The following is a 72,089-nucleotide window of genomic DNA, read 5'->3' as shown; positions in this document are numbered from 1 at the left end:
GGACTCAGGAGATAGGCGCAGGGAGATTCCGAAGATTGACATTGTTGCTTTCCAGTGTAGCTTGTTTGCTTTGCTACATTTCAGAAAGATTCAAAAGTATGTGAAGGGGGGGCAGAGTAGGACATTGGATGCAGACACATAAAAAAAGAACTAATAATAGTCATTAAATTAGAGAAGTTGATTGAGGTACAAGAAAACAATGCTTTTGGAAGAGCACAGGATTTCCATGTTGAGGTGGCAATAAGAGACAATGGGAAAACTTCAAGGAAATAAAGGGATAAGTTTTACACTTCCTTAATTATGGCCTTTCCTCTGTTCTGTTTTTTGCTGCCTTCATTTATGTCGCTTATTCACTTTTCTATATTTCCAAAAGCCCATACCTTATTGTGCGTCTACTGACCCAAAGGTTGTACTTCAGTAATAAAACAGAACTGCACAAGCCTTGCCATCATAGAAGCATGACTTCTATGAATAAAACCCATTCTTGGCTTGTCCAGTGATGGAGGCAGTTGTGTCCCACCTGGTGTGGGTACAGAATTGTTACTGCTTCAGTGCCTTGCAGTGCCACCATTCTCCCACCTGTTTCTCCTCTTCCTCCAATATGCTTTCCTGCAATTGCACGCCCTATACCGTGTTGCTTTCCTGTCACTTCCTCTGATCTGCTTTACCTCTCATCACTGCCCATCTCCTCCTCCTCTTTGCTCCATTATGTCTTTTCATTTGTTTCTGCCTGCTGTCATCTCTTCCCATTACCTCCAGTTCCCTGTCACCTCTTCTCGTCTCCTCCAATCTGCATGTCTTCATCCCACTGTCACCCATCACATCCAGCCCCCATTTCCCAATTTTTTATTTCTTCCAGCCTACACTCACAGCATTTTCCCATCGACTGCTGCCTACATCCTCCTGCCAACCTAGCAGTTTGAAAGCATGTAAAATGCAAATAGATAAATAGGTAGCACTATAGTGGGAACATAATGCCGTTCCATGTCTAGCCACACTGGCCACATGACCACGGAAACTGTCTATGGACAAACGTTGGCTCTATGGCTTGGAAACAGGGATGAGCACCGCCCCCTAGAGTCGGACATGACTGGACTAAATGTCAAGGGGAACCTTTACCTTTACCTTACTGCCTACACATCCTCTTGACTTGCTCTTCCCCATTTTCTTCTGTCCACATGGCTATTGTCTAACTGTTGGGCTCAGGGCACCTTAAGCACTCCTTTGAAGCCTAAAAACTGAGCTCTGAACCTGCTAGGTCCTTATTCCTGGTAAAAAGGCAACAGAACAAAAATGATTGGATAGTCCTGTTGATGCTGTAAATGTGATTCTTAATTTGCACAGGTTGGTTTTCTAAAGGTGGACACATACAATGCCTGTTTTCTGAGAAAACAGTGTGGCCCCAGTTGAACATATAACATCATATTATGATTACATTCCTCACATTTTACCCAGAGGTGTTCATTTGGGTTATCATGATGTTTAGCACTCCCTGCATTGAAAGAGCAATTGGCCCATGAGCCAAACAGCATAATAAATCTGTTTGAGTAGGTCTGTCGCACCCAAACTTTTCCTTTCTTTTCTTGCATGTGGAATACAGACTAATGCAGTATGACAGCTGCTAGCAGTGGGGGACGGGGGTGCAGAGGAGGGGACAGTGCAGCATCTGTAGGAAATGATTTGTGTCTACTAGTTCAGAGCTACTACAATTAAGAAGGTGTGATTGAGAGAGCTAGTAAGCCAAAATGGGTGAAACACAGGAATCTGTGAAACATTTCTACTGACAATGAAGTACTCCCTGGATATCCACTCTGAATCTGATATAATCACATGAGATATTGGTGGTGATAGTTGTGGGCATTCAAAATTGGCTCAGTGTCACAGCTGCTTACACTGAAATGACAGAAGCGTATTAAATCTTCTTTGGTTCTGCACAAAACTAGTTCTTCAATTTCTCTGGAGATGTCCATTTTCACTGTACAGAAACAATGGATGACCCATGAAAGATGCTGTTAAATTGTTGATTGATGAGGAGGAGAATGTATTTCATTCATATATATTGGAATATATGAATATATATTCTATATATATATTCATATATAGTGGGAAAGCTAATGAACTCTATAGCATACATTTTCCATTGTTCTCCAGACCTGTGTGCATTTACCCGTTAGAAAATTAGAAATATGGAATGGTTTATACCATTCCAGCTTTTTCTATGTCTACAGTCTGTAGCACTGTAACAACCCACTGAACAGCAGTGAATTGCTACAGAGTCACAGACTGTAAACATAGCTGCCAGAGTTTTCAGGTAACTTTCAGCACAAAACTTCTCTACTTCTCTGGAGATTTTTGCCTCACTTCCTTGTAGCTGGCATGAGTAATAAAGACTCTAAATCTGGAAGGGCAGCATGAGCCCCCCCCCCCAGATACTGATGGCCTGCAACTCTCATTAGCTGCAGCTAGCATGGATGGTGAGGGATTCTGGGAATTGCAGTCTAACAACATCTGGAAGGCCACATTTGCCTAACATGACCTAAATTTAAATTCTGTATATCACCATATACATACAGTGAGATGGACAGTGGAAAAGGTGAAGAAATCTATATACAGAATAAAGTAATCACATTTTCAAATTTTACTGTGATTTCTGGAGATTTTTACTGTGTAATTTCAAAATGCAAGTCTATATGGCTTAAATCACAGGTGGTTCCATCCAATTATTAGTCCCTACAATAGTAGACTATTGAATCAATGGGAATTCTGTAGGTATTGATTTAATAAGTCCAACTGGTATAGCAGATTTGCTCAAGATGGGACTGAAAACTTGGTTTAGGCTCAAGGTGGTTATGTCTATATGTTAATATAAACACCTAGGGACTACGATGCAAATTCTGATTGAAATAATATAAATCATACTTTTTGGAAAACCTATCAACATATCCATAATTCAAGCTTGTGCTCCAACTACAGATGCTGAAGGAAAAAGAAAGTTTTTATGCAAGTGTCCATGAAGAAATTGATCACACACCAAACCAAGAGGTGCTGATCACCATAAACAAGTGGAATGCAAAAAAAGGAAACAGAGCAGGACCAAACATTGTTAGAGAATTTGTCCTAGAAATCAGAAATAAAGAAGGAGAGCCAGTCATAGAATTTTGAAAAGCCAACAATCTGTTTATTGCAAATACATATTTTATGGAACAGAGCAGACAACTATACATGTGGGCATCTCCAAGTAGGCAATACAAAAGTCAAATGGGCTACAAATTGAAAGTAGTAGGTGGAGAATCTGTATTAACTCTGCCAAAAGAGACCTGGAGGAAATTGTGACACTCACTGTGAATTTTTAATATCAAAAATTAGGGTAAAGCTGAAATACACTAAAAGGAAGAATACGTTTGTATTACTAAACTCACTTAACCATGCAACAGAAGAAATGTGGATTAAAACTAGAGCTGTTGCCAAATAGAAAGAAAATAGACAACTTGTTTAAGCAAAATAAAAGAAGAGGCAAGATGCATGAGTAGTAAAACTCTTACAATTATTAAGGACAGATGAGAACCTAAAGTAAAAGATGACAGATATTGCTTCAAAATTTCAAATTCAGCTTTCCAGAAATATTCATGCAATAACAAAGAGAACTATTAAAATAATAGGTGAAAAAATGGAAGAGAACAACAAAGAATTTTAGCATATATGGGGCAGAAATGCTTGATGTCCAAGTTTGATTCTGAAAAAGAAGAATATTTGTAAGATACTGTAGAATGACTGGTCAGGTCACCAACTGAAGACCAACATGAGTTCCTGAGCATCATGGAGTCTTGAAACCAGAAAAGCAGTACTGCATGCTGAAGAAAGCATTCACCAGATAAAACTATTGATTTGGTTTTAATTTGGCTGCAATTGGCTGTGGTTTAACTAAATTTTTAATCCCAACTCTGATAAAGGCTTCTCATGCTTCTGTTATTCTGCTTTTACCCCTTAGCCAAATAGAAACTCTTTGAGTTTCAAATGAAGGAGGAAAGGAAGAGGAGCAGTGTACTGGCCACCTTTTGTTTGGGGAGATGGTTCACTAATTCCCAAATCACTGCTGAAGAGGGGACTGAAACCACACCCTTCATTCGCATCTTGCAGACTCCAGACTACATCTATCTCCATCTAAGAAGGCCGACCTGGCCCCCAACAGCAATCATGAAACATTTAACATAAACATTAGAGATGGGGACAAATATAAAAACAGATCAGGATTTTTGATGAAAATAGCTGATTTGTTCAATATGCATCAATCCATATTTGTCAAATTTTAATTCCCAACGAATACTGATCAATGAATATTTCCCGTTTTTATTTGTCCTTCGTAATTTTTTAAAAAAAACTATTCTGCTTACCAGCCACTGATCAGCTGCTTGGCGGGCTCATAGGAAGCCACCCACCCCCAAAGCCATACCCCCTTCCTCTCCCTATCGTATCCTCCAACCCCCACCAACACTCCCTTACCGTAATCGGTGCTGCTGCCGCCAAAGTCTCCATCTGGCCTCCGCACCTACGGCATGTAAAAAGGGAGACTGGCTGCCCTTTGCAAAGATGGCGGCTGCAGCTTCCCTACCCTAAATGAAGCTGCAGCTGCCATCTTTGCAAAGGGCAGCCAGTTTCCCTTTTTACACGCCATGGCTGCAGAGGCCAGATAGAGACCTCAGTGGCAGTGGCAGCAATTACAGTAAGGGGGTGGGGGTGGGGGGGCGGCAGCGCAGCGGTGGGGGATGGCAGCTATATTCTGGACAAAAAGCTACTAATAGAATGGAGAAACAGAAAGGCAAAAGCATCAGCCAAGGGGAGATTTTGTCTCCCTCTTTGTTCAATTTGTACACAAAATATATCATACATAAATGAAGAAACTGAAATTGTTAAAACTTTTGTGTATCTTGGTATAATCATCAGTTCAAATTCAACATGCAACCAAGAAATCAGAAGAAGATTGAGACTTGAAAGAGCAGCACTGAAAGTATTACAGAAGATCATAAAATATAAAGAGGTGTCAATGGGCACCCAAGCCAAGATGATCTACATTATAGGATTCTCAATTACCTTGTATGGATGTGAAAGCTGGACAATGATGAAACCTTTCAGAAAAAAAATATCCTTTCATTTGAAGTATGTTGAGTGAGCTCCCGTCACTTTGTCCCAGCTCCTCACCAACCTAGCAGTTCGAAAGCATGTAAATGTGAGTAGATAAATAGGTACCACCTTGGTGGGAAGGTAAAACGGCATTCCCTAATCATGCTGGCCACGTGACAACGGAAACTGTCTTCGGCCAAGCGCTGGCTCTATGGCTTGAAAAATGGGATGAGCACCACCCCCTAGAGTCAGACACGACTGGACTAAAAATGTCAAGGGGGGAACCTTTACCTTTACCTTTATTGGAGAAGAGCTTTACATATATCATGGGCAGCCAGAAAAACTAATTAGGGCTTCATCCTACTGACAACCACCTGCTGTTCTACTGGGTTCAGCTACAAAAAAAAAATAGAGTACACCTGAGGTACATCACCACACAGAGTACTGTGCCAGAGGAGTGTGTTTTCTGTTCTTCTATCAGAGCTCGTTTATTTGGGGGCAGATGTGGAACCTATTCATTGGAATCAATTCCACATATGTGAATGTCCCATCCACTTTTTAGAAAATTGTATATCTGATACAATGCTATACTAGTTTGCAGGAATTAAAAAACGAAAAGCACCTTGCTTGCCAAAAAAATTGATGCGCACCCAATCACTCACCCTGCTGCCCATCTGATCATCCCTTTGCCCGCTCATTCACCCCCTTGCTCACTTGCCTGCCTGCCCAATCATTTGCTCCCTCACCCATTCCTTTGCCCCCTCATTTGCCCCCCAGCCTACTCTTGCTTGTTCCTTGCTTGTCCAACTGTTCCTTTGCCTGCCAGCCCACCCCCTCACTCGCTTGCCCCCCTGCCCAATTACTCCTGCACCTACAATCACTTGCCCCCCCTGCCCGTCCAATCATCCCTTAGTCACCTTTCCCCACACCCTCCCACCCTGACCCTTTGTCTATATTTCCCTTTCCACCCCTTTCCCTTCTCCTTGCTACTCTGCCATCCAGCCAACCGTATCCACCTGCTGGGAGATGGCAGAGAAAGAGGCAGAAATGGTGGCAGCAGGGAGCCTGAGGTAGTGTGATAGCAGCAACAGCAGGGTGTCCTAGGCAGCAGCAGCAATGATAGCAGCAGTGAAGGCACACACACAGGCACAAAAATGTTGGATTTGTGCTAAAGTTCAAATCACATTAGCCTTAAAAGAAAAGAAAAGAGAGAGACAGAGAGACAGAGAGAGAGAGAGAGATTCCCCTGTCAGATTATTCCAACAGTGGGAACAGGCCCTAGGTGGTTGTTAAATCAAATGATGTCCTACTTTAGGAACATCAGGAGAAGATAGGACTCTATCCACAAAGACAATAATGCTGGGAAAGTTTGAAGGTGGCAGAAAAAGAGGAAGACCATGAGGTTGCATCGGGTTGGGGCAACATGATGGCATATAAGAACAACAAATAACATCAACTTGAACTCTCACTAGAATGACAAAAAATGACAAAACTGAAACTATTGTGCATGAAAAGACAAGGTTCACTGGCAAAAACCAATAATGCTGGGAAATGCTGAAAGTGAAAGTAAAAGAGAAAGACCAAATAAGAGATGGATTGACGCAATAAAAGAAGCCACATCTTTGAGATTGCAAGTCTGAGCAGGACTGTTAACAACAGGACTTTTTGGATGTCACTAATCCATTGGGTTGTCACAAGTGAACTGATGGCACCAAATCAACAACAATGACAAAGTCGTCATTTGCCGTATAATGCCCCAAAATGCAAAAAAGAAGTTTCAAAAAATAGTTTTAGATTTTTTTTTATTTTTATTTTTTTGCATGCCTACAACAGGGAAGAATTTCTACTTCAGGTTCAATAATTATCACTTACCCATCTGGCATCTAGTTTTAACAACACAAATAAGCATAAATATTAAATCCATAAATATTAAATATTAAAAGCATAAATACTAAATTGGTTTACTCCTCAGTTTCTGTGCAGTCGTAAGAAGAATAAAGAAGACAGAACTGGTTGATATTTGTTGAGTATGAATGTGTGCCCAGGTCTTACAACTGAATTGTTTAGGTTTGTAGATTCCTCCTGCAAAATATTTTAAGCCTTTCCTTTGTTACTGCTGTTTTCCATGTTTGGAACAGTGGTGTACCATGTATAGATCAAAGACAGCTGTGTGTCCCCAAATCTACATGCTTTTCAGGATGCTCCAAGTTCCGTAAACCAAAGACCATGAAAAATGGAAGACAGCCCTAGGATTGTGAAGAGTTGTGGTCAGTTTTCCTTTTAGCAGTCTCCTTTTATCTTTACTCAAAAGAAAAATAAAGGATGTTGTGTTATTGCCAAGGTTAGTCTACAAGGAGAAAATAAGTTGACCCATTCACTATCTTATGTTGACAGTATGTTCTTGCTTGTATTTTTTTTAATGGATAGCCACTAAGATCCTGTTCAGATGACTCCCAAACTCTTCCTGTGTTTCCTATACAATATCAGAGCCTGGAAAATTACTTTTAAAAAGAAATGTGAGGTCATTAGTCATATTGTAGCTATAATTTTTTTAAAAGTTAAAGATTACTTTCATATTTCTAAGAAGGAACAAAAAAAGTTGCTCTGCCTGTTTTGTTTTTGTAAAAGCTGGATGCTATAAGCTGTTGGCCTGTGGTACAGAGCACCCTAAGCTCCCATGCGCTTTAGGGTCACCAGGTGAACAGCAGTCCAGTCCCAGAGATTCCAGGGCCCAAACCTCGAACCAAGGAGGGCAAGACATGACGACAGGGGTGCGGGAGGAGAAGTGACGTGGGCCAGCTGCTTGTGGAAAGGGGCATGTGGGGAAGACTTTAAAAAAGGAGGGGACTCAACATCTGGATAAAACCTAGGAGGGGACTCAACATCTGGATAAAACTCAACATCTGGATAAAATGACAACCCAGAGATGGTGGGCAGACTATATTAGCAACTGGGTAGGTAGCACAATGTGTTCAGCAGTTGCAGCAACTCCTGTCACCACCAGTCCTGCTATGGCTACCATTTCAATCTGCTTTATCTGTGGCACCCACAATGCATGGCAGTCCCATACTGTTGCTGGCACTTCTTGAAGGCTCATTGCCAGTCTTTAGGGAACTTTCACCCCTTATTCCTAGACTATCTTGTCAAACAAGAAGGCACTGTAATCTTGGCTGTCCACTCACTGTCTTGCCCCCAATGGATCCGAGTGTTTCTATGCACCAGCTCTATTCTTAGCTATCTCACCTCACCATCTTCTGACATGGATGGAAAACAAGACTATAAGCTTCACAAGAAAAATTCTCTGTGGATAGATACATTTCATCACCTTCTTCCTATGTTATGCTGGACATTTTATTGTGTTTATGGGCTTTGGGCCACTTGATATAACATCCTGTGAGATTGGTAGTTTGTTATAGAAGAGTTAAATAGAAATACAGGAGTATAATGTTCAAAAGTCTTTGTGTGCGGGGGGGGGTGATCTTTCACTTAATATCTGGGAGGTTAGGATCCAGTCTTTCACATTAAAGAAAGAGCAAGCCACCAATGATACAGCTGTTGTTACCCAGTCTCTCTAGACTAAGAGCAAAGACCAAAGTTCAGCTGAAATGCATGCAGGACTTCCTCTTCGCCGATGATGCAGCCATTGTTGCCCACTCTGCCGAAGACCTCCAACAACTCATGAATTGTTTTAGCAAGGCCTGCCAAGATCTCGGATTAACAATCAGCCTGAAGAAAACACAAGTCATGGGCCAGGGCATGGACTCACCTCCCTCTATTACCATCTCTACATAAGAATTGGAGGTTGTTCATTACTTCGCGTACCTTGGCTAAATGATCTCTGACACACTCTCTCTCTAGTTGTTGAGCTGGATAAACGCATTGGCAAAGCAGCTGCCATGTTCTCTAGACTCACAAAGAGAGTATGGCTTAATAAGAAGCTGATGGCATATACCAAGATCCAGGTCTCTAGAGCCTGTGTCCTGAGTACACTTCTGTACTGCAGTGAGTCCTGAACCCTTTATGCATGGCAGGAGAGAAACATGTTTCATATGTGTTGTCTCCAATGCATTTTTGGTGTCACCTGGCAGGACAAAGTTTCAAATAGAGTAGTCCTAGAATGAGCTGGAATTATTAGCATGTATACATTATTGAAACAGTGAAGTCTATGTTGGCTTGGGCATGTAATGAGAATGGCTGATGGTTGGATTCCAAAAGATCTCCTGGAGAATTAGTGCAGGGAAAGCACCCCAGAGGGAGACCACAGCTGCAATACAAGGATATCTGCAAGCGGGATCTGAAAGCCTTAGGAACGGACCTCAACAGATGGAAAATCTTGACATCTTGAGTGTTCAGCCTGGAGGCAGGCAGTGTAGCATGGCCCCTCCCAATTTGAAGAGGCACTTGTTCAGCAGGCCAAAGCAAAGAGGCAGTCCCAAAACCAGCAAAATCAGGGAGCTGGACAGGGGACATATTGTATTTGTCTTCAGTGTGGAAGGGATTGTCACTCTTGAATTGGCCTTCTCAGCCACATGAGACGCTGTTCCAAGACCTCAGAGAACGTTACCATAGTCTCTCGAGACTGAAAGATGCCTATAGAAACTGCCAACATGGATGAGGCAAATAGAACTGAGATTTTTGTATTTGTTTGTACTGTATGTGGCAAGGCAATTATCTAATATCCCTTCCTCACTGTATAAATATTTATCAACAGGACCGTATTCATTATCTAGATGTTACACGAACCTTCAAAGTCTTGCATCTTGCTCTGAGAATGAAAGCCATGGGTCTAATAAAAATGTTTATTTTTAAAAAATGCTTACAGGGAATTCTAAATTTATATCCTCCTACTCTCACAAAAACAAACAAACAAACAAAAAGTCAAGGCATCTTTTTCTCATATCTCATCACTTACCTGTTGTTTTATTTTCTCCTCCTGAGACAACCTAGGTCAGAAATATGTTGAACAGGATATCAACTACTTTTTGAGCTCATTACATCAGATTAATCTAAATCTAGGCTCACAACCCAAAGCAGTGAAGAAGCAATCATCTAGTAGACAAAATAATGCAGGAAATGTTCTGGGATTGGGACAGTCTGATTCAAATTATTTTCCATTGACTACATGATGTAAAAGCCCGTGTGAATCAGCCTGGAGTTTTTCCTACTCAAATCCATTTTTCCCCTCCACCATTGGGGCTTCTATTTTTTTTTTTTTGAATGAAATGTGTTCACATCAGTTAAGACAGTGTGATCACTAAAGCCGATATTGAGGGTCTTGTAGCTACTGTATTTTAAGGCATTCTAGCTGGCTAGAACAGCAATGAAAGAGGCAGGGCAGAGGGGAAACTGGTTGCAATCTGATTTCTTTCTTCCCCACAATTGCATGAATCTGCTTTCATCTTCTCTTCCCATTCCCTCCTTCCCTTTCTTTCTGTTTGTCTGCCTTGCTAGTCTAGCACTAGAGAAGCTGTGCAACCAATGAGAAAAACCAGCAACAATTTGGTAGAAGGAAAGGAGGAAGTTTTATGATAACTGTGCTCTACCTATGCCTCCTGCAATCTGGACAGCCAGAACATGTTACTTTAAAACTTCTTCCTCTCTCTCTTCAGAGATCTCACTTTCTTCCCCCCCCCCTCCCCAATAGGCTGATAAGGCTGAAATGAAAACTTCCTCCTAGCTTTCTGCCCATTCCTTGCTTTTTCCCCTTCTCTTTTTGGTCTCCTAGGTGCCTAATGCTAAGGCAGCAAGCCGAAGGAAGGAAGGAAGGAAGGAAGGAAGGAAGGAAGGAAGGAAGGAAGGAAGGAAGGAAGGAAGGAAGGAAGGAAGGAAGGAAGGAGAGAGAGAGAGAGATCCAAGCAACAGGTGTAGGGAGGAGAGGATGCAAATACTATTAACAAGCTGCAAAAAAGGGTGATTTCCTCTTCCCTCTCTCTGCTGACTCTTGTGCAGTTGGCTAAAGTGACTTAACCCAAGGAAACCCAACAAAACCCAACTTTTTGGATGCAATTTCACAGCAGGTCCACTTGCATTTTTTCTGCTGTATAGTTATACTCAAAGATAGTGAAGCCACATTGAGACGAAGAGATATACTTTTACTTGAAACTAGGAATGCCTGGGTTGGACAAGCATCTCCTGTACCACAACAGCCAAGCTGAATGTCCAACTGGCTTTTCAGAAGACACCTCGCAATCTGTGCCTGGCCCTTTAAGGGTGACTCAAGAACTCCTTCACTGTAATTTCATCACTGTACTCATTTAATCAACACTATACTAGCACTACATGAGGGCTAAGAAATACTTCGCATCCATTCTCTTGTGGTGGTGGTGGTTTCTTGTTTGTTTGCTTTGTTTTTTGGAATGATTGTATTCAAATATAGGTAGAAATTAAAACTAATAGATTCGTTCATTCAGGTCTAGGGCTCTGAATTTTACATTCTTTGAAGTCTGGCTTTTAATTGCTGCGTATTCCACTGCGTCAGTGCTAAAATAGGGCTGCCATCCCTTTTTCCAAGAAGCATCTCATCTTCAACACCCATGTTTGGAATAGCTCTAATCATTGAATATAACCAATACAAATTGTTTTTAAAGTATTTACTGACGTCTGGCACAGTGGGGGTGGGGCTGGTGACACTGATGTCAGTGAGCCAGTGAATTTGTTTGTTTTTTAGTCTGAACTTTAAAGGCGCTGTTTAGAATCCTCAACTTAGTCTGGATACAGGGTTAAATTCCTGTAAAGTTTTGGACTGAAACATGGAGTGGATTCACGATACATTAGCTTCCACTAATTTGACAATGGCTTCATATTTATAATGAAAAGAAATGATGGCTTTTAAAAGGTGAATATGGGAAAGCTCATCTAATGAATGCCAATTGACAAATAATGTAGGACTCAAGCAGAGATCCAGGGATTTTTAAAAAGCAGTTTTTTCCAACTGCACAAATGGCTTGTTTGAACCATGCCTCCTTGCCCCCTGAAAATCAAATAAAATCTTCAGGTTGAGTGTTGTTGTTGTTGTTGTTTGTCTGATACACTGTAAGCTTCACAGTACTAATGAAGCTGAAGAGAAGAAAGATCTACTGTAGATAAGACCATTTTAATATGGCTTGGGCAGTTTAGTTTAAGTATGGAAACCCAGCATTTCTTAATCTGTATATAAATTGTGCTATGTAACACTGTCATTTTAAGCTCTAAATACATCACACGTCTAACTCTTTCTGTGTTTCTCCAACTGCAATTTCCAAATGCATATTTTTTTCCAAATGCATTTTTTCCTAAATATTTATTTATTTATTCAATTTTTACCCTGCCCCTCTAGACAACGTCTACAAAATAAACATTTTGTGTCCAACTGCAAAGTAAAACAAATAAAATATCCTGGCCGGGAGGAGTGACAAGACATGAACATCACCTAGGCAAGCCATGCAACTGCAACCTTGGTGCTATGAAGGACTGTAAGATCCATTCAGAGACAACAGTTGCTGGAGACCCTACTGAGGTTCCCATCTACACGGCTGTCTGCATGTCTGCTGATAGAACGCTCCAAATAACTGGTTTGCCTCCCCCCCGCCCTTTTTAAAGATTTTTGGCTAATGTTACATTTCTCTGGGCATTTTTGAGATGGGGAATGATCTACTGCCATTCAACAGTAACATGAAACAATGAAATAAAATTCTTTGCAAATTAAAGACAAATACAACTGTTGCTGAAGGAGGCAGTAGATTTCCATGGTGAGTGACCATGGCACTTTTCACAAGGCAAAGACAGATATTTTCTCATGTGTTTTAAGTCTTTAAAAACTTTTGGGAGGTTGCCCTTTTTAATCTATTGTGATTATCATTTAGTGTCTAATTTTACTGATTATTTTTATGAGTACTACTTAACGAATAAACAACAACAAAAATTGGTATTGTTACCATCAGCTTTTCAGAGAAGGGTATGGAAGCATGTGAAAGACACTGGATAAATATTAAATGAATGAATAGAATTGAATATGTCTAAATTTTTTGCCTTAGGGATGCTTGAGGGTTTAGTTTGGTCCTCATTTGTAAACAAGCCAACCTGATCTGCACTTCTCAGAGCAACCTGTGTTCAATGCTTTGCTGCTGTGCTCACCAATACAAAATCCTGGCCAAGTGGTACTGGTCCCACACTTTTCCAGATTTTCCAAATGCTGCTATAATAGTCCTTGGCCTTAAAAATAAATATTAAAATACATATTAAAATGTGTATTATTGTTGGTATTGTTAAAATACTATGTTTAAAAAAATCTCTGATAGATGTGTATGATAGGGAGAAGGGTTACAATCCAGATTTAGACCAACTTTTGTCCAACCCAGGCATTCCTAGTTCCAAGTAAAAGTATTCCAGGCAACAGAACCATTTGTATCTGAGCTCTTGGAAAGCTGTTGCCATCCAGGATATATAATACTAGAGTTGGACCAGTTGTCTGTCTCTTTGAAGATAGCTCTCTAACAATATTAAGGAGTTCACTTCCATCAAGTGATGGGAAAGCATGGTACTGTTCTCATTGGTCATCCCTTTTGCCAGTCCTTGCTGCATTGTATCTACAAGGAGGAAGGGTTAAAGTGGAACTTGTGCATGCTTGGTTGTGCCTGGTACCAAATGCCACTGGAAGTTTCCACGCTTAGAGAAAGGCCCAGCTTTCAAATCTTTATTTCCCAATATGTGGAATGTGCTGGAGCAGGGCAAGAGGGGTTCCAGTGCAAATCCAGCTATCATTCCTCATTCAATGGTATGTGTCAGAAAACACCAACAGGACTTATCTGTTCATTTGACAGTGAGATCCAGAATTCGTGTTTTTAAAATGAAGTGTTCACAGAAATATTACTTTTTGGACTCTATCTTCCAGAACACATCAGCCATTATGACCACTTGCTATGGGCAGCTGGGATATTTTGGGAGCTATATTCTGAATTTATCATTTTTCCCATCTCCAGTATAAACTTCTACCAAGTGGATTGTCCCGCAGGATGACCAAAAACACACACACAAAATGTACTTCTAGAATTAATGTTAAAATTTAAAAGAGAAGGCCTAATTTCTAATCAGTCATTAATATCAAATTGTCCAAAGATTTCATTCTGTTATTTAAAAAGTCATAACCTCTCAATTTACTGCATGAGAAGTAAGTATGAAGGGACAACTTACACAATGATAAGTGAAACTCCCTTTATTTATTTGACTTGTGGGTTTTACTGTTGTTATTTAGGAAAAAGCAAGGTGGGGGAAAAAAGAAATGAAAGAAAAAGAATAATGTAAAATCTTCCCTTGCCCACATATTTTGAACACATAAATTTATTAAAAATGGAAAAACACCTGGTATGACTGTCATTTACATTATAGGGAAAGGTGTATCAGATTTACTTTCAGATGTTTTCCGCCTTTTCCACTGAAACACATGGACTCTCAATGAAGCTAATTAATCCCTGGTACAGCTGTGCCAAACTATAGCTAATTGGACCAGGAGATTTGATCTTCTTTCTTATACAAATGCAACAAGAACTTATTGGCCTGGTTAGTGCATGGAGTTACTCCTGTCAAACCAATAAAAACAGGATCGAGTTTAAAAAAATTTGCCAAATGTTTGTATTTTATTTATTTCAAGAAACTACTGGGAGTTGATGAAAATTTCTTGCTAACTGTACAAAGTATAGACTGCATGCCTTCCAGGTATAAAATATCACGGAATGCTATGAAAATAAATAACTTCTAACACAAACAAGAAGGAGAACATATCAAACTGTTACTTCTTAAAACATATTGTAAATAATAAAAAAAATTATCAGTCCTTCTAAACAATAAATATTAAGAAAACAATGACATAATTGAAATGTACTCATATAAATTAACAACTTTAATTACATTAGCCGAATGAACATTGGTTAAAGCACTGCATGTAGTATGCAAATAAAAAGGTAACCCAGAAATAAAAATAAAACATTTTTAAAAAATCAACAAAATGTCACAACGCCTTGGCGTGCATGAATGATGTGTGCATGTACTTGTGCATATACACACAGAGACATACACAAATATATTTATATATGTATATTATTTCCATGAACAAGAGCCTCCTACGTGCAGAATTGTGTATTAGGATTCATGCCACCTGCTATGTATAAGACCTTCCTCTTTGGCATCAAAGAGAAGATCAGCATTATCTGCTCTAACTCAGCTGATCACGGGATGAGGGAAAGAGAATAAATGCCTATATTCAGCCCGTCCACAGGTATGATTGATGATAATGCCACCAAACTGTTAAGATGCATACCTCCGGCTATGTAATTTGCTCACGCAATTCCCCCACCACCACCACAGCATCTTGCACATGCAGAATGAAATCTGGAGGGGCAATTCTCACAGAAAAAAATAGTTCCCACACAGCCACACAGAAATAGCTCTTGTTGGGTCAAGGTAAGTGTATACATACATATACATACACACAGAGACACACACGTAGACACACACACATGCAATTTTCAGTCTGCTTTGAAAGAGTTTAAATACAAACTAAACTTGCACATGATCAAAAAAGGTCACTGAATAAAAAAATAAATAATGAGATATACTAGAAATGTAGATTGCTTGAAGGGTAACATGATGTTCATGTAAAATGAAGAACCTTTTTATAGCAAATAGCACATGTATGTTATAGGTTCAGTATAAGTGCAGGGTATCAGAATCTGGCTTATGATCTATGTTAGAAATTGATTGTAAGATTTCATTTTGTTAAATGGCCTTCACTAGGATAAATACCAAAATACAGTTACAAAAGACAAGTAGTTAAAAATCCCTAGTTGACAAAACATCTGTTTTATGCAAACATTTTGCAACTATTACTAGCAAATACGGGAAGGTTCTAAATCCTTTTATTTTTATAATATATTTAATGATCTCACTGAATAACTGTGAAATTGAAATCATGTCAGCACTGGGATTTCAAAGGTTTAGGCCGCCTATCCTTTAGAACAATTTGGACTGGACTATCCAAAGATCTAAGGCAACAGAAAACTTTGGGACACAAAAGTATATCCAAGGCATTTTCTTTTGGTGTGGTATATATACTCATGGATGAAGGAAAGGTTTGTCTCCCCTCTCCATTTTAGAGGTGGGGAGATGCCTCCTTGTCAGTTCACAGGGCACAAAAAGGGTACAGACACAATGTTACCTGATTTTCTTATTGTGCTTAACAGATCAGGAGCATCTTGTAGCTTTCTCACTCCCTTTCCATTTTAGCGCTAACTGGCTCTGTCCACTTGCATATGTTAGCTATTTTGACATATTTAGCCTAACCTGGAGTTTGCACTATTGGTTTCAAAACTGAAAAAGAGTGGAGAATGCCCAGCAAGATGAGAGGAGGAACATGTTTTTGAAAATTAATACTGCATTAAGTCCACCCCACACCTTTCTCAACATTACATTAATTCATCCTGACCCATAAGGCACTGTTAAATTTACCACACCAACATGCTCTTAAAAGGGTAAGTATCTAGAATTTCTCAGCAGATGAGGATGTGATGTTTTGGATGGCCTGACCAAGGTTAGCAACAGATACTGAACAGTAGTGTTAGTTTGAAAAAACAATATTCTTCTTTTTCTGTTTTCATTCTCACCTTAAAAAAAAGTTAAATATGTTCTTGCCAAAACCATTTGGCTTTAAAAAACTTATCAAATGTGGTAGCAATTTCAAGCTCTATTTTGAGGACATACTAATTTAATTAAAACAAATTATCTGTGTTTTATTTTTGTGCTGGAAATACAGTCATTTTTGATTAACATACCAATTTCACATTACATTTATTTGTATACTTTTTGACCTCCCTCTGCTTTGAATAACTACAAATCAAAAGCCTATGACTGGCTGCAAAAAATGTGGAACAAGAGATGGAAACAGGGTATAAATATGTATGGATGCTACTGCAAAAAGGATGAGAAACAGTTGCATGTTAATTTGTACATGTCCCACTCTTGCCAATGTGTTTATCATAATATCATCCACCACATCCAAACATTTTCCTCCCATAAATTGGAAAATTTTAAATAAATAGATCAGATTGAACTGATTGAAGAGCACAGAATCATGTATCTCTGGTTCCCAAATTAAGCTAATATTTCAGGAACATGGATGGAGCTGTTGCATTCAATTGAAGCAGAACCAAACTTTTCCAAATTTATCTTTTAACAAAGTTTACATAAATACATTTTTGCTAGCATGAAATTGTCGATGCTGTTGTCCATGACAAGGAGACAGTGACAAGCAGGCGAATAACTAGTAAAGGAGTGGTTGGTTAGCACTGGATGCAGCCTTAAGGGTGCTACTCATAATTATTTCTGTAACAGTATTTACAATTCTTATTTTCTTTAACCTCACAACTATTCTGTGAGGTAAGTTGGGCTGAGCAATAGTGATATGTCCAAACAAGCTGGATAGGGCTTGAACTTGGGCTTCCCAAACATAAACAAAACACACTGGTTATTGCAGTTTGCACTGTACTGGCCAAGATCACCATGCTTTTACTCATCTGGTCTACTTCCCATCTGAGCTTTTCTTCATGTATCTTTTTCTATATCTATATATTGCAATCCTATATCCAGTTACCTGAAAATAAGCTCCACTTTTCTATAAACTTTTGAGCTTCACAGAATTTCCTTCTACCTCAAGAGTATCTTAATGAAGAACATTTGTGCTGATCTTCTCCCTTCAACGCTAATCTGGGAGGAGGACATGAACTGCTGAGAACCATGGACACTATGCATGCAAACAATAGGCCAGATAAAAATCAGATCATCTCAGTGGAAGTTATCCTATTGATTTTTACATATACATCAGCTCAACCACTTCCCCTCCAAGATTTCTTAGCCTTCCAAAATGACCAATACGTACTGTCACGATAAGGAAGCATAAACAAACAAGTCTGAAGTTTCAGAAGATTCCCTGCATAAATGCCACCAATGCCTACCCTTAAGTTTTAAAACTGTCTATAAGTAATTTAATCTGAAAGTTTGGATATATTATACAATGTAATTTCACGTCAAACTACAACAGCAATTTGATCAGAGTTTTTTTTTAAAAAAAAACTGTGAAGAAATGTGACATATTTAAAAGCCTAGATAAATATATAACTCATGAGCGGAACTATACAGGCTAAATACTTTTGAATAAGTTAGCTATAAGCAAGTACTCTTGACAGTTACAGAACAATGGAAAACTTTTTATTCATTTTTCCCTTTATTTTGTAGCTTGTCTGATATGTAAAAGCACATACATGTGCTTACACAGAGACCCATACATTTACCACACTAGGACCCTGAATGAGGGAAACACATCCAGCTGCACAACTTACTATTACATCCAAGGCTCCTCTGCTCAGAAAGCCAGGCTGACATTGCTGATAGAGATACAGGAGGCAAAAGGGGTAACATTTCTCTCCCCGGTCTTAGCTGCTCAGGAACAGCCATGCCCATCACAATATACAAAGATTTTTATCAGCAATTTCCACCTGAGAAATGAGGGAATCTAACCCACTCTTTCCCCCAGTCCTAGCAGGCTTTTGCACTATGTCGTCTTCTTTGGATCAGGGTAGCTAAAATCTGACTGACCAAAAAAGTGGAAGCAAGGGGGTTATGACTATACTGCTTTATAACTCTTCTAGTCCCCCAGGGGCTAAGATGCTATCCCTGACAATGCAGGTGGGATCTTACAATGCTATAACATCAATCTCTTTGACCACCAACACAGTTAGGAGGAATATTAATGCTTTGCTAGCCTGAAATCTATTTGGCACATTCCTTTAAAATTCTGATAAAATATTGGATGGTTGCCGCAAAGTTTTTCTTGTGTACCTTCAACATGGATTTTATTATACACTGTCCAAAGTGCTACAATTATAGTAATTGGAGGTACTGAAGAAAAGCTTTACAGCATTTGGCAATGAAAGTGAAATCTCAACTAACAAAGGTCCACCTGAATTGTGCCCTTGACATCACTGGGCTTGGGATTCTACCAAGAGGGGTGACCAAGAATGTTTCTCATTCCCTCATGAATGTTCACAGCACTGACAAATGCTTCTACTTTTAAGAGTTCTTTCAAACTGGGCAGTCCCCAGGTTTTTACATGTGTGGGTTCATGTGAGTTCACTGGTGAATGTGTATAAATAAACACCAGTGGTTATTCTCAATCACATGGAGAATGTGCATACATGGACAACATGGAGTTTTCACTCAACTACAACATAAGCAATCAGTAATGGGTAGAAGTGAATGTAGATTAATCAGAGATGTTTTATATATTTCCCAATTAATATTCATAGCTGCCATTTAAAGCTTGTACATTACTCTGGTGATGTCATAATCTGCATTTGGGGAATACGTACATTGACAAGCCAATGTACAAATCACCTAACTGACATTTTCCATTTCTGCACATTCTGCAAAGTTGCTTGGAAACTATGCCTGCCAGTCATGTAACGTGCAAGATCTCCTGCTCTTGCTGTCACTTTGTGCACATCCTCCATACTTCATTTCAGATGAAGATAATGTGTGCAATCACCAGTGTTCATGGGCCCACCAACTATTCAGCTGATATTATCAACAACATGTATACATTTAAACTATCCAATAGTCATGGGATATTGCTGTGATGAGGCTGGAAAGCAGGTCTGAGAAGGGTACAAAGCAGGATTTACGCTGGAGAGTGCATTCCTTCCATATAGAGTGGTATCAATTTAAATAGGTTTCCTCTACTTGGAAAAGGAAAACATTTAACATACTGTGCTTAGCACACAACATTCATTGTTTCTTAAGAACATTAAAAGTGTAGCCTGAAGTGCTTAAACTGTATATATACACACATATACAAATATAACTCCCCCCCCCTTAGAGGAAGTTGTTATCTATCAGTGTGCAGCTGCTGTACCTCTGAAGGATTCACAACTCAACGAATCCCAGGTCAAAATGCTCTGGATAGTTTAGGGATGTTTGAAATGCACAGCCAAATTTGGATTTTCACTTTTGTGTTCAGGACACTAAACTGATTCCTCTAATCACTGTCCACAGCATCCTAAATGCAACCTGTCACGGTGATGACCCTGAAGCCAGATCCTAACCTATGAACACATGAGCTAAAACAGACTGTTTTAGAGGCTCACACAAGTGTCTTTGGTGTATACATCTATTCTTTTAAAGGTATAAAATAATTATTATTATAATAAAAATAACTATTTTTGTGTGCTGTAGCAGTTCTTGTATAGCTCACAATAAGTGCAGCTCTCAACTCCCACCCCAACAACGTTCCCTTCCCCCACCCCACCCCCCAAAATACTTGTTAAATAAGGATTAAACAGATTGAACATTTTTGTAGTGCAAATAGTAAACATTTTTTAAAAAAACTTTTTTTCTCTTTTTTTAAAAAACAAAATATAGAAATGTTTGGCTCCAGTAGCTGGACAAACATGTTCCTTTCAAGTATCTCTCACTGAAGAAAACAATATTAAGCATGTTACTTTCATTTTTTTAAAATCTGGGTATTTTTTTTCCTCTCTCTCTCAGGTAAACAGTTTCAAACCAACTTGGTTGCATAGTTCTAATGTCATAAGCACCTTTATGAAATGTAACTTTGTAGTTTCTTTCTTTCTTTATAATTTTTAATTTTTTTGCAAAAATAGTGCAGAAGAGAAAGGTGAGTACACCTGCGCATTATTGTCCCTTTTACCAATATATATATATACATATACATACATATACATACATGTATATATATATATATATACAACCGCACACATGCACACACACACACACACACGCACACACACACGTGTGCTCTCTGTGTGATACACCATAAGAAACCTGCACACATATATATGTGCACACACACACACACACACACACACACAAACACACTGCGTCCATGGTAAACTGACAGGATTAAAAGTGCCAGTGAATGTAGTGTTCATACACATGGCTATTCTAGGAATTTTAATACCATTATGGATTTAGCATCCAAATTGCTGCATCTTAGGTGAGCCACTATCAGGGCTTGAATGCATAGGTAATATAAGGAAGGAAGACATACCTCCCTTTGTGACTGACAAGTGTGAAAATACTATGTAATAAAAATAGGGAGCATATAGGATATGCCCTTGCCCACACTATTTGAATGTTTCTCATCCAAGCCCTGGTGATCACCTTTCTTCTTTCCTTTCTTTACCTCAGATTTGAACATTGGATGCACTGAATTTAGATGTGTGATTGTTTTGCTCAAAAAGGAGGAGCCAACTTGGTCTTTCCTGTTACATTATATTTTAAATTGTCTTCTTGAAATTGGTAGAAAGGCAGTCCCTAAGAAGTACAGGTGTGCATCATGCACACACACACACACCTATGAACATCCACATTCCTCCACTATCATGTTCTGGATGTCTTTTTTGATTATATTCTGCCCATCATCATAATAGAGCATAGACATGGGCCGCAGCTTGGTGGGTACACAACATGACTTGAGGTTGGAGAAAGGACTGTGGCCCCTCATGCGGTAGTGGTTGATAACGGTGGAGTGGAAAGAGAGGGTTGAGCCAGATGTGCCGGCAATATGGCTGGGGCAGTCTCCTTCACAGTAGTTGGCATGGTAACCTGTTGGGGCAATGATCCAATCATTCCAGCCAATGTCTTTGAAGCTAACAAAGAAGTTCTTCTTGCAGCAGATGTTGACTTTGCCATCACACTCAAGACCCCGTCTGCGTCGTCTGTGCTGGCGATCTTCTGAATGTCTGGCAAGCATCATCAGGAAAGGCCTGTGTGATTGTTCTTTCTCTTCTTCTCCTACACTTTCATTGCCTTCCTTTTCCTTTCCTTCCACATCTTCTTCCTTTTTTTTCCTCTTACCCAGGAGCACCAGACTGGCTCCAGTTTCTTGACATTGGTCACAAGCAATCCGCACATCCAGTGAATTCTTTCCCTGATCAAGGAGGCGCTGAACACTGCTGGAGACCGGGAAAATGTGCCAGGTACTTTTACGAGTGTCGACTGCCTTTTCAGAAATGAGAATTTCACCTTTCTCTCCCTTCATATTGCCATCCTCTTCCGTTCCTTGGGAGTTTCGTTTCAGCAGTTTCTGTTGCTGATACAGCCGGATGGTCACCTTAGTCCTGGTCCTATTGGCTTTAGAGACTTTCAGGAAGAGCCACACATCAGCCTGGGCCACGACTGAGAGCTCACTGCCTTCCTTGGAAATCTCAAAATGCAGCATTTTCTTGGCAGGACCTATTGTGTGAAAAATAGAGGTATGGGGAAAAACAGTTAGCAATGACAGTGCACATACATTTCTCAAATTAAAACAAACATACAGAGGCACGCTATGGCAGAAACAATGCCTATTAAAATGATCGGTTTGATCCTTTGCTGAAATTTCTCTGCTGCTGTTGCTGACTTTGGGTATAAATAATAGGGTCAATTAAAATGGAGCACTTAAAGCATGGAAAAATTACTTTAGTGAGATTCCGCAACCCTTGTCTTGTTGAAAGGGTTTGTGATCCAGACTTTCTTCTTGGCCATAGCTTCTTTGCATGCAAATGTTGGTTTTGTCATAAATTATAAGAATGTTTCACACATGCAGAACATTGCACAAATGTGGCAGCAGGGGGAAGACTTGTATATCACGTGTCTTGCTTAAATGGGCCTCAGCTTACTATACTTTCACCCAGCATTCTGCTAGAGGCAAAAAAAATTGTTGCAAAGAAATGACTCAGCTTGTATTTGTATGACTATCTTATCACATTTTGGTTATGGAACATCCCCACCCAGGAAAGTGCCAATGCATTTGGCTGGCAACTCTGAATGACTGCACTCAGTATAGTCCTTCCCTTTACAGTATTAACTTGCTTTTTTCTTTTTGACAATCACATATTTTTGACATGTTCCCAATGTCATCAGTTCCACAACTGTGCTCTCCACTGTACCCAAGAGGAAAGACCACCATCTGTACACCGACTGTGAAATGTAGCTGTTGTTCTAGATTTTCCATAAACATTCCTAAGCATTCACTCTCTATCAATAACCATATCTTCCTATAAGTTGGTGAATCATGTTCTACCAACCCTACCTGCTATGGCTCTGTTAAAGGCAGGCCATGCTCCTGGGGATTCTTAATAGTCGATTAAAGGTATCAACTGTTCCTGCATTTGTATTGTTTTCATGACCATGTGGCCTTTTCCTGATTTTTTAGATATGCTAGTAAGTACTGTATTTTTTGCACCATAAGACTCACTTTTTTCCCACAAAACAGGGGGGTGGAAAGTCTGTGCATCTTATGGAGCGAAGAAAACAGATTATATTTTCCTGTTTTCTTCTCCTAAAAAATCGGTGCGTCTTATGGAAAGGTGCGTCTTATGGAGCGAAAAATACGGTAAGTAACTTTGGACATTCAGCATTTCCTTTAACCTCATTTTATCACAGTTCACCAATCTTCGACAGTAATAAATATAGTGACAATCCGTCTGTAAGCCTATAAATATGTTTCTCTGAAAAACATTGTCAGGATGAATTGTTTGTGGGATGCAAAATAACAAAAGGTTGAGAGCTGCTACTATTTCAGTGCATGTAAAGAGGTTTTCAGTGTGGATGGTTTAAAGATATATGAATTTAAGAAAGAAATTACAAAATAGGATAAGAAACTGGTTCTAATCAATGAGAAGTCTCCAAACCTTTCTCTTTGACAGCATCTTCATAAACTACGGTAAGACTATCATCATTAGAGGGACTGTAGCAAAATGCTATTTGGAAGATTTGATGTAACTCACTTTCATTTGGCCTGTCAGATGCCCACTACAATAAAATACAACCTTCCACTGGTATCACTGTTGGCTCCCATCTTCTTCCCAAAGTTTTTGATGAGAATCGAAGGTATTGCTGATACTAATTTAAAGCACCATATTGAGCCCTGGTGTGCAATGAGGAGGATAAATTCTAGTCCAGATAGTATCCTGGCACATTGTCTTTGGTGCATTTCTCCCACATCGCACCACATATTGTGGACTGATTCATGTAGATACCCAGTTTGTGTGTTCTTTCCCATCAGAGAAAGGGGTGGGATTTTGTATAACTGCCATCCACAAGACTGGATATTTATGCCATGAATGATGCAATGGAGAGGACAATATCTCTGGATAAAAGATTGATATTTACTATAGGAATGTTCTTTGGCTTAAATTGATAAATTTGTAGAGGAAGTAGATGATGGTAATAACGATGATGAGAGGAGAATTTCTGTAATATGGATCTCTAACAAGACTTGTAAAATACAATTGCAAATTATTTTAAAATGACAATTAATGAAATATTACCATTAAAACAAATACCAATTGTTATTTCATTACCCAATCTGCAGAATGAGGATGAATGTTAAGAACAGAAGTATGTACAATTTTGACCTGAGTGAATGAAATTTTAACAGCAGCTTTATAATGAAAACAAATATCTCAAATTTGTACAAAGCGCAGTATGAACATCTGCTTCTCTCTTATGAAGAGTATTATCTTACCAAACATAATATAGTGCATACACTTTTGTCAAGCATATGTATCACAACTAACTACTTACAAGAAACACTGGCAACCATTTTTGGCTGTAAATGAAGACAAAAATAACATAAATATTGCTACCACTGGGAAGTATGTTTAAATTTTCCGTGTGAGTGGCTCTTAGAATATGGTAGGGAGTACCATTTTTGTAGTGGATGATGGGAGTCTCTGATGTGGTCTGAGTCTACAAAATTCTGGAACTTTGTTTTTCAACATGATGGGAGGGGAGATCTATGACAGGCTAAGTCAAGAGCATGAATATTGACACTAATTTAAAATCCAGACTACTCATTAGCAGAAAAATCTGAGGCTGTGGCTACAAATTGAAAGTGAAAGTTAAAATGATTCTTACAGGAATAAACTGAGCTTTAGAAATCTTTCAGTTACAGAGGATCACTTACAGAACACAAGTTAATGCTTCACAGTTAAGGTCCATCCCCTTGAACCCATGGATAAGTTCAATTAGAGTGGACGTTGGCATTTCAAATGACACTTTTTATGTGTATATTAAATACATTAAGGGAGAAACCATTCATTCTAAATCCTGCTACTAAAATGTTACATTTATTCACTCTTGTTTAATTTTGTGCTCTGTGTAAATGATCCCCCCCCCAATAAGGCAAGCTGTTCATTTTACAGTAGCTTTCTTTTTGGATATGTTTAGGCATGTTATATGTGCTATGTAAATAGTCCAACTGCATTCAAAAGCACACTTTTCTTAGTGCCTCAACTCCTTCCCCAAGAAACAATAAAAAACTGTGATTAATACATAGATTCTTACAACAGAAGTGTAACTGTTGAGAAGTAGCCGTACAGAACATTTTCCAGATGTTCTGTTTTGATTGTAGCATGCTATCTATCCCATAAACTAAATGTTCGTTGCAGACTCTTTGCACGGTTTTCCAGAGGACAGGGTGTCTATGTCTTTTTGCAGTTTTTCTCTCACACATACTGGTGTTAAAGGAGTGGGTTTTACTTCTACCATGTTGACATTCTTAATTGAAGCATGTCCTTAAGGCCAGGGTGGATCTGAGGGTTAATGACTATGTCCAGTACACACCAAAAGCTGCATTCCCTGCTCCATTGCTAACCTTTGGTTATAAACAAGGCAATCAAATTTTGGCTCTAAAGTTGGGGGAGGGGCTTTCACTTGAGAAAGAAATTGTCATTTGAAAGTGGTCCCTTAATTATTAGGCCTTCTTCTACTCCAGTAGTCATAATTTGTGTGTCTATTCACAGTTTCCTAAATAAGTAAATGACTGCCATTTGCCACTTATGGTAATGATGAGAAACACCGAAGGCTGTTTTAGTAAGCCCCCAGAATGACACCATTAAAAGTCAGCAGCAAACTGGGAAAACACATTAAAATCCCTGCTTGTTTTAAATCCCTCACAATTGCTATACAGTAGCTGTGAGAAGAAACCTGGTTAGTTCCCTAATACGCCTATCATCTTTGAAGACTGGGCTTTATGCTCCCCACTAGTGCTGACAGTTGTAGCTTCATACACTGAGCTTCATAAGGTCCACTCACAGTAACTGAAAGCCAGGTTCCATTCCTCAACCTACGTACCTAAGCTTTATACAGGTTTGTAGGAGACATCGCAGACCCACAAGCTCCAGGCCTCCAGCTATTAGTAGTAAGATATCCTCCCTCTTCCAGGGCCTACTTAAATTCTTCAGCAGCAGCACACAATGGAAAAGCAGATCAAACTTAGAAAACCAGTTTTTTTGAACGATCACTCCCAGACTTTCTCAGCTGCCATTGTCAGAAGACATAAAAACCTGAGATGAAATAGATTCTGTGGTTCTTATATTTGGTTCTCATCTCTACCCTAGGAGTTCTACTCTCAAAAAAGAAGATGGGGAACAAAACCTCTGTGACCTCCCCACACCCCATCTTGTCCTATGGAAAAGTATTTGGTATGACTTAAGAGCTCTTTCACCCAGCTAGGCAGCAGAGAGGAAAATTCTCATTTATTGTGAGAATGAGATCCTGCCAATAAACAAATAAACATAATAAAATAACTTTGAAATCCTCACTTTTCAGGAGGATAGAATATTTCCCAACACTCTCAGGAACAGTGTTCATATTTGCAGGAACAATCCTTTACTCAAATGGAACAGTTGTGCAAATCTGTGATGGCTTCAATGCTGCTGCAGGGACATTTAAGTATCAGGAACATTTGGAGGGTTGGGGGAGGCTGCACATTTTCAAACAAAAAAACAGTCATTTCATGTATCCTCTGTGTTTGGGCATGTGTGTGTTTGTGGTATGGTTGTGGTGGGTTTTTCGGGCTCTTTGGCCATGTTCTGAAGGTTGTTCTTCCTAACGTTTCGCCAGTCTCTGTGGCCGGCATCTTCAGAGGATGCTGGCCACAGAGACTGGTGAAACATTAGGAAGAACAACCTTCAGAACATGGCCAAAGAGCCCGAAAAACCCACCACAACCATTAGATCCCGGCTGTGAAAGCTTTCGCGAATACATTGTTTGTGATATGTTTCTCCAATGTTTTTATATAAAGACATTATGCACACCTTCCAGACACAGTGACAGTGTTTTGTTTTGTTTTTTAAAAAAGCACTTTTCCTCCAACTCTCTCTTACAACAATAATAATAACTGAATGCCATCCAGTCGATTCTGACTTATGGCAACCCCTTCCAGGGTTTTCTAGGTAGAGGATAAGTAGCTTATCATTCCCTTCTTCTGAAGGTTGTGCATATTGCCCATGACTGCATAGGCTGGCTGTTTTCTTGGGAGGCACAGTAGGGAATTGAACTCCCAACCTCTGGCTCTGTAGCCGGATACCTAAACCACTAAGCTATTTAGTCATTCTCTTAAAGAGTAAGACACTTCAAAGAGGAATTCTGAAGTTGTGTGAGGTATCTTGTCTCTCTCTCTCTTAAGAGGCAAGAAATCTTACGGAGTTAAAACGTCTTCATCCAGATATCTTGTCATATCAAGATAGCCTGATTCAACAAGAAAGAGGAATTTATCAAGTTTTTTCCACATCCTTACTAAATGAACTGCCAAAATATGCAAACAATACAATCCTACACATATAGACTCAGAATTGTTAAGGTTTTTACAGCAGAATCAGTTTTACTTGATTTAATTATTTTTAAAGTTATATTTAATTTTACCTGCTCTTATTCTTTTATGAAGACTGAAAGCTACTTTGGGAACTATTTTCTAGCAGAAAGGATCTACAGTAAATGTAATCAATCAATCAATCAATCAATCAATCATTCCCACAAAGTTCAGTGGGACTTAGTGCTAGGTAAGGCGGTATCAAATTCCACCCTAGAAGTTCCACCCGTTTCTTTCCTCTTTTGTGAAGAAGAAACAAACCCAAAAAGTTTAGTTGTAGTGAAGCTCTTTTTAAAGGAATACTCAGCAAAGAAGCTGAAAGGATTTCGTAACTGGAAACAGGACATGATTACCTTAGAGAGAATAATCTTCTATAGTTTATACCTGATAACTATTCATTTCCAGGCCACTTCTTCCCAGCAGCAGGAAGTGCTGTTTTTTTGGCCACACTAGTGGTGGCATTTTTGGAACTATAATTCAAAAAGTAACAATTCTCATATCTGCTTTCTGTACAAGTAAGATATTTTTTAAAAATACATCGAGACAATTTCTTTCCTATTTAAATCTCCTTGGCTAGGATTAATGGTCGCCTATCCACTTATGGAAATATTTTCTCCATATGCATAAGGGACAGTGACAGAGTGATTTTTACCCACTCCTCCCCCACCACAGCCCCCTGTGCTACTTCCCATACCATACCCAATGAATCTCAAAGTCTCCAAATGAGATTTTGAGAAAGTGGGAATTTGCAATTATTTTCTGCCTCCTTCTGTGCAAAGGAATTTTTTTCATTAGTAGAATCTGCTCATGGGATCTCTGGATCCCTGCTGATTGCAGTTCATGAGTGTGACAGTGCAGTCCTCTACATTTGTACATGAGAAGCCAGTTCTACTGTGCTCTGAAGACTGTTCCCAGTAAACATCTTTAGGATTTCAGTGAGTAGCTACTAATTTCAATGAGTCAGTGGTGACTAAATATTAACTTGTTACCAGGGAATCTGTGTTTTCGTCATAGCACTGGGTAAGTGTGAACTTAGATTTTCAGATCTACCATTTAGATATGTGTACAGCATCATTTCCATTTTAAGTCCTCCTAATCAGAATTAAATGTATGCTCTGCATGACGCTGAGGAAGCATGAGCATGCTTGTGCATCCACATATGTTTGCATGTCATTCCAAGAACTGTGCAGAGAGATAGATAATTGGAATTATGTAAGAAGGCCAAGAACATTTTCTGTTGAGGAGGCTCTGTTGAAGACTTCTGCTTTGTTCTTGGTATTATCTGAACGTTAGGCCCATTGAATCAGTGTGAATTTGGTGGGTCAATTCCCCTGTAAGTTCAGTTGATTCAAATGGGCCTCTGCTTGCTCTCTCCCCAGAGAGATTATTTCCTCTCTGGAGAGTTTGTCATGCAATTCTGAGAGAACTTTCCCATCCTCTCCAAAACAATTTTAGAAGCGGTAACACATTATTGCTTCGATTGTAAGGCATCTCTTTCATTGGACAGTCCCTTCACATTAATTAGCAGCTTAGGACATAGTGCAGTTATACTGACCAGAGACCTAAAACTACCCTAATTTGAATCTGTTAGTGCATCTTGTAGCCTCAAGTATGAAAGGTGAGGCTTGAACCCGAGTCACTCTTTGCCTTTTCCAACATTTCCATTTGTTTCTTAATGGTAGCACAAATATGGGCATGCAGAGAGGTGAGTTAAAACTAAGTCCAGTGTTGTTGCAGCTACTTGCCTCTGAATGAGGCAGATAAGGTAATTGAGGCCTGTGGGCCACAGTTTGAACTGCCTTCCTCCCTCCATGGAAGATGTGGGCCCCTGATGTCAAAGTATTTGGATTTTTTGCTGTTGTCACTTTTTGGCCTTTCTGTCAACAACAGATCGTAAGTTCTTCATAGTCAAGAACAAGCAGTAGCTGCCACTGGAGGCAATGGAAAAATGAAATGACCATCACAGTGTCAGAGAATGGAAGAGAGACAGCTGCATGGCAGGGGCCCACAGACCATTCATGAGAAAAATTAAGGCTCGAAATAAATGAATGAACACATGCGTGGTTGGATATAAGGCTATATGTATGTGAATAATGATGTATACACACCTCTGTATATATCTGTTTAGGCAATAAGATTAAACTGGCTTTCCTGTGAATTGGATACATAAACATACACAACCGTGTCCATGTGTATTTGCAGTTGTCTGGGTATTTTTCAGTGCTGCAGCTGCCCCTTTATGTATCTGTACTTTCAAAGGAAAAGTAGATACATTTATTTCAAAGTCTGAGATTGAGATAAAACCTAGACGAGATATTAGAGAATGGTGTAGTGAGATGGTAACAGGCAAGTTCCCCAAACCATGTTTCAACAAAGTAGATTTATGAAAACCAGGCTGGAATAAATGCAAAACCAAACTGGAATAAATACTACTTCTTTTTCAAAAGACTGAATGCAATGGTGGCTTTTGGATTAGGACAAGGAGGAGGATCAGGCCACTTTATAAACTATGCACACAATTCTGTTCCTTGGATGGAAGTTGGGAGAATCACCACTTTGACCTTAATAGGCATCTAAATCACTCAGCCTCTGTGTCTGACCTAGCCACTTTGTTTTCCCTTCCTGCATATCTACTTCTCTGTGTCTTGTTTTTTCTATAGTATATTCTTCCTGCAGTTCATCAGTCCAATTAGTTTCTGTCAGTTAGGCAGAGAAGAGGATGATAAAATTGATAAAGGAGCAACAGATAAGCACTGCAATCTTTGAGCTTCAGAGCCAATTGGGTAAAAAGAAACTTGTTGCAAGGTTCACTCGTGTGATAGAGAGGGGGAAAAGCCTTTGGAGTATGCCCTCTTGTGGCAACTTGCTTTTATGTTCAGTACAGAAAGGTAAACCCCTAGAAACAAGAACATACAATTTTTAAAAAATGAATGGAATTGTCACTCTGTCATTTATTGTTCCTCCTCTCCTCTGGGATCAGTACTTTGTTATGAATTTATTTTAAAATATGTATCACCTTCACTATTGTGTTCATTTTATTCTTTTCTTTTTGCTTGCAAATGTTCCAGAAACGGAGTGTACTCAGTTACTTGGCTCTTACATTCCCCAAAACCAGGTTCTGAGCAAACCTGTTTAGATTCAAGCTGTAACTGATAAAAGCATGGATCACAGTTTCCACCCAGTCCCAACTAACCACTGGTCATAATCCTTGGAATGTCACTACTATCGCCTCTTTAATAATTTCTGTTCATCACAATATACAAACTCTTTATTATTGCTCACTGAGTTGCCAGTAGCTTATTACAGACTCAGCAATGTGGAAAGGAGGCAGTTCAGCATCCTTTAGCAGTCCACTGGCAAATGTAAATGTCCTCTGGACTGTACCCATTGGGCTAATAAAGCTCTCAAGATATTAAAGGAATACTGGCCAGGACAATTAATTTATCATTACTTGTTGTAACAATAATTAATTATTTCTTCTCTTGACAAGTAGTATTCCATTGTTCCTCCCCAAAGGCCACTTAACTACAATAATTTTGGCAGATGTGCTCCCTGAAAATTGATCTAAATACATTCTTCCCCCTTGCTAAGAAAAAAGTTAGAAAGAATGTTGATAATTGTACTATTATCAATGTTGTTCTTGTAATGGCCTGTTAGAATCCTGTTTTCCCAAACCTACAAATCACTTATCCACATTTAAATATGCTGGTTTCACAAAGGTCTGCCTGGAATTTAATAGCACCTGCCAAGAATTTGCCTGATCTCCTGGGCCTGAGAACACCTGTGTTTCAGGATGAATTCAGTATATTAGCCTCCAGGCCCTTTGTTCCCAACATCAACTCCCTACATCTTCTAGACCACTGCAATTTGGACTCCCCCTCTCCCCAACCTTTTAATCCTTCTAAGTCCAAACAGAGAATGGAGATCAGCTCACAGATGCTTGCCATTTATCAGAGCTACGTTCTTCTAATTTTGGAGAGTATAATAGCTGCATAATTCCTGGAAGCAATAAGGCAATTTTGTTAGATGAAGTCCCTCTTCTGGCAGGGAGTGGATGGGGACAGAAACTGCTTCTATTTTCAATAATATCCACTCTACTAAACTGAAGATAATGTTTCCATTCGTATTCATCGATTCTCTGCTGCCTCCTTTTTAGATGATGGCTGCTTTGAGAAACAGCAGTGTGGACTTCATTCCACCCGAGAAATGGGGGCAGGTGTGGGGGAGACCCTCATTATGATGCTTTTAGACAAATAAGGTTAGAACATCACTCAGAGTTGGTTAGGACCACTCACGAACCTTTGTGTATCTCTGTCCATCTACAGAGTTCCTCCTCAACCTTAGGGAAAGTGCTTAATTTTTCTGCCACTTTACCAGAAATTCTGAAAAGATGCCAGTCCTATTTCAGAATCTGACATTCATTTCAATCAAGCAAAATATATAAGAGGATTAATATAACCAGAAACAATATAAGGACAGAGAATGGTGATGAAGAAAAAGACTAAATATTTAGGCTTACAGAATTATAATATGTTATAGAAAAAAACATCCAAAGGAGTAATACAGGAAGCAATCATAACCCAGAGCTCCTGGCCCTTTGATGTCTAAGCTCTAAGACCTCTAAGCAGAATGCTCTACTGATAGCAGGAAGGATGTGCAATTGATATGTTTGTGATCAAACCAAAGTTGCCATAGGAAAAACCTGAGGTGGCTGAATATTTCAGTTCAAAACTAGAAAAAAAATGAGTAGCTGGACTATTGGCCACTTTCTGGGCAATGGCACAGCTAATATTAATCACGTGATTCTCTAAGCCAATTGAACAGTGTCACCATTTAAGCATGTCACAGTTACCTTTGGAGCCTGCTTCAAGCAGAAGAACTACAAACTGCTGGTACTCATACAGTGTCTAGAAACCACAGTTAGTTCCACGTGCCTTTCTCTGCAATTTAGAGACAGTGGTGTAGTAAACTGGATGTAACTCTTGCCTGTCAGATGGTCTAGCAATTTATTTGCTTTTGAAACTTCACACCTTAAATGAGAAGAACCACAAGAACTATTGATGACCCCTGGTCCTGAGATATTCCAACCATCCTTTGGAATGGGCAGAATGAGATTTTTAGGTTTTCCTTTTTTGCATTTGCTCCCTTCCCAGGTAACAAATGGCTTGACAGAGTGGACACAGGACACTGCCCACCATCAGGGCATGTACATTACAAACCCATGAAGTTAAGAGCAGGAATGTCTGCTCTTAATGCATACACATTTCTCTGCATGCCTTTTCCTGCAAACAGAACATCTGAGTCAACAGGTTTTCAGGACTGGAAACTCTGAGAGTTGCCTTAATTGTTTATATTGCTGTAGCAAACTTTTAAACAAAAATGCTCAGTGTGCCTGTGCATACTTTGCCTACCATATGCTGTACTGAGCAAAACAATGACATTCTTTGCAAGCTGTCTTGGCAACGGGGGGTGGGGGAGCCTAACTAGGCAACGTAATTAATTTCAAGAAAGTTTTCAGTAGCAGGTTTGAATCTGTATAGATTATATACCGATTGATACAGGCAGGCAAATCTAAATGTCTCTCTTTGTACACAAGGTCACATAAGCGTACACACATACACATGAATACCTGGCCATAATATTAAACATCGTACACCTACCATTATTATTTAATGACAAACTAAATAGTTTAGGAGTTAGTTATGAAGAGTTATTACTGAATGAGAATGTATATGATAGTGTTTTCAGGCTTAATTTTTTAAAAGAATATTTGACTAGCCAACAAAAAAAAAAATCAAGGTTGCGTTTTTGGCAAGGAGATCTTGAGAACACCATATTTCTCTTCTCTCCTTTTCATTCCTTTTTCCAGCATGCAGAAGTCAGCATTACAATTTGGACTGCCTGCAACTATTTGTCCCAGTTACTACTGAGGTCTTGTGACAGCAGTTTTAACACTTTTACTGCCCTAAATATTTGCTGTGAATTGAATAACAATTATTTAGAAATGTTACATTCTCAACTTGTCTGATTTTAAGCGGGTTGGTTAAAAAATTAGCTATTTTCCTTTGCCCAGAGTATTTTACAGAGCTCTGTGTCTTTCATCTTTTTCTCTCTCTAGCTCTCATTTTCCTAATCATCCCTCTCTCTTAATCTGTTCTCTTCACAAATGCAATAGGAAGAACCCACTTTCTCAGTGTTTCAGCCCCAGATTTGTGTATAGCTGCTCTCCACTTGTTGGCTGGCTAAGCTATTAAAGTACAAGCAAAGCAGCTCATCTATAGCCAAAAGTAAATTCTAGAGACTCAGATCCTTTCAAGCTTTCTCCCACTCTTTTTACCAAAGCTGTAACTCTACAGAGACAATTATAGCTGCAAAGAAAAGGAAGATTAATTGCAATTCTGACAGAAAACTAGTCCAAGCGAATCTCCCCCACCCACTCACAAGCAGCACCCACCTGATTCTGCGAACGTTATGATCTCTGAAGTTTGCTCCACAAGTTCATTCATTTCTGTTCTTCTTCCAATGTCATCCTCTATTTCCACATAGCCATCCTCCCTCACTTTTCCCACATGGAGTTTCTTGATAGCATTTAAAAGGGCAGCCTTGGGCACTGGCTGAGTGATGTTCGGTCTGTCCCGCAAGTGCAACATGTTCAATATGTGCTTCTTGACTGCTTCCACCATCTCAGGCTGGGAGCTGGGGACATCCTTTGAGAGCGTGGCAAGGGCACAGGATGGGCAATCGGTGACTGAACTGTGTCCCTCAGATCCTGGGGTAGGGGAGCTCCTCACTATAATCCAGCAAAGCATCAAGAAAAATCCTCTCTTCAGAAGCAAAGGCATCCTGGCAGCAAAAGTTGTTGTGATTCCCTTCTTTAAAGGCACTGCTTTTCTTCTCCCAACACCACTTCACAGTTTGTTTTGTTCTGTTGTCCTTTCTTCTTTTCTTCCTCTTCAGCAAACTCTCTGGAGGAACAAAAAGTTTTCTGTGAAGTTTTGTTTGGAGGGTCCCTCTCTCAATCCAGTAAGTGCTATAGATGTCTGTGACTGTCAGTGAGAAGAGTTCTGACTCTGTCTCAGAGTGGGAGAAACACACACTGAGAAATAGAGAGAGAGAGAAAAAAAGAGAAGAGGACCGATTGGCCTAAAGTGAGTGAGTGAATGAGAGAGGGAGGGAGTTTTGTCTGTGAGTAAAAGCTATGATTAGGAAGGGGGAGGAACAGCCCATATTCTGACAAGCTGCCTTCCTTATGCTAGAACTGTATTCTAGCAAACACATATTGCCACTCATGTTTTCTGCCCTTTCCACCTCTGCTTTTCAATATCTTTTCATTTGGAACATTTACCCTGCACTTCCCTCAACACCTCCCCCCCCTTTTTTTGTTCTTTTTCTCCTTTTTTTTTCTTGGCATCTTTAGCATCTTTGCTTTGTGTCTCAGCTTCTTCAAAGTGCTTCAGGTTAACAGAACAGGGTGAGATCTGAACCAGTGGGGCGGGAGGGGGTGAGGGTATAGTCAGAGATTTAAACTATCTTCTTGTGAGTAATGGGCTACCACACCCTGTGCACTCTGACAAGGTTGCCACATCATGTGTATCCTGAACAAAAGGAAAACACTAGGGGAAAATACCTAATTGACTTCTCAATAAAGTACAGAAGAGGTACCACTTGCCTTTGTTTTTCAGATGCTCTGGAGGTTATCAGCACTATCAGGAGACCTAATGAGGTTAAAGCATTTTTTGTTTGTTTGTTTAGGATCTTATAATATACTCCATATTTCCAAACTTTACAAAACAAGAGTAGGTTAGAGAAGCTCAAGCAGAACCTATTTATGTTTCATTCTGTGCTAAAGTTCTTTGCAACAGTCACCAGCAAATACATCGGGAATTAGGCAGCACTGCCAAATCTATGGGCTATTGCCAAACTTGAAAGTCCTTTCTGAATTGTAACAACTTGAGGCAAATCCATGTTGACTGCTACAGAGAATTTTACCTCAGCAAAAGTTAAGTAGGCAATCATAAATTCAAAAACCTTAACCTTTTCATTCAAGCTCCAATTGAACTGCTTCTGAAAGTAGCTCCTGATTTAAAGAAAGCTATTTTTTCAGCAACATCTACTGAAAGTCTTTGATATTTTTATGTTATTATAGGCAAGATCCTCCCACAGAGACATTAATTCTATCACTGTATATTTATTTAAGGAAAATGAGACTCTCGTACTGCAAAATCTTTGTCATGCTCTGCTCAAATAATAACTGGATTTCAGCTTTCAGATATTTTTTCCCTACTATATAATTAATCTTTGTTTTTACTTCATTTATTTCTAATACCATATAGTTCTATTTCATTGCTTTGTCGCCCTGCTCATTGTAGATGATATCCTGCATATTTTCTTATGCATCTTACCAGTGGAAGGATGCAAATTATAAATGTAGCTTAGATGCCACAAATGACCATGTCAACTATAGACATTAGTGATGACATAAGAGTCCAGATATGTTTTCCTCTGTAAGCTATGTGTTATCCTTTCCTCACTTTTCATTTTTAGTGCAATGGATGTCTTCTGAAAATACAAGCAAAGAAAATGGATTTCCTTTCCTTTGCATATTCCACATATATCTCAATGGATTTTTTTCCCTCCTTTTGAAGCCTAATTTCTTTCAGCAGCCCTGGTTGTGTCACTTATTAAGTAAAAAATATTTGGAACACAATCTGTGCTGTATTTCAGCTAAAAAGCTTGACTTTTGTTTAGCCCTAATTAACTGTAATTTTGTTACATTTTAAGATAGAGCCATAGACATAACTTCAACAGGGGCTAAAGTAATATTTGAAGTTAAAATTTAAACAAGTATGTTATAGATAGCTATGCACAGCCATGCTGGCAATGGAAATCTCTATCTTCTTATAGAACACCAAATTGTTTATGTTTGTCCATAGAGTGAACATTGCTTGCATAGTTCCATTTGCATCAGCACTTCCAAATACTTAAACGTTAAAGTCTACTTTAAACGTAATCAAAAGAGAACATTCACATGACCTGTAGGCATAAGGGATATATTGTATATGAACTTTCCAAAGAAATCTTGTAAAAGTGTAAAGAGACAAAAGAAAACTTAGATTTTTACCTTTCTGAGCTTAAGTCTCCCCAGAGGTCTTTCTCAGAGAACCTTAAGAACACTTGAAGTTCTTCTTCAGGGAATTCAAGCCACAAAGATTTATACTGTGTAATGTGTACACTGACTTACACACTCATGATATTTAGTGCTGTGGTTGGAGCATTGCTCAGGATTGGCTAGCCTTGTATTACATCAGCATATGAGTGTTTTTCCTGTATGCGTTTTCACTAATGGAAAGTCCTAATTGCTCAGTATGACACAAAGCAATGTACATTCATATAAGGTGATAATCCACTGTATATTTGTCTGAGTCCAAGTCCTTTGTGGTTTCTGGGACTTTCTTCTGATTAAGCATGCAACAGGCTAGACATCACCCATTCCAAAGAAGACACCTGAAAGGAAGAAACAAGTCAGATCAAAAGCAATCATGCATTAACAGAGAGCTGGAGTTCCAGGGTTCAGAAAAAACACAGAGAGAGAGAGAGAGAGAGAGAGAGAGAGAGAGAGGAGGAAGGAGGGAGGGGTCCAATTCATGAATTCTTCTGTCTCTTTATATACCTCTCCATTTCTTAAGTTTAAAATTTCTTAAAACCAGCTGTTTGTCAGTTGATAATCCTGTCTGAATTAAGTTTCTTATGTGCACGTTAGCAAATTACATAGCATTTCAAGATTCTCTCTGAAAAAAGTGAAATTGGAGGCAGTACATGGGGTCAGAAAAATTATTTTCTATACAATGTTTAGAACTGTGATGTTATGGTATTTGAAAGTTAATTTTTCCTACCAACTTGTCTTCTTTTAGAAAGTGTTTGAAAGCAGATGTACTGAAAACAATGGTAGCTGTGTAGAAGAAGAACATGTGGTGCCCTGTATTCATCTTTGGGTTATGCTTACAGAATCATTTTTTCTAAATGTTGTTGCATAACTAAAGTATAGGTTTGAAATATAATTTGAAGTCATAGAGTTCAGCAGAAACTTTGCTAAGATAGGTGAATTTGATCCGTGGGCTGATCCTACCCATGCTTACTATCAGTGTAATTTGTATTGTAATGCCATGTGGATTTACTTAGGAGTAAGTTTCATTGAACCCAGTGAGGATTGCATACAAGAAGACATCTGCATGAATGCAGTTTTAGTCTTCCTAAATTAAGTAAGCGTATGACTGCAAGAGGAATCTATAGTTTTAATGGGTTGGATCCAGACTTCAATCTCTTTAGAGTAGACCTTTGAAACCTGGGAATGGGGTGTTAATTAGGACTAATTTAAATTCCATTTCAAACATGGGTGCTACTTGCTATAACCCACTGTCTACTGTTTTAGAATTATTTTCAAGTAGTTTATTGCTGTGCAATCCTTTGTAGTTGCTGCTGTGGTGGGTGTTGTGCTGTTACATACTTCACCTGAAGCAACAGGAGAATTGAAATATCAATAAACAGAGCAAGAAGAAAGTCTCTAAGTACAATGAGTACTAGAGCTGAACTGGGACCAGATAGCTCATGGCTTAGATGGAAACATGCTTTTTGACAAATGGCCAAACACTGCAATCCATTTTCACTTGTGATACCCATTGATTTCAAGGGAAGGAGGGAAAAATATGGTTCCAGAATGAACACATTGCAGCCTTCTGATGAGCTTAATGTGGGAAAGGATTATTCTTGCAACAGGAAATGGAAACAATACAATTAAAAACAAGAACAACACACCCCTCTTCATATTGCACTAATGTAAAGGAATGCTTAGGATATCATGGACTCCTGTCTGAAAAAGAGGGGGGAAATGGTGGGGTGAGGTGGGGAGGTTGGGATGACTCACAAGCTCTGTTCTCATTACAAGTTTGGTATAATGAACAAAATTTGTGAGATAATGGGAAACATAAAACTTCATGGTTGTCACTCCCCCCCCCTCATGATTTAATATGCATATAGCAAGAATCTCCGGAACCCACATGGCTTCCATAGGGAACAGAGTGTCTCACAGCAGGAGGCATAGAATTTGTAACTCTTTTTCAGGCATTATGACTGAATAGGGCACAGGAATGTATGTAAGAGGGAGAGGCCTGCGAGCACCACCCATCTGCCTGGGCTTCTCCACCTCTATCCACCCTTAGCACCTGTAAAGCCCAGTCCAGCCATTTGTCCCCATGCGCACAGCATTGCACTGGAAACAAACACAGAAACAAACAACCTTTAAAAATAACTGATGGAAGTTCATTTCTCCAGAAAGTTGATTTTTCTAGTTAGCAACCAAACAAGTTAGTAACTGAAGCTTTGAATTTGGGGGAAAAGACGGAGAATCAGAGTGTGTCTGCACCACAAAAATGCCACAGTCTAATATCATGTTAATTGGTATACAGCTCTATCCCACAGAATCTGGGGATTTCAATTTTGATGAGAACAGAATTCTTGGCTAAAGGGCAATATACCAGAGCTCTCTAGCTCAGCACCATAAGCACCTCACAAAAAACTATAAATTCCAGCATTCAGTAGGAGAGAGGCAGGCCATGAATGAGATATCAATCTGCTATTAAAGCATAGGTGCACACTTAAAATTGGGGTTCACTGCAAACTGTACAATCACCAAACACTCAACTACTGAGCTTATTCCATACCCCTTCATCCTGGTGCCCAGCCCTCAGGATAGCCCTACCTATATCATTCCCAACAACCTTTCTATATGGTTGTACTGTGCAGGTGAAGATCAGTGATAGTTGGCATGCTGTCCTCCTGGGAGCTTGTTTTCTATTGGTGATATTACCAGTGATGAGCCCCCAGTGTGTTTTTGAAGAATTCAAGGTCCATTTGTTGGAGCATTGTTTTTAACCTGTTGATCAAAAAGTTACATCCTCACTGCAGTAAGTTAATTCCTTATGGCTGTCTGACTTTGGGAACAAGTATTCACTCACAACAGCTTCTGAATAGCATTATCCCATTGACAAGCAACTGAGGAACTGCATCCCCTCATATTAGACAATAACACTGGAGACATTTAAGCACCCACTTCCCTATCTCTTATGACACAGAAGACTGCATTTTGCATTCCTCTGTCCTGGCCACTGAATCCTGGCAGCTGGAAATGCACAGGGGGTGGATGATTTTCAAGTGGTTTGTGAAGGCAGGGAAGTGGCTATGTTTTGCTTTCTGTTGTTGGCTTGATCAAGCCATCTAAAAGTATCTGCTAAGCAGGAAAGCATCCTCTGCTACTGCAGGTGAACTGTAATGGGGAGTTTCTGAGACTTCCCACAAATAGTCGGGAAGTCCATGGGGAAAACGTCACATCAGCCATGAACTTAGGCAAGCCGTGAGCTCTTAGCCTGAGACCCCTACCAATATGGAAGTAATAATACTGTTGTAACTTTAAGTGAGAGGTAAATCTTACTGAGATAACATATGCAAAGTATTTTGAGTGATTAGGAGAAATGGTGAATCTGTAGCCAGTTTCACTGTTTCCTGCCAGTAAGCCCTATTAAAACAGTGGCTATTCTAAATTTTAAAAAAAGAAGAAGAAAGGGGGAAAAAGAGAGAAATAAAATAAAAGGCAAGACCAGATCTTTATGCCCCCATAATTCTTGGGAAAGGATTTACTAATGCCAAAAAAAAAGAGGTGTGCCCTGTTGTGAGCCTTTTTTTTAAAAAAAAAAAAGTTCACTTAATAAAGTTATCATCTGGGTATGTGATTCGGATTTTGGACTTTGTTCATGGATCAACATGGCTGCCTCTGCATTTTGTTCTACTGTACCATGGAACTGACTGTGCTGCAAGCAAATGAACAAATTAACTACAACTTACACATTGAAGGCTGAACAATTAAGTAAAAACCCAATACTATTAGTTCTATAAATTACTTCTGTATTACCCCAGCTCTCAGCATGATACTTCATGGACTGAACTGTATAGCCCCGTTTCTGGGCAGGTAGGTGGCTGGGTGGTGTCTGCTTGCAGCAGCCGTGAGCATTAAATAGTGTGGGTAGGTGGTAACTTCCAAAGGTGTAGTCGTATGATCCTGTGATCTTCTTGCAAACCCAGGAATGAGATATAGGATTATTTTTGGAGGAAGATAAATAGTTGAAAAAAAGTGTTGGTATTTATTTCAGAGCATGCTCTTGATTCCCTCAGGGAACTGGAACACAGCTTTTCCAAATGCCTAATGAGTGCTAAATCTGATGACTAATTTTTTCATGTTCATCTCTCTCTCTCTCCCACCAGTTTTTCCCTCCCACCCTCATTCTTCCCTCACTGGCTTTCCCTTATGGATTTCATTGCTGTCTTTTCCTGTACCTACAGCAACACCTGCTGGCAATGAGCCGGAAGGACCAATTTAAACAACCCTTCACGCCAGCTGCCATTAAACCTGTGCCAAGGCAAACGAATGAGCTGTCTCTATTTTTAATTCTTCCCTCCAGAAAAGGTGACCTGACTGATAATGGATATATGCTTGGCATTTCGGAAATCTAGGGAATGCAACTTATTTAATATCACTGAGATTTTGTAATCCAAACACTGTTGAATAAGCACTGAAACTGCACCCCTGTAAGCTGGGGAAACCCCAAAATACGTTCCTCCACAAACATATACTTGATGTTTACTAGATATGATAACAAAACAGAGCTGCTGATGATGCCAATGAGCACTCCTCCTATTCCTCAAATGGAATGGTCCATTTTAATCTTTTATGTCAGCAGTGTCTCACTCAGTTCCCATTTCACTGATCACCCAGCAGGAGTTGCACAACATGTTGAAACCCTGAATCAAAAAGGAAAAAAAGGACATCTGCATATGTGCCATCCCTCATCTTTGTGTTGAAGAGAGGTTGGTAGAAAAAACGTTGGGTGGGGATTGCAGTGTGTATCAGCTGGAATGTTGTGCCATTGTACCCTCTCTCTCTTTTTTTTAAGGAATCACAATGCAAAAGATGGTTCAGGACTAAACAGCATCAGAACCTCTGAGTATTCTGCTTATATTTAAATTGACCAATGAAAGTTTGTTTTTCTGATCCTGCAGCAAATGATATTTATGTGATAACTTGGAAGGGCTGTTTTTTTCCCCCAGCCATAATTAGCAAGTTGCTTGGAAAAAAAAAGAGTTCATCTGGGGATAAGAGCTCAGTTCAGGAGCTAGATGGATTCCCTCTTCTTTCCTTTAGTTCAGAAAATCCATGTATGTGTAGCATGGAGATCAGGTATGTTCTGTATTTAGTCATAGTACATTAGAATTTATTTGCTTTTTACTTTTGAAAGAAAATCAAAGTGAATGTAACAATCTGAAAAATAGGTTCCTTGAGACATAGGTTTCCTTTTTTCACCCTTAGACTGCTCTGTAACCATTGTTGACATATAAATATTGATTTCTCTCTCTCTCTCTCTCTCTCTCTCTCTCTCTTCTTCCTTTAAGGGGCCCAAGGCAATGTATGGGAACATCTCCCTGTTTTATTCCAGACTGCCAGATGGGTTAGGGTAAGAAAAGGTGATAGTCCAGGGCTGTTATGAGAGAAAAGTAATCTGAACCCAGCCCTCCTACATCCAAATTTTTCATCCTGACACTGAAGAACCCTGATTCTTGTTGAAAGGGATTTGAACTGGAGTGGATGGCAGACAGGTAGCCTGAGGGTTTCCTCCCCCTTGTCTTTTCTAATTCCATGTTAGATTTGTAGTTTGCAGTTATAATGTTTTAAATGTTCCCAGAGGAAGTTTGAAATCTATTTACAAGTGCTGTGTGTGTGCGCACGTATGTGTGTGTATGTGTAAAGCATATAGTTACATAGTGCCTCAGTTACATCTTTAGGAATTTAAAGTGTTCACATCTAATGTTTTGTTCTCACAAAAGGAAAGGAAAGTACAGTACTCTACTTGTCTTTCTTCCTTGAAAACCCATTCAAGAATAGAAAATGATCAAATTTACATTTCCTTCAAAAATTCCCAGAGACCATGACTAATACCACAATGAATCAATGAATTTTGTCTTGGAGAGTGTCATTTTCTCATGCCTGAAAATTACAACTTGTACTTTTTTCTTTGTTTGTTTCTTTATTCATATTACAGCATTGCCCAATTTAAAATAATGGATGTATATTAAATATTAATAAATTTAAAAACAAATTACAGTGTTTAGACCAGAAGCAGGCTACTTTAATAGTGTTATCTCAGCCATTTGTTAGATCTTCTTTTGTACACTGGTGGGTCATAAATTGTATGTACATACATTGATTTTTTCCACATTCACATAAAATTTGTCCCATATCTATGTGCCCATTTTGCTTGACTATTCTTTGAACTTCCTACTTTGCTTCAAAGTCTGTTTAGTGACTTTCAGATGGTCCAGCTAGAGTTTTGTCCTGGCGGGAGACACTCTTTGGCATTCATCCATTTGACAAGATGTGTTGCTTTGTTCTCCATAGGTTTAGCTTAGGCTTTTCCAGTTTAATACTTAGAGCTAGAGATATGTGCAGAAACCTTTTCCAATTGTCTGTAAGTTTTACTATAGAGAAACTGAAAACTCTTTAAATTACATGTACACAGATAAATAAATACAGTCAAACAAAAATTTAAATGTCAGGGTATAATTTTTACCAGCAAATATGTGCCTGTGCACATATACACCCTGTGTCCATGTGCAATGCTTTTATATACAGGTACTTTCCTTCTAATGAGCAACAAGTGCAATTTTATCCATTTTGAGGCAGGACTTCTTCCAGCCACCACATGACTTATTGACCGTGATCTCCCAAGTCCTAGTCTGACTGCTATACCACACTTGCTCTCTGACATTTTTATTTTCATTTATTTATCAGGAGTTCAGTATCATTCATGCTTACTCAGAAGCAAGTCCCACTGCATTCAAGGGGGTTGCCCTCTTTTAAGTATACATAGATTTCTACCCTGCTTTGTCCCTTTGGGGCACTAGCTAACATTTTGCTGTTGGATCGTCCTGTAACAATCATACCAGAAGGCCCTTGCAGAAAATGTAATGCAAATGCTTAAGTCCAAATCCATCAAACTTGGGTGGATGTGGATGGTGGAGGGGAAGCACAATGCTCCCCCAGCTGGCAGCTTCCTCTTCAAATCAGCAGAGGGAGCCTGTGTTATATGATTATACACACTCCAAATTCCAAACCTAACTAGCCAGAAAGGCTTCGTTTCATTTTGTTTACAGACAGCTTTGATAACAAAAACATACAACTTGCTAAGAGAGAAGAGAGAGATGCAAGTTATTTTTTAAAATGTCTTCCCACCCCCGCACCAGAATTTAAGTTAGTTCCTGTTAAACTATGCTGGCTGGATAACTCAGTGAGTTGACTTGAGGTTGGGAAAGGGGGAGTTAGATGTCCCACTGTGTCTTCCAGGAAAAGAGCCAGCCCGTGTAGCCTTGGGTAAGCTGCACAGTTCCAGGGCAATCCTGGAAACATAATTGTTCCCATAGGTTCTTCTCAAAGGCGGTTTTCAGAAGCCCTAATTTCTAGCCCAGTGCCATTGGGATACCCACTACGCTTCGCCTGCTGTCAGGATCTAGATTTTTTTAAAAAATATGTTCGACACAAACTTGTGGGCAAAGCCTGCTTTCTTTCTCAGCTACTCAAGCTCAGTTGGTCATCTTTTTCTGAGGATCCTCATATACCTCTTGTCTTTCTTATACCAGTCTTCTCTTTTCCTTTTCTTAGGATACCTAGTATACTCTAGTGGACAGAGTGATGAACTAGGACTCAAGAGGCCTGGGTTCAAATCAAAACTCAACCATGGAAACTCACCAGGGGTGTGGAACTGGTAAAGCCACTCCTTAAATATCTTATTTACCTTGATTATTCCTTGAGTTCCGTATTCTCCTCAGATATTTTCTTCAAGTATGTGTGCTTATTTGTAATTTCGGCTGTGCTTAGAATTTCAAATGAATGGTGTGGAGATTGAGAAAGACAATGTCATATGTTAGCTCACTAAAAATCTGAAAAGGAGTAAAAGGACAATCCTAGGTTGTTAATTATAGGATATTGTGGAGATCACTAATTAATTGGGCTGCCACAATTTGGAAACAACTTGATGGGACATGAAAAATTAATCCCATTAAAATGAATTAATCCTTTAAAATGGGTGATTAAGCAAGAGGTTGGACTTGATGTTCCTTCCAGCTCACTTATTTCATGATTCTGTGTTTACATGTTTACAAATTACCTCTATCAAATGGCACTAAAACATAGCCAGAGGGTTTTTTTAAAAAGAAATCCTCAATTCAGTTAACATGGTTTCCAATCAGTCCTGAGAGAGTTTGATTCCAGGTAGCTTCACCAAAGCTACTGGATTTAACAGAATCCAGGAACACAGATTAGCATCTGTCTCTGGAATTCTTGTTTTCGTCCAAGCTCATCAATATTACTGAATGCACACAATGACATTTGGTCAGTGAAGTAAGAAGTGCTACGAGGATTTCTAGGAGACAGAATCTGAAAACATTAGTCAAAATGGATTTCTATTCTCTGTCTCCCTGCCGTATCCGTAACAGGAACTAAAGAGGACTTGTGAGCTGGAGATCTGAACTGAGAACCAAATTCCTTCAGAGTTCAGGAATGCTTAAGACCCAGGTGTTTTTGCACTGCCCATTATAGATATAGGGGACAGCTGCAACATTCATTTCCCAAGGAATATATGAACTTTCCAAAGCCCAAAGATGTTTGGCAATGGGGTTTGGCCCATGTCCACCTCTACTATAATTTTCTGAAGGAACGCTACATAATGTGGGTGTCACTTCTGCTTATCATTTCAAGTGACAATGCTATTTGAGGTGAAACTTTGCAGTGTTATTGAAACTGAATGGCACAGTCTCCTTGGGCTCGGAAGAGCATCTTTGAAATAGTCACCTTTGGATGTGGTCCTCTTTGTATTTCAAGAATTATTACCTGTCATTATTTTGAAAGTTTCATTTGTTTTAATCAAAACTGACAAATGAAGTTTCTCTGCTAGTAGAACGGAAAAATGTGCCCCACTTGGGAGGCATTGAACTTTTGTTGTTGTTGTTTAGTCATTAAGCCGTGTCCGATGCCATGGACCAGAGCATGCCCGGCCCTCCTGTCTTCCACTGCCTCCCGGAGTTGGATCAAATTCGTGTTGGTAGCTTCGATGACACTGTCCAACCATCTCATCCTCTGTCATCCTCCTCTTGCCTTCACACTTTCCCAACATCAGGGTCTTTTCCAGGGAGTCTTCTCTTCTCATGAGATGGCCAAAGTATTATAGCCTCAGCTTCAGAATTAGTCCTTCCAGTGAGAACTCAGGCTTGATTTCCTTCAAAATTGATAGGTTTGTTCTCTTTGCAGTCCAGGGCACCATTTTTTGCATTCTCCTCTCATTAAGAGGTTATTTAATTCCTCCTCACTCTCTGCCATCAGTGGTATCATCTGCATATCGGAGGTTGATGATATTTCTTTTGGCAATCTTAATTCCAGTTTGGGATTCCTCCAGTCCAGCCTTTGGGATGATGTATACTGCATATAAGTTAAATAGGCAGGGAGACAGTATACAACCTTGTCGTACTCCTTTCTTAATTTTGAACCAATCAGTTGTTCCATATCAAGTTCTAACTGTTTCTTCCTGTCCTACATATAGATTTCTCAGGAGATAGATAAGGTGGTCAGGGATTTCTTTAAGAACTTGCCATAGTTTGCTGTGGTCCACACAGTCAAAGGCTTTTGCGTAGTCAATGAAACAGAAGTAGATTTTTTCTGGAACTCTCTGGCTTTCTCCATAATCCAGCGCATGTTAGCAATTTGGTCTCTAGTTCCTCTGCCCCTTCGAAATTCACCTTGTACTACTGGGAGTTTTCGATACACATGCTGCTGAAGCCTGCCTTGTACAATTTTGAGCATATCCTTGCTAGTGTGTGAAATAAGTGCAATTGTATGGTAGTTGGAGCATTCTTTGGCACTGCCCTTCTTTGGGATTAGGATGTAGTCTGATCTTTTCCAATCCTCTGGCCACTGTTGAGTTTTCCAAACTTGCTGGTACATTGAGTGTAGCACCTTAACAGCGTCATCTTTTAAGATTTTAAATAGTTCAACTGGAATGCCATCACCTCCATTGGCCTTGTTGTTAGCCAAGCTTTCTAAGGTGCACTTGACTTCACTCTCCATGATGTCTGGCTCAAGGTCAGCAAACACACTATCTGGGATGTGCAGGATATCCAGATCTTTCTGGTATAATTCCTCTGTGTATTCTTGCCACCTGTTCTTGACGTCTTCTGCTTCTGTTAGGTCCCTATCATTTTTGTCCTTTATCATGTCCATCTTTGCACGAAAGTTTCATTTCATATCTCCAATTTTCTTGAACAGATCTCTGGTTTTTCCCTTTCTATTACTTTCCTCTATTTCTTTGCACTGTTCATTTAAGAAGGCCCTCTTGTCTCTCCTTGCTATTCTTTGGAAGTCTGCATTCAATTTTCTATAACTTTCCCTATCTCCCTTGCATTTTGTTTCCCTTCTCTGCTGTTTGTAAGGCCTCATTGGACAACCACTTTGCTTTCTTGCATTTCTTTTTCTTTGGGATGGTTTTTGTTGCTGTCTCCTGTAAAATGTTACGAGCCTCCATCCATAGTTCAGGCACTCTGTCCACCAAATTGATTTCCTTAAATCTGTTCTTCACTTCCACTGTATATTCATAAGGGATTTGGTTTAGATTATACCTGACTAGCCCAGTGGTTTTTCCTACTTTCTTCAGTTTATGCTTGAGTTTTGCTGTAAGAAGTTGATGATCAGAGCCACAATCAGCTCCAGGTCTTGTTTTTTGCTGACTGTATAGAGCTTCTCCATCTTTGGCTGCAGTATCGAAATCAATCGGATTTTGGTAGTGCCCATCTGGTGATGTCCATGTGTAGAGTCGCCTTTTGTGTTGTTGGAAAAGAGTGTTTGTGATGACCAGCATGTTTTCTCGACAAAACTCTATTAGCCTTTGCCCTGTTTCTTTTTGAAATCAAGGCCAAACTTCCCTTTTGTTCCTTTTATCTCTTGACTCCCTACTTTAGCACTCCTGTCCTCTATAATGAGAATAACATCTTTCTTTGGTGTCAGTTCTAGAAGGTGTTGTAAGTCTTCATAGCCTCTTTCAGCCTCTTCAGCATGGGTGGTTGGTGCATAAACATGGATTACTGCGATGTTGAAAGGTCTGCCTTGGTTTATATTGAAACCATTCTATCATTTTTGAGATTGTATCCCAGTACAGCTTTCCCCACTCTTTTGTTGAGTACGAGGGCTACTCAATTTCTTCTACGGGATTCTTGCCCACAGTAGTAGATATGATAATTGTCTGAATTGAATAAGCCCATTCCCAACCATTTTAGTTCACTGACGCCCAGGATGTCAATGTTTCTTCTTGCCATCTCCTGTTTGAGCACATCCAGCTTACCAAGGTCCATAGATCTTACATTCCAGGTTCCTATGCAGCATTTTTCTTTGCAGCATCAGACTTTCCTTTCACTTCCAGGCATGTCCGCAGCTGAGCATCCTTTCGGCTTTGGCCCAACCACGTCGTTAGCTCTGGAGCTACTTGTACTTGTCCCCCGCTCTTCCTCAGTAGCATGTTGGACACCTTCCAACCTGAGGGGCCCATCTTCCAGCATCATATCTTTTAGCCTTTTGTTTCTGTTCATGAGGTTTTCTTGGCAAAGATACTGGAGTGGCTTGCCAGTTCCTGCTCCAGGTGGATAGCGTTTAGTCAGAACTCTCCAGTATGACTTTTCTGTTTTGGGTGTCCCTGCATGGCATAACCTATGGCTTCTCTGAATTACTGAAGACCCTTCGCCATGACAAGGCAGCAATCCATGAAGGGGGGGCTTTTTTTAAAAAAAATGAAGGATTTTGCATTTGGGGAGGAGGGGTCTCCCCAGTCACTTGCAATAGTAGATCAGTTCCTCTTCAATAACATTTTTGCTCCAAGCGTGAACTTACAAACAGCTATTCTTTATTCATTGTCTGCTTATTGGTGTCGTGCCCTCATGATGACTCCTGTGGTGGCCTGCTAAGAGGGGTGACATAAGGTAGCTCAGAATAAAGTTTTTGTGCACAAACAAGGCTCATCAGTGTTTCCATGCACATATTTTAATTGCTCCTTTGAAACTGCCCATGCAAGGACAGTGACCAAGAATTTAGGAGCTCCAGTATCTCTTGCATGGAATAAAACCGACAAAGCTGTGCTCACAGATTTTTCACAGGGCAGATTTTCCTTGATTAATTCTGTTTGGTGCTTCCCACTTCCCTTTTTAAGAGGATATCCCTTGTGTAATTGGGGGCCAATTCCATTGCCCTGTAAATGGATGTTCATATCTAGCAATGAAAAAAGAGCCCATATTCAATGAATGTCAGATTAGCTTTCTTTCATCATCAAGGGAAGGCGATCATGAAGAGGTTAACTGTTTTCATACTCTGCTTATTCATTTTTCTGAGACAACTAACAGAATTGCCAATTATGGCTTCATGACTGGATACCTACTGTCTGCTAGTTGAAAAGTGAGTCAGTTAGTGAAGTGGTCACCAATACATTCTCTTTTTAGTCACTTTTGACCTTACTTGGACTTGAGCTGCTGAGCTAGACATGGCAAAGGTTCATAGCTATTAATCTTCACAGCCAGCAGCCAGTCATTTTTGCTGATTCTTTGAAGATTAAAGAGCTTTGTTAAGTGCTGAGTATTAATACTATTGTTATTATTGGTTAGCTTTGATTACTACCAGTTAGAAACATTTCCTCAAACATTAACTTTTTAAAATTGTACAAGAAGCTGTGGTTAACATGAGAAATTAAAAAAACATTTTTCATGCATTCGGAACTGTTTTCTCATAGTTGTCAGTGAACTGGCTCATCCATTTCAGATTTCTAAGGTTCAATAACAAACAGAACAGTCATTGCTCTTCTTGACATAGGGTTGCAATCAGACTTAGCTATGTCCAGAGCAGACCTCTGAAATCAATGAGATGAGTAACTCAAGCCTCCTAAATGTCAATGGCTCTCTACTCTGACCATGACTAAGTTTAGGGTCACTTCAAGCGAAATTGCTGCCTGAGGAGCCACCCTTTCCAGTGCGATCAAACATGTGCCTTTCCTGCTGTCTGATCACATCCTTCGTTTTAATTAATGTTATTTAAAATGAGTTGTATGTTTACAGCTACCCCAGTTTTCTGGTTCACAAAACAGATATGTCATTAAAATGTAAAAACAATCAAAACTGATAGAGAATAAAGCAATCCAACATATAAGTCTGAAGTAAGAATCTGATAGGATGAGTTCTAAGTAACATCCTAGACTCAAATTGTATTCCTACAAAATGTATATCATTGTGAGAGGCTCCTGCTATTTGCAAGTGGTTCTAGAGATTCTGATAACTGTAACCCCTGATTTTTCTTCCTCTAAATATAAACCTGGACTCAATAGATCCAATGGAAAAAATATTTAGCCATCCATACCTTGACAGCTGCAAGAATTCTTTTTTCTAAACATTGGAAAGACCCGGAGAATCCATCACAAGAGGAATTACTGTATTTTTCACACCATAAGATGCACTTTTTTGCCACAAAACAGGGGGGTGGAAAGTCTGTGCGTCTTATGGAGCGAAGAAAACAGATTATATTTTCCTGCTTTCTTCTCCTAAAAAATTGATGCGTCTTATGGAAAGGTGCATCTTATGGAGCGAAAAATACGGTAATAGCAAAGATCCTGGATACAGCAGAAATTGATAAACTCTCAGAATGGCTAGATTCAACAAGAAAGATGAATCATGAAGATTGTTGGCATAAATTTTATGATTGGCTTAGAAATAGAATACAAATTAATAATATTTGATAATTGAAAGCCTAAGATTAATTTAGAAATAGAATATGCATTATAAATAAGTTACACCAGAACCTTTGAAATGTGATAGATAAGAATGAGTATTCTAAAATGTTCATGTTGATTTACAACCCCCATTCAATCCCATGTCCCCTATCCCTACACCTAACCTATAAAATAAAATTTTAAAAAGAAGCTTTTTAAATTATTTCAAAATATTTTTTAAATTCTTATTGACCATTTGCTGAAGGCAGGTACATAATGATCAAAACAAACAAACAAACAAACAAACAAACAAACAAACAAACAAACAAACAAACAAACATTTAATCAATTAAATATTAAATACAACTGGTAGATGTGATTGTTCTTAAGTAAGAACAAATCCTTTTCCTACTTCTTTCAGAGTCCACTGGGAAGGGTAACAATTACTTTAGTTTTGGGGCCTGCACAGAATGTTCTGGTTTTAACAGATATCCTTTGGATGTATTTTAGTTCCCAATGTGTATTTGGATCAGAAAACAAGTGCCTTATTTGGTTGTTTGGGCTACCAGGAAGAAATTCCTGTAAAATTGTGCTTGTCCTGGGAACCATTTTCTAATACACAGTCACATTCTCACAACTGCCTGGGAGAATTATACCCAACTGACTGCCTCACAGCAAGATGGAATTGAGGGAGAGGGGTTTTTTTTCAGTTGGAGGCAGTCCTGTCCATGTCTTTCTGTTATCGCTGTAGCCACTGCCAATCTCCTGTACAAAAATTAACCTGATAGCAAGAATCCAAAGACCTGTCAGACACCTCAAAGTTAAGCTCAGAGCTACAATGGAAGTCCTGTTTCTCGGCAGGGACTAAAACATCAACTTGCATTGGCAGGGCTTCCACATTTTAGTTCAATTTGTAAACCTTTCCAGGTGGCCAGCTCTCATTTTTGGGAGGTCAACTTTGCAAAGGTTAAATAGCAGGCAGGATTTCTATATGGCGCTATCAGTTTAAGAAAAAGAAAATGTAATTAAACCCTGCATTCTTTTGGAGATTAACTTGAAGTCATTCTGCACTCTTTCTCCTTCCCTTTTCTTTTTTTAGTGCTGTAATAATCCACATTCCAAAGATACATTCAGTTCATCTAGAAAACAAAATATGGAATTAGCAACAGTAGGTGGGGGCAAGGGGAAAATATAAGCAAATCAGCAGGGATTAAGAGGCAGGCACACCAATATGTCAGAAGAGGATGCAAGATAATTTTAGCTCTATTTTTAATGAATTGCGAAGAGTATCCTGTAGCTGACCAAAAAAGAGAGGTTACCTACCTGTAACTCTGGCTCTTCGAGTGGTCCTCTGTGAATTCACACTAATGGGTTAAGTCTGCGCTTGTGCAGATATCTCCGGAATATTCTAGAGCTTAAAGCTGTTAAGGAATGCCCCACCCCCACAGCCCACGAGGTCCACCCACCCTCAGAGTTACCTCACTTCTGGTAACAGCCTGCCGCTGCATCAGTAGATACAGAAGTGACGGACAGAGGGGAGGACGATTGGGAAGTTTGAATTCACAGAGGACCACTCGAAGAACCAGAGTTACAGGTAGGTAACCTCTCTTTCTTCTTTGTGGTCTCTGTGAATGCACACTAATGGGTGACTGACAAGTTTACCTCAGAGGAGGAGGGACATCACTGAAGGATAGATGAGAGAACTGCCCTCCCAAAGGATGCATCTGCCTTCGCTCTCAGGTCCAATCTGTGATGTGCAGCGAAGGTACATGGTGTAGACCACGTGGCGGCCTTACAAATATCTGGAATTGGGATGCCACGCAAGAAAGCTGCAGAGGTAGCAGTGGCTCTGGCTGAGTGTGCCTTGACGTTGACAGGCAAAGGTTTTCTGACGAGTCGGTATGCCAACTTAATTGTTGATACCGTCCACCGTGACAAAGTCTGAGAGGAGATGTGGGATGCTCTGTGAGATGGGTGGGGGGAAATGAAGAGCCTTTTGGACCTTCAGAAGGAAGCAGTCCGGGATAAATAGAATGTCAAGGCTCTCTTAGTGTCCAACGTGTGAAGAGACCTTTCTAGGTCTGATGAGGGTGACAGGAAGAAAGTGGGAAGTACAATTGAAAGATGAAAGTTAGGAACTATCTTAGGTAAGAAGAAAATGTCCGGAAGTAAAGTAACTTTGTCCGGGTGAAACTGAAGAAATGGCTTGTCAATTCTCAGGGCTGCGAGTTCAGATGCTCTCCGTGCAGAGGTGATGGCCACAAGGAACAGAGTTTTAAGGGAGAGTAGGTGTTCTGAGGCAGTGGCAAGAGGTTCAAAGGGTGGCCTCGAGAGGTAGTGGAGGACAAGAGAGAGTGACCATTGTGAAGTGTGCGGTGGAGCAGGAGGACGCATGTGAGCTATGCCCCTCAAAAATCATTTGAGCGTAGGGTGCCTGAAAATCATGGCAGCGTCACAGTCTTGTGATTGGTATGCAATGATGGCAGAGAGATAGACCTTAATGGTTGATAAGGATAGTTGTTGACCAAACAGATGTGTGAGGAACTGGAGAACAGCATTGAGGGTAGTTGGCTTTGTAGGTAAATTGTAATGTTTAGCAAAATGGAGAAAAGTAGACCACTTGTATGAATACAGTTTAGTGGTGGATGGCTTGTGGGAATGTGCCAGGATATTTTCTATTGAGGCTTGATCCTCCACACGGTGAGTTGCAACGTTTGGAGGTTGGGGTGGTAGGTCCGTCCCTGATATTGAGTGATAAGGTCTGGTATAAGGGGCAGACAGAGGCGGTTGGTGCTGATGGAGCACAGGATAGTGAACCATGGCTGCCTCAGCCACCACGGGGCGATGAGGATCACATTTGCTTGTTTGCGCATGATCTTGGATATGGTTCTGAGTACCAGGAGAGTGGGCAGAAAGAGGTAGAGGTAGAGGAAATGGGCGGACAACTCCATCATCAGACCATCTCCCTGAGATCCTTGGCCAGTGCCCATTCTGGAGCAGAAGAGATCGCATTTGGCATTTTGAGGGGTGGAGAAGACGTCGACCTCAGGTTGTCCCCAGAGGTTGCAAAGGTGTAGAAAGGTTGGTTGATGAAGGGACCACTCATGAGTCTGAGTCCGCTTGTGGCTGAGCTGGTCCACTATGACATTGTCATATGTGGCTATGTAGACCGCCCACTGGAAAGATGTGCCACTCCATGTACAACTCCCAAAATTGCACTGCAAGGTATAGGAGCTGGGGGAAATGGGTGGCTCTCAGCTTGTTGACATAGAACAATGCTGTTGTGTTGTCCATTGTTATTTGGATGACGTTGCCTATGATGAGTGGTTCGAAGGCCCTGCACGCCTTGAATATGGCTAGAAGCTCCAGGTTGTTTATGTATAAGGAGGCTTCTGTGGCAGTCCAGGTGTCATGAATGGAATGCTTGTTGCAGTGTGTCCCCCAGCTGGTGGTGCTCGCATCCATGGTTATTTGGATCGATGGTTGGAGAGGAGCAAAGGGATGACCGATGAGTAGGTTGGCCGGGTTGTCCCACCAACGGAGCTGAGCAGATAGTTTGGGGGAGACCCTGAGAAGTTTCCACTGAGGGTCCACCATGGGGTCGAAGAGTGTGTGGTGCCAGTCGTCTATGTAAGGGTATATTGAGATGCCCAGGGTGTGAAGCTGGGCCACCACAGGCACCATACACTTGGTGAGCACTCTTGGAACCATGGAGAGGCCAAATGGTAAGGCTGTGAATTTGTGGACCTGGTCTCCTATGGCAAACTGGAGGAATCTATGATGATCCTGGTGAATGGTTATATGAAAGTATGCATTACTTAAGTCTGTGGTGGTGAACCAGATGCCTTGTTGGAGAATAGGGAGAATTCGCTCCAATGTCACCATACGGAAATGTTTTGTAAAGATGTAATAATTTAGATATCAGAGATCTAGAATAGGTCTTAGTCCTCCATCTTGTTTCGGGACTGTGAAGTAATGGGGAAAAAGTCCACTTTGATGATCTTAAGGAGTGACCAGACTGATGGCATCTTTTGACAGAAGGGATTTTATTTCTGGAAGAAAGGCAGTGGATGGTGGCATTAGAACGAATCATGGAGGTGGTATGGAGATTAACTCGATGGTGTAGCCTGTGACAATGATGGTAAGTACCCAGGTGTCTGTGGTGATTAATGGCCATGATGATAGGTGGGCAGAAAGTCATGTGAGAGGTTGTGCTGGAAGAGGGCAAAGATATGAGTCAAAGATTCTTCTTCTGCTTATTGTCTGGTCAGCGAAAGGACTGCTTGGGATACTGACGCTAAAAAGTGGTCCTGGGTTGGTAAGAGGAGGCAGCCTGGGTGGAGTACCTGGTTTTGTCAGAGTGTGGTTTAGGTTGGTAGTATGAGTGAGGTCGACACCATTAGGGACGCTGCAACTTGTAATATGGTAAGGTATTATATGATCATGCCTTTTTCTTTAATTTCTGCAGGTTTTTGAAGATGTCTGTTTTATCGTCAAAAAGGCCTGAGCCATTGAATGGTAAGTCTTCAATTTGGAGCCGGACATCATGAGGAATTTGGGCAGACCTGAGCCAGACATACCTTCGCAAGGCTATAGCTGATACCAAGAGGAATCAATAATATGTCTGGCAGTGATTCTTTCCTGCCTCGCTAGTGCCATGGCTTCTCAATGGAAAGCTAGACCTCGAGTCTTATACTCCCCGGAGGCTGACTTATTCCAAAGGTAGTGGTGGTATGCTCCCATTGCTGCTATGTAATTTGCAGCCCACAGATTGAATGATGCCAGGGAGTATGCTCTGCGCCCTGCAATGTCCGATTTTCTACCCTCCTTGTTGTTGAGGGTAGTGGAGGACCTATTACAGGTCCTTGTTTGGGTGGCATCAAGGATGAGAGAATTAGGTGGCGGATGTTTGAAGAGAAATGCAGTTGCATCTCCATGTGTCCTGTAAAAATTCTCCACCTTGCGAGACATCTGTGGTATGGACGAGGGTTTCATCCAGGTTTGCTTAGCCAGTTCTAGCAGAGAAGGAATGAAGCTCATGTGTGTGTTTAGTCGTTTAGTCGTGTCCGACTCTTCGTGACCCCATGGACCAGAGCACGCCAGGCCCTTCTGTCTTCTACTGCCTCCCGGAGTTGTGTCAGGTTCATGTTGGTTGCTTCGCAGACACTGTCCAGCCATCTCATCCTCGGTCGTCCCCTTCTCCTCTTGCCATCACACCTTCCTAACATCAAAGTTTTTTTCCAAGGACTCTTTTCTTCTCATGAGATGGCCAAAGTACTGGAGCCTCAGCTTCAGGATCTGTCCTTCCAGTGAGCACTCAGGGTTGATTTCCTTTAGTATTGATAGGTTTGTTCTCCTTGCAGTCCAGGGGATTCTCAAGAGCCTCCTCCAGCACCACAATTCAAAGGCATCAATTCTTCGGCGGTCTGCTTTCTTTATGGTCCAGCTCTCACTTCCATACATCACGACAGGAAAAACCATAGCTTTGACTATTCGGACTTTTGTCGGCAAGGTGATGTCTCTGCTTTTCAAGATGCTGTCAAGATTTGTCATCGCTTTCCTCCCAAGAAGAAGGCGTCTTTTAATTTCAGGGCTGCTGTCTCCATCTACAGTGATCATGGAGCCCAGGAAGATAAAATTTGACACTGCCTCCATATCTTCCCCTTCTATTTCCCAGGAGGTGATGGGACCAGTGGCCATGATCTTAGTTTTTTTGATGTTGAGTTTCAGACCGTTTTTTGCACTCTCCTCTTTCACTCTCATTACAAGGTTCTTTAATTCCTCCTCACTTTCTGCCATCAGAGTGGTATCATCTGCATATCGGAGGTTGTTGATATTTCTTCCGGCAATCTTAATTCCGGCTTGGGTTTCTTCCAGTCCAGCCTTCCGCATGATGTATTCTGCATATAAGTTAAATAAGCTGGGGGACAATATACAGCCTTGCCGTACTCCTTTCCCAATTTTGAACCACTCAGTTGTTCCATGACCAGTTCTAACTGTTGCTTCCTGTCCCACATATAGGTTTCTCAGGAGACAGATAAAGTGGTCAGGCACTCCCATTTCTTTAAGAACTTGCCATAGTTTGCTGTGGTCCACACAGTCAAAGGCTTTTGCATAGTCAATGAAGCAGAAGTAGATATTTTTCTGGAACTCTCTGGCTTTCTCCATAATCCAGCCCATATTAGCAATTTGGTCTCGAGTTCCTCTGCCTCTTCGGAATCCAGCTTGTACTTCTGGGAGTTCTCGGCCCACATACTGCTGAAGCCTACCTTGCAGGATTTTGAGCATAACCTTGCTAGCGTGCGAAATGAGTGCAATTGTACGGTAGTTGGAGCATTCTTTGGCACTGCCTTTCTTTGGGATTGGGATGTAGACTGATCTTTTCCAATCCTCTGGCCACTGTTGAGTTTTCCAAACTTGCTGGCATATTGAATGTAGCACCTTAACAGCATCATCTTTCAAGATTTTAAATAGTTCAACTGGAATGCCATCACCTCCACTGGCCTTGTTGTTAGCCAGGCTTTCTAAGGCCCACTTGACTTCGCTCTCCAGGATGTCTGGCTCAAGGTCAGCAACTACATTGTCTGGGTTGTCCGGGATATCCAAATTTTTCTAGTATAATTCCTCTGTGTATTCTTGCCACCTCTTCTTGACATCTTCTGCTTCTGTTAGGTCCCTCCCATTTTTGTCTTTTATCATGTTCATCTTTGCGCAAAATGTTCCTCTAATATCTCCAATTTTCCTGAACAGATCTCTGGTCTTTCCTTTTCTGTTATCTTCCTCTATTTCTTTGCATTGTTCATTTAAGAAGGCCCTCTTGTCTCTCCTTGCTATTCTCTGGAAGTCTGCATTCAATTTTCTGTAACTTTCCCTATCTCCCTTGCATTTTGCTTCCCTTCTCTTCTCTGCTATTTCTAAGGCCTCGTTGGACAGCCACTTTGCTTTCTTGCATTTCCTTTTCTTTGGGATGGTTTTTGTTGCTGCCTCCTGGACAATGTTACGAGCCTCTATCCAAAGTTCTTCAGGCACTCTGTCCACCAAATCTAGTTCCTTAAATCTGTTCTTTACTTCCACTGCGTATTCATAGGGGATTTGGTTTAGATTATACCTGAGTGGCCCAGTGGTTTTTCCTACTCTCTTCAGTCTAAGCTTGAATTTTGCTATGAGAAGCTGATGATCAGAACCGCAGTCAGCTCCAGGTCTTGTTTTCGCTGACTGTATAGAGCTTCTCCATCTTTGGCTGCAGAGAATATAATCAATCTGATTTCGATATTGCCCATCTGGTGATTTCCATGTGTAGAGTCGCCTCTTGTGTTGTTGGAAAAGAGTGTTTGTGATGACCAGCATGTTTTCTTGACAAAACTCTATTAGCCTTTGTCCTGCTTCGTTCTGAACTCCAAGGCCAAACTTCCCTGTTGTTCCTTTTATCTCTTGGCTCCCTACTTTAGCATTCCAGTCCCCGAGAATGAGAAGAACATCTTTCTTTGGTGTCAGTTCTAGAAGGTGTTGTAAATCTTCATAGAATTGTTCAATTTCAGTCTCCTCAGCAATGCTGGTTGGTGCATAAACTTGGATTATTGTGATGTTGAATGGTCTGCCTTGGATTCGTATTGACATCATTCTATCATTTTTGAGATTATATCCCATTACAGCTTTTCCCACTCTTTTGTTGACTATGAGGGCTACTCCATTCCTTCTACGGGATTCTTGCCCACAATAGTAGATATGATAATCATCTGAGCTGAATTCGCCCATTCCTGTCCATTTTAGTTCACTGATGCCCAGGATGTCGATGTTTATTCTTGCCATCTCCTGTTTGACCACCTCCAGCTTCCCAAGGTTCATAGATCTTACATTCCAGGTTCCTATGCAGTATTTTTCTTTACAGCATTGGACTTTCCTTTCACTTCCAGGCACGTCCACAGCTGAGCGTCCTTTCGGCTTTGGCCCAACCACTTCATTAGCTCTGGAGCTACTTGTACTTGTCCTCCACTCTTCCCCAGTAGCATGTTGGACGCCTTCCGACCTGAGGGGCCCATCTTCCAGCGTCATATCTTTTAGCCTTTTGTTTCTGATCATGGGGCGTTCTTGGCAAAGATACTGGAGTGGCTTGCCATTTCCTACTCCAGGTGGATTGCGTTTAGTCAGAACTCTCCACTATGTCCTGTCCGTCTTGGGTGTCCCTGCATGGCATAGCCCATAGCTTCTCTGAGTTACTCAAGCCCCTTCGCCACGACAAGGCAGCAATCCATGAAGGAGAATGAAGCTCATGCTGAGAGGTAAAGATTGTTGAGTGTTAATGTCCTTGTATACTTTGTCTTACTAGGACTGTGAAGGTTGTTGGACATCAAGTTCCATGGCTTTGGCAATCCTTAGGATTAGCTGTGAGTAAGCGGAAAAGTCATTGGATGGAGATGGAGGATGATGAGCATTGGAGCCAGAGTCAGGTGTAGGGAGGTTGGGAGGAGAGTCCTATACCATGAAGGAATGGGAGGAATTAGACATGGATGAGCAGATGGAGGGTGCTGGAGAGACGGCACCTTATTGTGGAGGCGTCGGTACAGAGGTGGCATGCCTCAATTTAGAAGTTTGTTGAGCCGGTACCGATGTGGGTTGTGGTACCAGATGGGTAGCTTGTGGTACCGAGGCAACATGTTGTTGGAGTTGATTAGAGTAATATCTGAAGGTTGAATGCGTTCTTGTACTGAGCACGAACGGGAGCGTCGGGATGGTATCGTGGCCCGAGACTTCTTAGATGGTACCGACTGGGTATGTGAGTTGGGTTGCCGTTTACGAGACTTGCGCTTCGGTACCAGAGATGATGGTACCGAGTCAGAGTCCAAGGAAGATGAACATCAGCGATTGTCCCTGTACCGATGATGGTACCATGAGGAAAAAGATGAGTCTGAAGTGTCAGAGTCGTAATAGTAGTAATGTTTATGACGACATTGGTTCCGACAATACTGGAGCTTGGCCGGACGGTACCAATGTGCTCGGTATCGAGAGCGTCAGTAAACAGGTTCAGAGCACTCCGGGGAGTCGTAGAGTTTGACCCTCTTAGCATGTCTATGCTTTTTCAATGGCTCTTGGGAGACAAACAACCCAGAAGGTGTCATGGGTCTGTCATCCTCCTCATCCTGATCCATATGATGTTGATCCTTCCTTAACCTCTTCCTGGGGGGAGAGGGTGGAGGAAGCGGTACAGAGTCGTGCTCACTGGGCAAAGCAGAGTGAGCGATAGAGATTGAGCTCGAATGCAGTGATGTCTGTACCAAGATAACCTCAGCTGTACCAGGCGAAGTTGGAAAGTGAGCCAGGATGGGAGACTCAGGTTGAGCAGAGGGAACTGTGAGTGCATCCTCTGAGGAATAGATTTGGATGGTAGGTTGGTCTTGTACTGGCAAATCCGTTGGTGGTAGAATATGTGAGTCAGAAGATTTTTTCTTCTTTTTTGATTTAGAATGGGTCGAAGTCATAGCAGATTTGACTGCAGGGGCTGTTTTGGTCGCAGATTTTATGGTGGATTTGTGTTTGGATACTCGAGATGCCTTGGAAGGGGTTGGAGAGACAACATGTGAAGCAGGAACTAGAGTCTCCGCGCTGGGCAAGGGCTCCATAATCAGAGGGGGCTGGAGGGACTATTGCCAGAGACAAGATTGCAGGTGTCGCTCTCTAAGTTTAAGTGTCTGCTTCCCGAAGCTCTTACAGATCGAGTAGGAAGCGGTCTGGTGCGATTCCCCCAGGCAAAATAGGCAGGTTTGATAAGCAATCTTATTAGGACACTTAGCACACTTTTTGAAGGGGGGGTGCCATAAATGGCTAGGGAGGAGAACGGGGCTTTGGATAAAGTCTCTTACTGTTTAGACACAAGGAAAGGCAAAGATTAACGAAAATTGTGTTCTTTTTAGGAGTCTGAAATGACAGAAGAGCAGCAGCTCGAAGAGGAGACCTCATGCGGCGGCGGCAAAAAAGAACTGAGATAACTCTGAGGGTGGGTGGACCTTGTGGGCTGGGGGGGCAGGGCATTCCTTAATAGCTTTAAGCTCTAGAATATTCTGGAGATCTCTGCGCAAGCACAGACTTAACCCATTAGTGTGCATTCACAGAGACCACAAAGAAGAACACATTTGACTGTAAAATTGAGTGGAACAATTTAAATGGTGGTTCTAATTTTTAAAACAAAAAAAAAACTCTGTTCAAAGGTTCTTTGTTTTATCACATGCTGTTAGCATCTTATTAGTCATGATTCAAGCAAGAAGATGGGGGGAAATCACAGCAGCTACACGACAAACCACAATTTGCTCAGCTGCTGTTGATGTCACCGTTGCCCACTATGGGCATATCCTTGAAATAATCCCCTATTTTATTAGATAATGATTTGAAGGAAACAACAATGGATGACATCATTATTCAAGAGGATTGACTAACCAGCTTTAGTCAGCTCTGTGAAAACTCATATGTCATATGAGCATGATTACTACTTTTTAAACTTGGACTGCCTGGCCTTAGGCAGACATTTGAATTGTTCCATTGGTCAAGTTCACATCAGAGGACTGGTCTGTTCAAGTCACGTCAGAAGCCCTTTAACAGGCAATGTGGCAGCCCAGCATAGTTCTCTTCTGGTAAACCCCCTCATTTTCAGGAAATATGGGTGGACAATCTTCTATACATAGAAGGATGTAAGCAACCCACACAGTTGGGCCTTAACTTGCAGTATCTTTAGTAGGTGGGAGGTGAAAGAAAACTGTATAGCAGGAAAAAGCTAAACAATGAGATGTCAAGGAAGTAATTCATAAGCAATGAGAAAAAGAAGATAGCAGAGTGACAAGCCAGAAGTCAGGCTAGTCACTTTATGAATTACAGACAGTGCAATTCAGACTCAAAGATATGTTGGCTGTAGTGTATTTAAATGGTCACAGCCATCACATACACCCTTGTGCTTGCTGATCTCAGTCAGATCTGCTGGTGTAGCAGGATTTCCTAGAATAACTGCTGGTTGAGATCAGTGAGCAGAACAGCTGAAAGGGGGAACAAAAAAGAGGAAGAGCTGAATTATGCCAAATTGAAACCCTTTTCAGCCCAGACTCACAGTACAAAGTTAGTCCAGGGTGAGGCTGCAGCCTTTAGTTTCCAGGGCTGATAATAGTTTTATTTCTGGATGTCATTAATTCATAGAGTCAGCAGTGAATAAGGAGTAGTTTCATCCCAATGCCAGGAAGACAGGAGAGAGTCTCGCTGTTGGATATACTGTAAAGAAAACTTGGTGCAGCATTAGAGAAAGAGTGAAGCCTGTTTGGTTCATGCTATGAAAAAAAAATTAGTGAACCACAATGCACTCATACTTTGATTTTTTTCTCACACTCTCTGAACTTTTCCCTCATCCAAAAATCTATTAAAACACATCCCTTGGAGCATGTTTTCATATAAAAATGCATATTTTACGCACATGTTCCTGTACAAAATGGGTATAAACAGCAGCATGCCAAAATGCATTTGAATTTTAAGTGACCTGACAATACAGATGGAAATGTATTTAAATTTCCATGTAGACTTTGAGAACAGTATTTGCAAATGATGAAGGGACAGGATGGAATGAATTTTTGTTTCAAAAATTATGGAAATGTTATAGAAAATGTTATAGAAAAAATAGACTGGTTGGTTCATCCTTAACCAAACATGGTACTTAAAACAATTATGGGTGTTTTGTTTTGTTTTTTTGGACACTGACTCCTAAAATTGCCCAACTAAAGGCCAGGGGTTTCTGGGAATTGTGACTTTCCCAGGCTCTGGCCATGCCTTGCATACACCAAGTGTTTTGGAGCAAGGATCATACCAGCAGACAGCAGTCTGTTGACTGTGCCCTGTATTAAAGCTAAACAGTTTTGGAAAAAAACAGCAGAGTTCTTTGGAAGGACTCATACACAGCATCTACCTCCCCATGGGTGGTTACAGTCAATGTTAAATAGTTGGCTCAAAAGGAAAACAGGACATTACACAGTCTTTAATAGTATCAAAAACAAGATTTAGTTTCATATTCACAAACAACTTTCATTCATAGAAATGCATGTAGGTTCAACTTAAGCTCAAGGAGTCCACTTGTACTTCTGGTGAGGCATCCTTGCAGAAGAGACCACCTTCAGGAGCTAACATGTGCCACTCCTTGCTGGATTCAAATCAGTGAGAAAGAAGTGGAAGAGACAAAGAAGCAGGAAGGGACCTCATATTCCAAAGAGTGCCTTACCTAGGACATACATTCCCACCTAGGCATCTAGTTTAACTCTCCCCTCCTTAAAATGATAGCATACCAAAGGTATATGTATGCAATGACATAATTTTGCTGCAGTAGCAAAGCCATTGTTGACATTATTACAAATAATGGGATTTTCATTTACAGGAATCAAGTCAAATAGGCTGCTAATTATCATAAATAGACCTGAACTTGTATTCTCAAAGGCTTTCATGGATGGGATCTGATGGCTGTTGTGGGTTTTCCGGGCTGTTCAGCTGTGTTCTTAAGGTTTTTCTTCCTAATGTTTCACCAGTCTCTGTGGCCGGCATCTTCAGAGGACATCAGAACTCTGTCTGCAGTGAGAAAGAATTGGAAGGGGCAAAGAAGCAGGAAGGGACCTCATATTCCAAAGAGTGCCTTACCTAGGACAGACATTCCCAGCTAGACATCTAGTTTAGGGGGTTTCTGGGCTGAAGTGACTGTCAATCACTAACAGCAGTAATCAATGTTTTGTTCCCAGAGGAGCTTTGTCGTGGTGCAGCCAGCAGCGTCTGGGAACAGCTCCCAGAAAAAAGCTGGAACCGCTAGGTCTGGGATTCCCCTAGAAAATGGGGAATCGAAGGGGGGACCAGGAGAGGTCTCCCTGAAGCAGGTGAGCCCCAGAAGGTAGACGATTGGGCAGCAACTCAATTTTTCTTCCTTCTGAAAATTCACACAAGCACAGACCAAAGACAGGAGGCCATATTGGCAGATCAGCCAGGAGAACTCCACTGCCAAGAATAAGAGAACAAGAAGCACGGTGAAAATATACAATAACAAAGTAAGTGAAAGCCTTTGATTTATGAAAAACCTCATTAAAATGAAGAAGAAATGAGAGTGAAAATATTTGACCGAAAGGAGATAGCAGCGGCATATCTGGCTTGCCAGCTCACGCCTTTAAAAATTAAAGTAAACTTGACTTTTAAACAGCAAGCTGGCTCAAGGTCGAACTGAGAGAACAGTGACACAGAAATATCTGGTGTTTTTTGGGAAAAAAATCCCAGAGAAAATAACACTGGACAGACTTTAAGGCAGTGATCCCCAACCTTGGGCCTCCAGATGTTCTTGAACTACAACTCCCAGAAGCCTTCACCACCACCTCTGCTGGCCAAGATTTCTGGGAGTTGAAGTCCAAGAACATCTGGAGGCCCAAGGTTGGGGACCACTGCTTTAAGGGACTAAAACTTGGTAAATGCTATATACCCTGGGTTTTTTTTACCTTAGATTGTGTGGGACTCTGATAGCAAAATCAAGCTGGGTTTTTGGAGAAGGAGAAATAAGCTTTTGGAAGTTAAAAAAAAACAAAAAACAAAAAAACTGACTGTGAATTAACAGCGATACAATCTGAACTGAACAGACTGAGGAGTTTGATGAATGGCACTTTGACAACAGAACCTTGCTGGGCTTTTGAAGGAGGAATAAACTCCTGGAAGTAAAAATAAAAGTCTGGAAATCATCAGTGAGACAAATAACTGAACAGGCTGAGGAGCTTGCAAAACCTGGACAGGGGTCTGACGGATCATAACAACATCCATTGGAGAGACTGATTTCCTGTGTTTGCCGATTAGCCTGGATTTTGTTTTGGCTGGACTGTGTATGATCCTGATAATATTGCCATGGCTGTAATTTAATTTATTGGACTAAAAGTTGATCTTTATACTATAATACCTGGGTAAGGGGGAGAGGAAGTACCAAGGGGAGGTTGAGGATGATGGGTCTGGTCTGTTGATAAAACAGTGGAAACTAAAGAGCATTATATATACAGATCATACTCACTGGAAAGATGGAAATGGCCCCTGAAAAAATTAGATATCAACGGTCAGAGACTTTGTTAGATAAAGAATGGCAAGTTATTATGCAAATGACAATATTGACAGGATTTAAGCAGGTAAATGAGCATCTCAGCCAGATCGAAGATTTGATGGAAGAGGAAACATCAGAGGTTGAACCACAGCTAAAGGAAACTCCAGAACTGTGTGTGTTGAGTGTGATGCCAGGCAATATAAAGGGGATTAAGTGTTACCCAGTAAACTACTTAGCTACAACAGTCAGAAAATGTGAGGTTAAAAACGGGATTACTGTTATGGATCTGTCCTCCCCTTCCCAAAAAAATGGAAGAAAATAGAGTCACAGAAACAAAAGAAGCATATTGAGAAAATATGGGAAATGATTGAAATGTATACTCTTTCAGGCCTGCTGAATGTATGCCCAAAACAAAAGGAAATTGGAAGAGGGGATGTATTTTAGAATTGGTCTCGGTTTCCTGATAGTGTTGGAATAACTTAGATTCAAACTATAATAAGTTGAAAGCTAGGGGGTAATCAAATAGTTAAAAAAAGAAGAAGTAGAAAGTTGATCTCTTATTGAAAAATGAATAGATTACATGCTTGTATATGTAATATGAATAGATTGGATGACTATATACTTTGTGTTCTCCTATTCTCAAAACCTTTTTTCCATCCCTTCCACTTCCTTTTACCTTCTGTATTCCCTACCCCAGTGGTTCTTAACCTTTGTTACTTGGATGCTTTTGAACTGCAACTCCCAGAAACCCCAGTCAGGACAGCTGGTGGTAAAGGCTTCTGGGAGTTGCAGTCCAAAACTCCTGAATAACCCAAGGTTAAGAACAAGTGCCCTACCCTATCCCTAATAGTTTAAAAATAAATATTAAAAAAAGTTTTGTTCCCTGCCTCTGATTCAAAGAGAGTCCCACCTCTGTGCTCCTGGAACGGATTAACATTGCTATGTGGGGCACCACTGTACTTCTGCTGCACAGCTAGAGGAATTTAAAACTTTGCAACATCTTTCCAAGGCCATTAGACAACATTGTGTCTGCACTGGGCCTGGTAAATTAATACCTGAGGTGAGATTAGTGAGGAACAAGTTAAGGAGATCTGAGAAACTGGCTTCATCAGGTATATATATATATCAAAAAATAAAGCCTAAAAGGTTGTGGTGCTGTAAAGACTAACAGTTTTATCAGTTTGTGAGTTTTAATGGGTTATAGTCCATTTCCTCAGACATACACAACATAATAGTCAGGCCAGTGGTTTACATGCACAGAGTGTAAACTATTATATACACTTTGTTTATATTGTACCTTTTTCTATTGTTAAATGGATGGTATTTCCATGTCTGAGGAATTAGACTTCAATCCACAATCTCTCAGACTGAAATAGATCTGTTAGTCTTAAAGTACCAGAATTCTTCAGAGTTTTAGTTTTGTTGCACATGTTGGAACAGACAGTTGAGGCTATCTCACAGAAAACTGCTCCATTGAGGTTTTTTGAATGGCTTGGGGACACACACAAACATGCACACACCAATTTACCAAGTTCCCCATCTCCTAGATGGAACATTTTTTATGAAAGAGAGAAGTGCACTCAGTAGCAAACACAAACAGTAACAACACTGTATATTCCTAAAATTCATCCCAAATTGTATACCTTTAAGATGCATCCCTGAATGTGCCCATTTTTTAAATGTGCAGAAACATATATGTATGTATTTCCATTGAATATTATCACAGAAGTGGTACAGAATTGTACAGGGGGAGGGGGTGGGTGAGTCTGGAAATAAACTTGACAGATCTGCCCTATATATTTTGTGAGATTTATAGATTATGCTCACAATATGCTTATATATAGTTCTGGTCCAGTGAAAATGGGCTCGTGGTATTTCATTCACATACATTATTACAAAAGTGGGACTTTAAACTGAGCAGCCTGCATCCAAGAACTGTTTGCAAGCGTTTTCCTATTCTTGGCAATGTATCAAGAAAGAGAATAAAGGAGGAACGAGTGCTGAGCATTGTGCGGGATCAGAAAAGAAAAGAAACTCAAAATATTCGACAGTTGTTGGAATAAATTGTCCAGCTGTAATTAGTTTTGTTTCCTTTAAAAAATAGAGAGGCTCAGATTGTACATTTGATTTTAGTCAGTTCAGGAGAGAACTATATTTTCTTTCTAGCACCTTATCCATTTTTCTATTCTATTCTACTCTACTCTATTCTATTACATTCGATTCCATTCTATTCTTTGTTTTTATTTCTTTCAAACCAAAAGAGTGAAGAAAGTTGTGGGGAAAAGAAAGAAATGGGAGGAAAGGAAAGGAAAGGAAAAGAGCAGAATAGGAAGGGAAAAGTGGGGTGTATCAATTCCCAGTGTGGTGTGGTGGATAGAGTGGTGGACTGGGACTCTGGAGAAAAGGGTTTGAATCCCCACTTGGCCATGGAAACTCACTGGGGGAATGGAACTGATAAAACCACCATCTCACTTACCTTGAAAGTCCTTTTGGTATTGCTGTAAGTAAGTTCCAACTTCATGGCACCAAACACACAGATTACACCCTAAGATCTTCTGATCACTTCATGACGGATGGTGTACATCTATCTTTCCAGCCTTGAAGTGAATGTCTTTTGACAGTGGCAAAGACTCATAAAATCCAATCATGTTGTCTGCCAGTTAATTTCCAAACATCATGAATGTAGTTTAAAAGTACATATATAATTTCTCTCTAAATAAATGGTGGCCAATATGTCTGAAACATCAGTTTTTGTTGAACTGAGCATAGCTTTAGATTTAAAGAAATTTTAAGTATTTAATCTATGCCACATTTCCATTGGTTATGTCATTAATATCAATGCTTTCTGGCATTTAATTCTTTCTAACAGGCATCCATAAATTATAATTGCTGACTTTAGTTTCTCTGAAGATGCAAATAATGCTTCTAAGGTCAGGGGTTGCTGAGATATTCAAGGATATGGATACCAAAACATGTTATAGTCATAAATATTGCCTTACCACATGGGGATATCATGTATGGCCTCCAAACTGGCAAAAGTTCCTGGTCTGGGCTTATCAGTTGGTCTAATGAATATCTCCCACAATCAACACATTTTTCCCAATAAAAAGGGTGTGGTTTTTTTTGAACTCTTCAGATTAGCATTGCTCCATAAAAATTAATTTAGCATAGGCATATGTGTCGATATATATTTGATGAGAAGTGATACACCAGGAGAGGCTGGCTGTTAAATTGTTGTGTGTAGGGTATCTCTTAGAGGGACGTGGTGGCGCAGAGAGACGTGGTGGCGCTGTGGGCTAAACCGCAGAAGCCTGTGCTGCAGGGTCAGAAGACCAGCAGTTGTAAGTTCGAATCCACGCGACGGAATGAGCACCCGTCGCCTGTCCCAGCTCCCGCCAACCTAGCGGCTTGAAAGCATGCAAATGCGAGTAGATAAATAGGGACCACCTCAGTGGGAAGGTAACAGTGTTCCGTGTCTAAATCACACTGGCCATGTGACCACGGAAAGATTGTCTTCGGACAAACGCTGGCTCTATGGCTTGAAGAGCGGGATGAGCGCCGCCCCCTAAAGTCGGACACGACTGGACAAAAATTGTCAAGGGGAGCCTTTACCTGCCTTTTAGGGTATCTCTTACAGCTAGATGGACAGAACCTAAAGCAAGCAAGAAAAAAGTTGGGTTGAATAAGTTGGTTCTATTATTCCCCATGATGAGTTGGTTGAATCAGTATGTTTGTGTGCGCCAAAAGGGTGTTCTACTTGTGAAACGGGTATTTCATTATGTTTCCATATGTCTGCCAAAGTGGACATGTCCACAAAAGCGTACATTAAAATATAATAGTTAGTCTTTAAGGTGTCACTTTTTTTTCATATCATTTTGTTTCTTTGGATTTTGCCAAATAAGAAGTAGAAGGTAATTCTTGTCTAAGTCTTGGACATTCTGAAAAAGTTGTGCAAAATCTTCCCAAAAGTTGTTTTTAAGGTTCTAAGGAACTGTTAGAACCCACCCAAAGAGAAGAGCTGGCTCTACATTAGACAGAGTGGTCACCACATGCAGCATTACTGGCAGGAGACAGCAAAAGGTTGAATGAGAACATCCTCCACCCAGGATTCTCTCCTGCTAAAAAAATAGAATCATACATCCTGAATGAATTTGCTGCCTTCAAGTGTATGGAGGTTGCTTTTCTGCTGTGCAAGATTCAGATGCCATCTTAAAAATATATATAAGGAGTGCAATCTCGTATTTATGTTTGAGACACTATGATATTTTGGCCTGACCTTACCATCCAAAGACATCTCAAGGAAGCTTCCAAGCCTTAGGTACAAGGGAGCTATTTAGCTGCTGAATTTGTCCCCATGTTTAGGAAAATTCCCCTACCCAACTTACCTGAAGCTTAGGTAGCAAGGGGGAGTTGCTCACCCCAGAATAATGGAGAAAGGCAACCCCCTCACTTGGAACACAAGCCAGGCATTTCCTCTAGAATCCCTTTACAACTGTGTAAATTATTCCTTACCTCATGTACCTGTAACCAGGATTGGAGGTGGGACTGAGACACAGTATGGGGTCAGGGAGGGGTGAATCTGCAAAAGACAACGTTTCTAATTTGTGCCTGTATTGAACAGTGAGGTTTGGAGATTTTCTGCATGAAAATCTGTTCATATTTTCATGTTTGTTTTGTAGATATTTTGATTGTATTTTTCAAATATCCACTTTTTTCACATACTTTTTTGTCACTCTGCCAATTTTATCCCTACATCAGACATGAGGCTGCTATTTTGTTTATATCTGCCTTTGTTTTAAGGAAGTGTGATGAAATAAAATTGAAAATAATTTTCTCTCCCATACCTATTTATATCTCACATGGCTTCTAGAATGTAATTAGCTTGGATTAGTGTGGTGTAGTAAATAAAATAATGGATAGGAACTAAGGAAACCTGGGTTCAAATTCCTGCTCAGCCATGGAAACCCATGGGTATGTGTGTGAAAATGGTAAAACCACTTCTTCAGTATCTCACTTACCTTGAAAATCCTATTAAGGTCATTTTAAGTCCATTCCAACTAGATGGCATGTAACACATAAATAAATAAAATGTTAATGGAACACTTGGAAGTGTACCAACAGTTAGAGTTGGGCTAATGTTTCAAAAAGCTCGGGAATGGTCAGTAACGAGACCAGAATTCTGACCAGAATGGTCAGAATCCTGTTGGTAATTTACATGTGCATAAATTAAAATTGTGTAGCTCACTGTGGTAAATTACTTCTGATTCCGTGCTGGTCTCTTTACAGGACATAAAATAAAATAAAATACAGGACACACACCAGTTAACAGAGCTGGCCTTGTGCCTTGCAACATAAGCAATGTGCCTTCAGTTAGTGGCAATTTGCCATAGTTGACTAGGTAATTCAACATGCATTGGTGTAAATCACCAGCAATCTAAAGACTGGTTCTGATGATGCTAGATTATCAATTTTACAGTATGCTTACAATGTTACCTGTAGCTGGAGATACATCAGATTTTACACTTGAGGTGAGAACCCAGATCTTGGGAAAGTGACTTTTTGCTGCAGTCCAAAATAGAGTAACTTTTCCAAACCCTGGATTCTAAGCCTTGCTCATCCCATTGCAGTGGGACCAATGAATCAGAAGGAGGAATTGCTTGGGAACCAATATGACCACACAACCCTTTTGCCATTCTTGGTAGCTATTCTATAGTGAATTAACCTGCCATAGTTTAATACCCACAACTGAAACTCTTGTCTGTTTAACTTCTCCTCTCTTGCCACAGCATCACTTCTGTGTTTAATTTCTCCTCTTTGGCCACAGAGGCAATGCTTATGTGAAACTCCAACTGACATTTAAAATGTTCTCGTTTTATTGCAGATTCCTTAACATTGTACAGAAGCTCTGTTATGCTAAGTGTTCAGTATACTTAAAGTCACTAATTATATATTGTTTACACAGGACAATAAATCAAAGCCTCTCACCCAGACCTCCTGGAAAATAAATCTTTTGCACCAGGATCTTAGGAAGAGATCTCACGTACTTGCAACCTGGAGCTCATCCTTAATAATCTAGGCCTTACAACACTAGTTGTTTAGCCCTTACAACCATTTGACATTGTTTTGCTTCTCAATTAAATTATTACTTTGGTTCTACTCAAGTCTTTACCAAGACTTTAAAATGATTAAAATACCACCCCATGAACAATAATCACTGGTCAGAAAGAACTATGGATGTGTAACTGACCGTCTTCGTGGAAGACCTTTCTCCAGTATGGTGCTCTTCAGATGTGTTGGACTACAAATTCCATGTTTCTGAGAATGATAAAAGTTGTAGCCCAACACATCTGCAGGGCACCAGCTGGCAGCCATAACAGGCGACTTGTGACGATTGGCACTGCGTCACTCCTGTCACTCATGTCCAGATCTCATTTGCATGAGCCTATGGGAGGAGTGGAGGGGCGGAGTCAGCCAATACAAGAAGGTATGGCAGAGTGAGAGTGGCAGTTCGAGAGAACAGAAGATAGCAGTTGGAAATAAGATAGACAGTTGGAAAGAAGATCAAGAGAGATAGAGAGATAGGCAGATAATAAGAAGCGAGGTAGAGATAAGCTGGTACAAATAAATAGAGCAGGTGGTGGCAAAAGATATATGATACTGACTTGATTGTATGCAATGGATAAATAGTATCTGTAGTTCCAATATAATTTAATACACTTCAATAAATCAGTTCTGTTGGCAGCAAGTGTCTGAATAAAGTCTTTTACGTTGTGGATAACGGAAATCCACTGGTGTCAGTGAGAAAGAGAAGGCACTTCTCAATTGAGATCTGCTGGTGAGAGGATGTAGCATGAGGTCATAGCATGAACCTTTGTCTGGGGAAGCAAGAGTCATGTGGGTAGACGTCACAGCAACTTTGTGTAAAAAATGAATGACATATAGGATTCGTTTCTGCATATAGTGCAAGAAATGGCTCTTGGATGCAACTTTTTCTTCATATTGATGTTTGATGGCACTCATGTGGAGATGATAATATGTAAACTAATCTCCTAGGATTCTGGAATGTACTTTGACCATTGGGGTGCGGAACTGGTAAAACCACACCTTAAATACCTCACTTACCTTGAAAGTCCTATTAGGGTCAATATCAGTTGGTTCTGACTTTACCACACATAAACTAAAGCTCATTCTGTGATGCTCAAATGTTCACATCAGTTAAGAAATTCTCTTTTCCTGCCATGGGCTGTCTCTAAGAACTATTTCTAGCCACCATACTCTCCATGGAAAACATGGCCATCTCCATGCTACACCTTTTGAAATTGACCAATGCATATAA

General features: G+C 40.3%; 1 protein-coding gene and 1 long non-coding RNA gene across 3 annotated transcripts; one reads left to right on the top strand and one right to left on the bottom strand.

The window, feature by feature from the left end:
• Positions 1–14,710: 14,710 nt before the first annotated feature.
• INHBA (inhibin subunit beta A) lies at positions 14,711–35,364 on the bottom strand. The gene is made up of 2 exons (XM_020807766.3): positions 34,254–35,364; positions 14,711–22,395 (listed from the first exon to the last, which is right to left on the bottom strand). Exons 1-2 carry the CDS (start codon positions 34,639–34,641, stop codon positions 21,515–21,517), a joined length of 1,269 nt encoding a protein of 422 aa, XP_020663425.1. The 5' UTR covers positions 34,642–35,364; the 3' UTR covers positions 14,711–21,514.
• LOC140708330 (uncharacterized) lies at positions 34,858–66,787 on the top strand. 2 transcript variants are annotated; one of them, XR_012088433.2, is made up of 3 exons: positions 34,858–34,947; positions 55,151–55,200; positions 60,591–66,787. It is a non-coding gene; the product is annotated as an uncharacterized LOC140708330 (long non-coding RNA). The 2 variants fall into 2 exon arrangements; XR_012088434.2 differs by lacking the exon at positions 34,858–34,947 and adding an exon at positions 37,206–44,661.
• Positions 66,788–72,089: the final 5,302 nt, after the last annotated feature.

This window comes from Pogona vitticeps, chromosome 6, assembly GCF_051106095.1.
Source record: "Pogona vitticeps strain Pit_001003342236 chromosome 6, PviZW2.1, whole genome shotgun sequence".
Lineage (NCBI taxonomy): Eukaryota > Metazoa > Chordata > Lepidosauria > Squamata > Agamidae > Pogona > Pogona vitticeps.
This window is presented reverse-complemented; position numbering and strand designations above follow the sequence as displayed.

Coding starts and splice junctions, on each gene's coding strand:
- INHBA (XM_020807766.3), bottom strand. CDS start 34,641: ATGCCTTTGCTTCTGAAGAGAGGATTTTTCTTGATGCTTTGCTGGATT. Junction 22,396..34,253: donor CATAACGTTCGCAGAATCAG/GTGGGTGCTGCT, acceptor TTCACACAATAG/GTCCTGCCAAGAAAATGCTG.